This window comes from Phoenix dactylifera, chromosome 13 (assembly GCF_051530095.1).
Source record: "Phoenix dactylifera cultivar Ajwa chromosome 13, Ajwa_hap1_PhDact_Kaust_v1.1, whole genome shotgun sequence".
Taxonomy (NCBI): Eukaryota; Viridiplantae; Streptophyta; class Magnoliopsida; order Arecales; family Arecaceae; genus Phoenix; species Phoenix dactylifera.
This window is the reverse complement of record NC_143202.1, coordinates 13,416,472-13,488,560: the sequence shown is the minus strand read 5'-3', so window position 1 is coordinate 13,488,560 and position 72,089 is coordinate 13,416,472.

The following is a 72,089-nucleotide window of genomic DNA, read 5'->3' as shown; positions in this document are numbered from 1 at the left end:
AGGCCACCTAGGGATCAGCGGATGCCCCCTCCAAACATTCCTCGTATGGGGAATAATTTCAGGAACCCCTATGTTCATCAAAATCAGCGGGAGCGCAATGATCTCGACGATGTCATGAAGCGGGTTCGTGTAGAAGTTGCTGATTACAGCGGAAGCATGGACCCAACCTACTTTCAGGATTGGTTGATGTCTCTCGAAGACTTCTTCGAATGGTTCAGCATGCCCAATGAAACCAAGGTGCGATTCCTGAAGATGAAGCTCAAGGGCCAAGCACGCATATGGTGGCATAGTATTGAAGAGAAGCTTCATTGACTCCGACAGCCCCCTATCAATGATTGGGAGGAGATGAAACTTCGTTTGAAGGAAAAATTTCTTCCCCTTGATTATGAGGAGACACTCTTCGAAGAACTTCAGAAACTTCGTCAAGGAAGCCTTCCGTAGAGGAGTATACGGCCCGATTCCATGAGTTGATGATCCGCAGCAACCTTATAGAGACGGATCGACAGTCCCTAACTTGGAACCGATCTGGGCTGAGGGATGACGTCAAGAGGGAGCTAATGACTATGCGCATCTTCAGCCTAGAGGAGGTATACCAACTCGCCATTCGAGTTGAATCGCAGCTACGACAAAGACGCCCTGCGCAAGCATCGGTTGTACGATGATTTCTCGAGCGCAGCACCAACCGAGGAGTTCCATTTCCTCAAAGTAACGCCTCTGCTTTCAGATCTGAAACCTCTGTAAATAGAAGCATATATCAGGAAAGGGGTGCTCCAAGGGCTAATGAAAAGGGTAAAGGTTCTATGCCACAATCCACACAGCAAGAAAAGAATCCTGTTGAATGCTACAAGTACGGCGGGCGAGGCCATTTCGCCGTTGTTTGTCCTACCCGAGACCAACGATTTGCATTGGTATGCGAAGAGGATGAGATCATAGGACCCTCTGAAGTCACTCCTCCCTCTAAGCCTGCTGATGAAGAGGGAAATAAAGGAAACAAAGAACATGATGAAGAAGCCCCTGCGGTGGAGCTAGAAGCTTCAGATCTACCTGTGTACGTCGTGCGGCGGGTTCTTACGGGTTGCAAGCAGGAGGAAAACGTGGAGAAAGATTGGAGGCGCACCAATATCTTCCACACTCGCATCGAGCATGCCAACAAGTCTCTAAACCTCATCATTGACAATGGAAGCTGCATGAACATCATTTCCGAAGAAGTGCTGAAAAAGCTGAATCTAAAATCGGTACCGCATCCAAAGCCGTATCAGGTAAGTTGGATCGAAAACTCCTCCATCCCTGTTAAACAAAGATGCTTGATCAGTTTTTCACTTGGTAAGTGCTTCCGAGATGAAGTATGGTGCGATGTTCTGCCCATGAAAGCGTGCCATCTTCTTCTAGGAAGACCTTGGTTGTATGATCGTAGTGTCGAGTATGATGGTCGATCCAATTATTATTCTCTATATTGTGCCAACAAAAGAGTTGTGTTAAAGCCCCTACAGATCACTGATTTTACCTCTAAAAATCTGATAATCCAACGGATTTTAACCATGAGAAAGTTTGAAGCTTGTAGCCGAGATATTGGAGTCATGTATGCACTAGTGTCTAAGAAAGTTGGTGCTGAAATTTCAGAAGTTGTTCCTCCTGATTTCAAGTCCATATTGGATGATTCCTCTAATGTAACCCCTGAGAGTCTCCCCAAGGACCTTCCACTGATGAGAGACAACCAGCACACCATAGGTTTGGTGCCTAGATCAAGCTTGCCGAACATTTCTGCATGCTGGTTGAATCCAAAAGAACACGAGGAGCCTCGTCGCCAAATCCTGAAGTATGGGCCACATGCAGAAGATTTTATTGCTGATGCTTTCCATAAAAATTTACATGTTCTAACTCTTTTGAATGTTGAGTCAATGGGGTTTGCCAATCTAAAAATTTTGTACCCTTCTGAAGTATATTTTCAGCCCATATATGCAGAAGTTTCAGCAGTGGATCAGTGGCAGCATTCAAAATTTTCTGCCCGTGATTGCTTTCTTTTATGTGTCTCGGAGACCTTACTTTGTGATCATATTGTTCGAGAAGTCCATGGCGGAGGCCTTGGTAGTCACTTTGGCTATGTCAAGATAGTCACCATGGTGGAGGATAGGTTCTATCTGCTAACCCTGCGCAAGGAAGGAGACTTTATGTTAATGCAGTTGAATACTGAACGCCGAAGCTTCAACCTTGCCAAGTCGAATTCTTCAAGGTGCTGAAGTGGATGGGACCCAAGACCTTTGTGCTCGAGTCATTAGATGATTTGCAGGTTAGTCCCATCTTCTATGTTGAAGAGTTGCAGCCCTACGATGGTCACTATGTTGAAGAGTTGCAGCCCTATGATGGTCGCCATGTTAAAGATGAAGATATCCCACCTATATCATCATCACTTCTTCGACGATCAGCCCCGACAGACACCATTGAGGAAATCCTAGTTGATCAGATCATGCCCACATGCCGACGAGGATACCAGAAGTTTTTTATTGGAGGACTGACTAATTTCAGATTGCACATGATTAAAGATGGAGGGAGTCCAACAGCTGAATCCGAACTTCTACGAGCTCTATCAAATGCAAAATTCAACGGAGTCGAGTCTTTTTCCAGAAGGGGGGAATTGATGCAAGAGCAACCCCCTTGGGCATGGAGTATTGGGTCTAGTCCCTTGGGCATGGAGATTGAGTTCCCTTCTTGGGTGTGCACCAAGTTTCATGGGGTTCAAGGAGTTCCAATATCAATCATGTTGAGCCCAATTGAATCATGGGGAGAGCGTGGAGATGAAGCCCAACCATGAAGCACCACCCTCATTCTAATGGCGTGGCACATTGGGTGAAGGAGTGGAAAGAATTTTAGTCCAAGCAAAGTTGAGTCCAAGCTGAAATTAGATTGAGTCCATGCAATAAGTGATTTGATTCACAATGGGTTAGCCTCTTCAATATCAATTAGATTGAGTCCAAGGCATGAATGGGTCCATGGCTAATTAGAAGTGGTCACATGTCAAAATAAAGAGAAGTTCAACCATGAAGACCTCTCACATGTGGAAGAAATTCAGAGTTCAAATCCAGTTGAAATCCGTGATAGATTGAACACCATATGGTATTTTGAAGATTTTGGAAGCTACAGGAGTCTGATTAAGTTGATTCAAATTTTTTTGGAAAGTAGACATCAGTAGCTTTCCAATGACTATAAGAACATGAAATTTGGAGATCAGATGACATTTGAGAAGTCTCCCGAACTTCATGCTGATGTTGGTACCCGAGAAGGAGTCCACCTAGATTCCAACTCATGGCATGCGGCTGAATTCCTTTTGATGGGTTTCAATCCACACGCCATAAGGAACGGATTCCTAGGTATCTAGGCTTCGGTGTCAAGGCCTTTGATTGGTCAATTAGAAAATTTAAATTTTGAATTGAGTCCTCATGTAATTAGGAGTCTAATTTAAAATTCTGTGTAGTCCTTATCCTTATCCTTTGCCAACCTTTTTTTTATATAAAGGAGGGTATGATGAATGAAGTTAGTTTTGGATTTCGAAATTGTTTTTTGTTTGCGTGAAGAGAGGCTACTCCTCTTGCTGGTGTGATGCCAAAGGGGCTGAGGGAAGGTGGGACGCCTCCCCTTCACGCCATTTGAAATTGGGTTGGTTTTGGATGAGATTTCCCTAACTAACTCAACCTTATCCTTATCCATTCTCTTTCTCCTCACACCTCCACCCTTTGTGTGCGCCATCCTTGCTTTCCACCTCATCCACCAGCAATTTCCTTATGCCCATTACCCTCTCACGTCCTCCCCTTGGGTCCAAGGCAATTCAAAGTCAAATTAAACCCATTTCAGCCTACATGCAAATGAACCAACCAATTTCAGCTGCCCACTAAACTTGGTGCCTAATTTTGGTCCATTGGCTCACCCTCCTTGAACCCAATCTCGCCATCCAGCAACCCATCTTCTTCCTCCTTCTTTCCACCACAAAGAACCCTAGCCTCCATTGCCATTGCTTAGAGAAAAAAAAAAATTCAGCCATCATCAAAGAAGAAAAATTCTGCAGCCCACCCTGATTGCGTCACACCTCAGGCTTGGCCATATTGGAGAGGACAAAATAAACAAAATGGATAAAGATTGACTTCTTGGCTCATTGACTTCCAAGTCATATCCTGTTTGCGAGTCCTATCTTCAAGAAAAAATGGTTAGATTGCCCTTTGTAGGACATGGGAAGAGGACCACTGAAATACTTACCCTGGTACATACAGATGTGTGTGGCCCATTCGATGTGCTAGCCAGGGGACGTTATTCGTACTTCATTACCTTTACCGATAATTATTCACGGTATAGATATGTGTATCTAATGAGACATAAATCTAAATCTTTTGAAAAGTTCAAGGAGTTCAGAAATGAAATAGAAAAATAAACTGGAAAATCCTTTAAGGCTCTTCGATCAGATCGAGGAGGAGAATACCTTAGTGAAAAATTTCGGGACTATCTCAAAGAGAATGGCATAGTCTCACAATGGACTTCTTCGGGTACACCTCAACTCAACCGGATGTCAGAGAGGAGAAATCGGACTCTATTAGATATGGTCCAATCCATGATGAGCTTCACTGATTTACCTATGTTTCTTTGGGGAGATGCCTTACCGCAATTTATCTACTGAATAGAGTTCTCCCTAAATCCATTCCTACCACATCGTATGAGATATGGCATGGTAAGAAACCAAGTCTTAGTCATCTCATGATTTGGGGATGTCCGGCCCATGTCAAGCGACTACAGGCGGACAAGCTAAAGGCTAGGACCATAAGTGCTCGTTTTATAGGATATCCTAAAGAATCATTAGGATATAATTTTTACGTTCAGAGGATCACAATGTATTTATGAGCCGACATGCTATCTTCTTGAAAAAACAGTTTATTCTTGATAGAGGCAGTGGGAGGAAAATTGAGCTTGAAAAGAAAGTCTCTGAAAAGCAACGAGTCATGGATCCTGTAGAACCCGTTCATAGAGAGCCAGTACACTTTGTTCCTCCACCTCGCAGATCTAGTAGGGTCTTCCATCCTTCTGATAGATACTTAGGTATGCTTGAAGAGGATACTAAAAAAATTTTCCTTGTGGGAAATAGGGAACACATACAGGATCCCAAAACCTACGACGAGGCGATATTGGATATCGATTCCGAGAAATGGTTGGAAGCTATGAAGTCAGAGTTAGACTCCATGCATTCCAACCAAGTCTGGACCTTAGTGGATCCACCAGAAGGTATTGTACCTATTGGATGCAAATGGATCTATAAAAGGAAGATAGGTTCGGATGGAAAGGTAGAGACCTATAAGGCAAGGCTGGTGGCGAAGGGGTATAGTCAGCGCGAAGGCATTGACTATCAGGAGACCTTTTCACCTGTAGCTATGCTAAAATTCATCCAAACATTGCTTGCCATTGCAGCATTTCATGATCATGAAATTTGAAAGATGGATGTGAAAACTGCTTTTCTAAATGGATATCTTGATGAAGATATCTATATGGAGCAGCCTTTGGATTTCACTTCCAGTGATGAAGATCACAAGGTCTACAAGATGCAATGGTCCATTTATGGACTAAAGCAAGCATCTCGGAGTTGGAACACTCGTTTCAATGATGAAATCAAAATATTTGATTTCATCAAGAACGAAGAGGAACCATGTGTTTATAAGAATGTTAGTGGGAATGCTGTCGTATTTCTCATATTATACATAGACGACATTCTCCTGATAAGGAATGATATGCCCATGCTAACCACGGTCAAGGTCTGGTTGTCAAAAGAGTTCTCCATGAAAGACCTTAGGGAAGCATCCTATATTTTGGGAATAAAGGTTTATAGAGATAGATCTAAAAGGATACTTGGGCTATCACATAAGATGTACAGAGAGGAAGTGCTGAAAAGGTTCAGCATGAAAAACTCCAAAAGGGGTCTCTTACCCCTTAAGCATGGAATTCATCTCTCTAAGAAGATGTGCCCCAACACATCTGAAGAGATTCAATGCATGAGCAAGATCCCTTATGCTTCGGCAATAGGGAGCCTCATGTATGCCATGCTATGTACATGACCTGATATAGCACTTGCTGTGAGTGTCACTAGCAGATTTCAGTCGAATCCAGGTGAAGAGCACTAGACAGCTGTGAAGAATATTCTTAAATACTTAAGAAGAACTAGAGATTTATTCTTGGTCTTTGGAGGAGCATCAGAGTTAAAGGTAGAAGGGTACACAGATTCAGACTTCATGACTGATGTCGATGATAGAAAGTCTACATCTGAATATGTATTCTTGTGCAATGGTGGTACGGTGAATTGGAAAAGTTCTAAACAACCGATCATTGCTGATTCTACCATGGAAGCTGAATACATCGTCGCCTCTGAAGCTGCTAAGGAAGGCTTCTGGTTCAAGAAATTCATTGCGGAATTGGATGTAATGTCATCGATGCCATAACATTCTACTACGATAAAAATGGCACCATAGCTCTTGCTAAGGAGCCAAGGTCTCATCAGAAGTCAAAGCATATAGAGCGGCGCTTTGACCTCATATGCGACTATGTTGAGAAGAAATATGTCGAGGTGCAGAGAGTAGACTCCGCGGACAACGTGGCGGATCCGTTCACTAAGCAGCTGAGTCAGCAAAAGACTGAAACCCACCTTGAGAAGATGGGACTTAGATATATGACTGATTGGCTTTAGTGCAAGTGCGAGATTGTTAGATGGATGCCCTAGAAGCCAATCTGGCTGACACATTATTAATTCTAGGACATAATTTTGTACTTGACTTTATTATTATTGAATAAATAAAAGGCATCTTTTTTATTCATATTGTTAATGTGTCTATGAATCGTTCAAGGAATTAATAAGATGATGATGCATATTCTCAAGAGTTGAGAATTTGAGCCATGCATTATTGGTGATTAATTTCTAAATGCTCCTGATCGATGGATCATCACGAGGACGGTGATCGATCCGATGAGATCAGTGCACAAATTGCTTTCCTTGTGGATAGACGAGACTCGAGTCCATGGTGTGGGGACACTGAAGTAATAGTGCAAGTGCTTGTTAGAGAACAAGGGTACTGAGCGTGACCAAGATAAGAAGTCACTTGGATATCTATCTACTCGTCAGTGACTTGCTTGATGTTGCAGTAGTGTGACTGGTCCTTTGACCTGCGATGCCTCGGCTGTTTACAGTGAGGTTGCTGTAGTTTGACGAGCACATAAACATGAGCCCTAGCCAATTAGGTTCTTGTGGTGCAGATTGGCAACAGTAGGTTCATTGTAGGAGTAGGGGTGCATCTAGATGGAATCTATCGATCTTGATAGGTTAAGAGAGATCCTATGTGATTTATGAGACTGAGTTCGTAAATCCTCGGCCGGGGTAGTATATACAGTGGAAAAGGAGTTTTCCATTCTCGAACTTAAGTCGAATAAATCCTGACATATGACAGACGATGGGGTCTGACGAGTTTTCCATGACCTCCATCCCGTAGGGATCCACGATAGAAGGACTGTATCATACGATAACTGCACCTAGAGGTTCATCATTCCATTCTGCTGGGTAGCCACTACATGCTACTAGGTGTCACTGGTGGATGGTGGGACTCACAGGGATTATCTCGATGATCGATAAACCCTAAAGAGTAGAGTTGGAATCATTCCAATCCATTGAAAGGAGTTTTCAATGATATGGTGATAGAGATCATAATATATCTCACTACCAGTCAGAGGAGAACCTATGGGGTCATACACACTAGAAGTATTGACCGATCCGATGGTTGAATCGTGATTAGAAATCACAAGTAATCAATTCGATTGATATTCAGTTGAAGAAGGAACAATGGAATTAATTAATTGGACTTAAACACAAATCCTACTTCGAGTAGGATTCCTAGAGTCCTAATTGGATTAGGACTGGGAATCCTAGTTGGAGTAGGACTGGGATTCTTACTTGGAGTAGAATTCCTACAATCCTAATTAGATTAGGAGTTTTGAATTAAAATTGGATTTCTACTTGGAGTAGGATTCCTAGAGTCCTAATCGGATTAGAACTTCGGATTCAAATTAGAGTCCTAATTGGATTAGGACTAAAATTAAATAAGTCCTAATTGGATTAGGGTTTCTTAAGTCCTAATTAATTATTAATCTCATGAATCAACATGACTCCTAATTGGGTTAGGATTGAAGAGTTCAATTGAGTCATGGTTCATTCAAGTTCTAATTGGATTAGAACTAGCATAGATTGAACCCGATTGATTCATGATTTGGTTAAACCCTAATTAGATTAGGACTAAACCAAATAGGGGCCACCTAATCCTCCTTAGAGGAGGACTAGGGCAACATGAGAGGGAGGGGGCTCACGCCCCTCCTCCTTTGATTCTTTGGTGCGGCAACACAAGAGGGGCCGGTGCCCCTCTTGGTAATGGATCAAGGGCTCCTAATTTGTAGGAGCCCTAGATGCTATTTAAGAGGAGTTTTTTGGAGGCTGACCTAATAGAAGAAGCCCTCTTCCTTTTGTGCCGTGGCCACCCTCTCCCCTTCCCTTGTTTCAGCCGCAAGCAAGAAGAAAGGAAAAAGGAAGCTTGGCGGCCTCCTCCCTCCTCCTTTGCTTCATCCAACGCAAGGAAAGACTAGGGCAGCAAGATGCTTTGATTCTTCTTCATCATCCCTTCTTCTTCTTCCTCCTCTCAAGCACAATCAAGGGTTGATTGAAAGAGAGGAGATCAGCCATCAAAACATATCTCTGCAAGGAAGCTAGCACCCCGGGGAGATTAGAGCGTTTGGATTGGTCCTCTGCTTCGTGTGGATACCCGTAGAGGCCGGGCACTTGAACGGCTTCAAGCGAACCTTCATCCTAAACCATGAACTTCAGTTTGCGGTGATCATCTACCCGCACAAGGTGAAGATCTGATCTTTCTAAAGGTTTTAGAAGTTTTTAATCCTTATCTATCTACGAACGGTTTTTGAACAACGTTCATGCGATGAACGGTTGATCTCGCGCACGCCTCTTCCGCTGCATCTGAATTTTTTTAAATTTCAGCGGCATGATCGGAGTTTTCTAACAGCCAAGGTCTCATCAGAAGTCCAAGCATATAGAGCGGCGCTTCCACCTCATACGCGACTATGTTGAGAAGAAGTATGTCGAGGTACAGAGTGTAGACTCCGCAGATAACGTGGCAGATCCATTCACTAAGCAGCTGAGTCAGCAAAAGACTGAAGCCCACCTTGAGAAGATGGGCCTAAGATATATGACCAATTGGCTTTAGTGCAAGTGGGAGATTGTTAGATGTATGCCTTAGAAGCCAATCTGGCTAACACATTGATTAATTCTAGGGACATAATTTTGTACTTGACTATTTATTATTGAATAAATAAAAGGCATCTTTTTCATTCATATTGTTATTGTGTCTATGAATCGTCCAAGAAATTAATAAGATGATGATGCATATTCTCAAGAGTTAGAGAATTTGAGCCATGTATCATTAGTAATTAATTTCTAAACGCTCCTGATCGATGGATCATCACGAGGACGGTGATCGATCCGATGAGATCAGTGCACACATTACTTTTCCTATGGATGGACGAGACTCGAGTCCACGGTGTGGAGACACTGAAGTAATAGTGCAGGTGCTTGTTAGAGAACAAGGGTACTAAGCGTGACCAAGACAAGAAGTCACTTGGATGTCTATCCACTCGTCAGTGACTTGCTTGATGTTGCAGTAGTATGACTGGTCCTTTGACCTGCGATGCTTCGGCTACTCACAGTAAGGTTATTGTAGTTTGACTGCACATATACATGGTCTCTAGCCATATGGGTCCATGCAGTATAGATTGGCTGTAGTAGGTTCACTGTAGGAGTAGGGTATGCACCTATAAGGAATCTATCGACCTTGATAGATAAGGAGAGATCCTATGTGATTTATAAGACTAAGTTCGTAAGACCTCGGTTGGGGCATATTGCACAGTGGAGAAAGAGTTCTCCGCTCTCGAACTTAAGTCGAATAAATCTTGAGATATGACAGACAAAGGGGTTTGACGAGTTATCCATGACCTCCGTCTTGTAGGGATCCACGATAGTAGGACTGTATCACATGATAACTGCACCTAGAGGTTCATCATTCTATTCTACTAGATAGCCACTACATGCTGCTAGGTGTCACTGGTGGATGGTGAGACTCACAGGGATTATCTCGATGATCGATAAATCCTAATGAGTTGAGTTGGAATCGTTCCAACCCATTGAAAGGAGTTTTCAATGATATTGAGATAGAGATCACAATATATCTCACTACCAGTCAGAATAGAACCTATGGGGTCACACACACTAGAAGTATTAACCGATTCGATGGTTGAAAAGTGATTATGAATCACGAGTAATCAATTCGATTGATAAAAAGTTGAAGAAGGAATGGGAATTGATTAATTGGACTTAAAACACAAATCCTACTTAGAATAGGATTCCTAGAGTCCTAATTGGATTAGGACTGGGAGTCCTAGTTGGAGTAGGACTGGGATTCCTACTTAGAGTAGGATTCCTACAATCCTAATTAGATTAGGATTTTGAATTCATTTTAGATTTCTACTTAGAATAGGATTCCTAGAAATCCTAATTGGATTAGGACTTCGGATTCAAATAAGAGTCCTAATTGGATTAGGACTAAAATTAAAAAAATTCTAATTTGGATTAGGGTTTCTTAAGTCGCAATTAATTATTAATCTAATGAATCAGGATAACTCCTAATTAGATTAGGATTGAAGGGTTCAATTGAGTAATGGTTCATTAAAGTTCTAATTGGATTAGGACTAGTATAGATTGAACCCAATTGATTCATGATTTGGTTAAATCCTAATTGGATTAGGGCTAAACCACATTAGGGCCTCCCAATCCTCATTAGATGAGGATTAGGGCAACACAAGAAGGAGGGGCTCACGCCCCTCCTCCTTTGTTTCTTTGGTGCGGCATCACAAGAGGGGACGACGCCCCTCTTGGTAATGGATCAAGGGAGCCCTAGATGCTATTTAAAGAGGAGGCTTGGGGGCTGACCTAATTGAAGTGAGAATCTTCTTCTCTTCTTGCCGTGGCCTCCTCCTCCTTCTCCTTGGTTTTCAGCCGCAAGCAAGGGAAGCAAAAGACAAGGTGTTGGCGGTTCCCTTCTTCCTCCTCCTTGGTTCCAATGCAAGAAAAAGGAAGTGGGCTGCAGGGGCTTCGTTCCTCTTCTTTTCTTCATCCTTCTTCTTCCTCCTCTCAAGCACATTCAAGAGTTGAAAGAAAGAGAGGAGATCAGCCATCAAAGTTATCTCTGCAAGGGAGCTAGCACCCCGGGGAGATAGAAAGCTTGGATCGGTTCCTGCTTCGTGTGGATACCCGTAGAGGTCGGGCACTTGAACGGCTTCAAGCGAACCTTCATCCAAAAACCACGATCATCAGTTTGCGGTGATCATCTACCCGCACAAGGTGAAGATCTGATCTTCCAAAAGATTTTAAAAGTTTTAATCCTTATCTATCTACGAACGGTTTTTTGAACAACATTCATGCGATGAACGGTTGATCCCGCGCATGCCTCTTCTGCTGCATCTGAATTTTTTTTTAATTTTCTGCAGCATGGGCGGGTGCTCAAACAAGTACCTATTGGGTGTAAATAGATCTATAAGAAAAAAAATTAAGTTCGGATGGCTAGGTAGAGACCTATAAGGCAAGGCTAGTGGCGAAAGGTTATAGTCAGTGCGAAGGTACTGATTATAAGGATACTTTTCACCTGTAGCATTGCTGAAGTCCATTCAAATATTGCTTGCTATTGCAGCATATCATGATACTGTGATGGTGATCACAAGGTCTGTAAGCTGCAAAGGTCCATCTATGGACAAAAGCAAGTATCTCGGAGTTGGAACACTCGTTTCAACGATGTAATCAAATCGTTTGATTTCATCAAGAACGAGGAGGAACCATGTGTTTATAAGAAGGTTAGTGGGAGGGCTATTGCATTCCTCGTATTGTACGTGGATGATATCCTAGGTCAAGGTTTGGTTGTCTAAGGAATTCTCCATAATAGACCTTGGGAAAGCATCATATATTTTGAAAATTAAGGTCTATAGAGATAGATCTAGGAGGATACTTGTCCTGTCATAGAATATGTACATAGAGGGAGTGTTGAAGAGGTTCGGCATGGAAACCTCTAAAAGAGGATTATTACCCCTTAGGCATGGGGTAAATCTCTCCAAGAAGATGTGCCCCAACACATCTGAAGAGATTCAGTGGATGAGCAAGATCCCTTATACTTCGGCTATAGGGAGCCTCATGTATACCATGCTATGTACATGACTTGATATAGTACATGCTGTGAGTGTCACGAGAATATATCAGTCAAATCCAGGCAAGAAGCACTGGATAGCTGTGAAGAACAGTCTTAAGTACTTGAGAAGAACTACGAACATGTTCTTGGTCTTTGGAAGAAGATCAGAGTTGAAGGTAGAAGGATGCACACATATTGATGATAGAAAGTCTACATCAGATTATATGCAATGATGGTTCAGTAAATTGGAAGAGTTCCAAACAACCGATTATTGTAGATTCTACCTTAGAAGCTGAATGTTAAGCCGTATCTAAGGGTGCAATAGAAATCTTCTGGTTTAAGAAGTTCATTGCTAAGTTAGGTGTAATGTCATCAGATGCCATAACACTCTACTATGATAACAAAGGCACCATAGCACTAGCTAAAGAGCCAAGGTCTCACCAGAAGCCGAAGCACATAGAGCGGCGGTTTAACCAAATAAGCGACTACCCAGAAAAGAAATAAGTAGAGGATCAGAGAGTAGACTCCACAGGAAATGTGGTGGACCCATTCACTAAGCAGATAAGTCAGCAGAAAACTAAAGCACATCTTGAGAAGATGGAGCTTAGGTTTATGGTTGATTGGCTTTAGTGCAAGTGGGAGATTGTTAGAAGTATGCCCTAGAAGGGCTGACGCATTATTTTATTCTGGGACATAAATTTGTACTTGAACTAATTATGAATTTATTAAGTTGGGCATTCTTTTCATTCATGTTCTTATATGTCCATGAATCGTCCAAGAAATTAATAAGATAATGACGCATATTCTCAAGAGTTGAGAATTTGAGGCATGTGTCATTGGTGATTAATTTCTGAATTGCTCTTGATCGATGGATCATCACGAGGATGGTGATCGATCCGCTGAGATTAGTGCACAGATCGCTTTCTTTGATGGACGAATCTTGAGTCCACAGTGTGGCGACACTAGAGCAATTGTGCAAGTGCTTGTTAGAGAACAAGGGTACTGAGCGTGACCATAGCAAGTAGTCACTTGGATGTCTATCCACTCATCAGTGACTTACTTGATGCTGCAGTTGTATGACTGGTCCTTTGACCTGCGATGCCTCGGCTGTTCACAGTGAGGTTGCTGTAGTTTGACGAGCACATAAACATGAGCCCTAGCCAATTAGGTTCTTGTGGTGCAGATTGGCTGCAGTAGGTTCATTGTAGGAGTAGGGGTGCATCTAGATAGAATCTATCGATCTTGATAGGTTAAGAGAGATCCTATGTGATTTATGAGACTGAGTTCGTAAATCCTCGGCCGGGGTAGTATGTACAGTGGAAAAGGAGTTTTCCATTCTCGAACTTAAGTCGAATAAATCTTGACATATGACAGACGATGAGGTCTGACGAGTTTTCCATGACCTTCATCCCGTAGGGATCCACGATAGAAGGACTGTATCATACGATAACTGCACCTAGAGGTTCATCATTCCATTCTGCTGGGTAGCCACTACATGCTACTAGGTGTCACTGGTGGATGGTGAGACTCACAGGGACTATTTTGATGATTGATGATCCCTGGTGAGTTGAGTTGGAATTGTTCCAACCCATTGAAAGGAGTTTTCAATGATATTGTGATAGAGATCGCAGTATATCTCACTACCAGACAGAATAGAACCTATGGGGTCACACACATTAGAGGTATTGACCGATCCGATGGTTGAATTGTGATTTGCAATCACAAATAATTTATAATTATCAATTTGATTGATAATTATTTTAACTCACTAAAAGTTAGTGAGTAGAAGAAGGAATAATTGTAATTGGATTGCAATTTAATTAAATCAATTGGACTTAATTAATTGGGTTTGATCTTATTTAATAAGAGTCCTACTTGCAGTAGGACTCATAGAGTCCTAATTAGATTAGGACTTCAAATTAAATTAGAGTTCTACTTGGAGTAGTATTCCTAAAGTCCTAATTGGATTAGGACTAAAATTATATGAGTCCTAATTAGTTTAGGATTCCTAAAGTCCTAATTAATTTTGATTTTATAAATTAAGATGACTCCTAATTGGATTAGGATTGAAGAGTTCAATTGAGTCATGATTCAATTGGGTCCTAATTAGATTAGAACTCTAAGAGTCATAATTGATTTAATCTTATGGATAAACATGAGGAAATTAAGGGGGCTGAAAGTGGAGCCCACGCACGTCATGAGATGAGGCTTGGGCGTGGGGCACGAGAGGATAAGAGGGAGGGGCATACCCTCTCTCTTCCCACGTAATAGCCAAGGAGATAGACATGAGCTCCTAATTTGTAGGAGCTCACGGCTAGGGTTCAAAAAGGGGAGCTTGTGGCCCCCTCAAATAAAATATACGACATCCCCCTCTCCCAGGAAGAATCAAGCGGCAAACAAACATAAAAAAAAAGGGAATAAGGGGCGGACCCCGCAATGGAATTAAGAGGCTGTTTTTGATGCCGTGAGATCCCTCTTCTCTTCTTTTTTTTTTGTGCCGTGAGAGTGCCTTCTCCCCTTTGTTAGGAACCCGCCCATGTCGCAGAAAAATTTCAAAAATTTCAGATGCAGCGGAAGAGGCATGCACGGGATCAACCATTCATCGCATGAACGTTGTTTAAAACCGTTTGTAGATAGATAAGGATTAAAAACTTTTTAAAAATATTAGAAGATCAGATCTTCACCTTGTGCGGGTAGATGATCACCGCAAACTGATGATCGTGGTTTTTGGATGAAGGTTCGCTTGAAGCCGTTCAAGTGCCCGGCCTCTACGGGTATCCACACGAAGCAGGAACCGATCAAGCTTCTTTATCTCCCCGGGGTGCTAGCTCCCTTGCAGAGACAACTTTTAATGGCTGATCTCCTCTCTTTCTTTCAACTCTTGAATGTGCTTGAAGGAGGAAGAAGAAGGATAAAGAATAGTAAAGGAACAAAACCCCTGCAGCCTTCTTTCTTTTCCTTGCGTTGGAAGGAGGAAGGGAGGATGAAGAGGCCACCTTTCTTTTTCTTTCTTTGCTTGCGGCTGAACCAAGGAAAGTGGAGGAGAGGGGGCCACGAATTAGAGAGGGAGAGGGCTTCAATGATACCCTAGGTCAGCCCCCACGCCTCCTCTTAAATAGCATGTGGAGCTCCTACTTTGTAGGAGCTCCTTGATAAACTTCCAAGAGGGGCGCCGGCCCCTCTTCTTTGCCGCACCAAGCAAGGAAAAGGAGGAGGGGCGTGTGCCCCTCCTTCATGGTTAACCTAATCCTCCTTTAAGGAGGATTAGGAAGGTCACTCATGGTTAGATCCTAATCTAATTAGGCTTGGACCAAGGGTGAACCAATTTGGGTTTAATCTAGGTAAGCCTAATCCAATTAGAACTTAATGAACCATGACTCAATTGAACCCTTCAATCCTAATCCAATTAGGAGTCTTGTTGATTTATTAGATTAATAATTAATTAGAACTTAAGAAATCCTAATCCAATTAGGACTTATTTAATTTTGGTCCTAATCCAATTAGGACTCTGATAGGATTTCCAGTTCTAATCCAATTAGGACTCTAGGAATCCTACTCTAAGTAGGAATCCTAGTCCTACTCCAAATAGGATTTCCAGTCCTAATCTAATTAGGACTCTAGGAATCCTATTCCAAGTAAGAAACCCAGTCCTACTCCAAATAGGATTCCCAGTCCTAATCCAATTAGGACTCTAGAAATCCTATTCCAAGTAGGAATCGTATTTAAGTCCAATTAATTAATTTCCTTTGTTCCTTCTTCAACTGTTTATCAATCGAATTGATTACTTGTGATTCCTAATCACGATTCAACCATCGGATCGGTCAGTGCTTCTAATGTGTGTGACCCCATAGGTTCTATTCTGACTGGTAGTGAGATATAATATGATCTCTATCACAATACCATTGAAAACTTCTTTTCAATGGGTTGGAACGATTCCAACTCTACTCATCAGGGTTTATCGATCATCGAGATAATCCCTATGAGTCCCACCATCCACCAGTGACACCTAGCAGTAAGTAGTGGCTACCCAGCAGAACAGAATGATGAACCTCTAGGTGCAGTTATCATGTGATACAGTCCTTCTATTGTGGATCCCTACAAGATGGAGGTCATGGATAACTCGTCAAACCCCTTCGTCTGTCATATGTCAAGATTTATTCTACTTAAGTTCGAGAGCGGAGAACTCTTTCTCCACTGTGCAATCTGCCCTAGCCGAGGTCTTACGAACTCAGTCTTATAAATCACATAGGATCTCTCCTTATCTATAAAGATCGATAGATTCCTTATAGGTGCATACCCTACTCCTACAGTGAACCTACTGCAGCCAATCTACACTGCATGGATCCATATGGCTAGAGACCATGTATATGTGCAGTCAAACTACAATAACCTCACTGTGAGTAGCTGAAGCATCGCAGGTTAAAGGACCGTCACACTACTGCAACATCAAGCTAGTCACTGACGAGTGGATAGACATCCAAGTGACTTCTTGTCTTGGTCACGCTCAGTACCCTTGTTCTTAACAAGCACCTGCACTATTACTTCAGTGTCGCCACACTATGGACTCGAGTCTCATCCATCCATGAGGAATGTGGGCACTGATCGGATCGATCACCGTCCTTGTGATGATCTATTGATCAGGAGCATTCAGAAATTAATCACCAATGATGCATGGCTCAAATTCTTAACTCTTAAGAATACGCATCATCATCGTATTAATTCTTGGATGATTCATAGACACATAAACAATATGAATAAAAAGATGCCTTCTATTTATTCAATAATCAATAGTCAAGTACAAAATTATGTCCCTAGAATTAACAATGTGTCAGCCAAATTGGCTTCTAGGGCATACATCTAACACCCTCTTGGTTTTTGTGCCATGGGAAAGCCTCCTTCCTCTTGGGTTTTCAGCCGTGAGCATCAAAGAAAAATAGGGTGGCGTGTGGCTTTCTCTCTTCACCCTTCTTCCATCCACAAGAATAAAAGAAAAGGAGGTAGCAAGATGGGATCTTCTTCCTCCCTTTCAAGTCCTTCTTCTTTCTCTTGAGATCTATCAAAAAGTTGATAAATTAAGAGAGGATTTCAGCCATCAAAACATATCTCTGCAAGGGAGCTAGCACCCCAGGGAGATTAGAGAGTTTGGACTAGTTCTCTGCCTCGTGTGGATACCCATAGAGGCCGGACGCGTGTGCGGCTTCAAGCGAACCTTCCAACAAATACCACGATCATCAGATTACGGTGAATATCTACCCGCATAAGGTGAAGATATGATCTTCCTAATCTTATATAAAAGTTTTAATTCTAATCTATCTACGAACATCGGTTTTAAAATACGTTCATGCGATGAGCGATGCGGATGTCGCGCATGCCTCTTCCGCTGCGTTCATTCTGATTTTTTTTGGGCGTGCGAGGGATCCCAACAGTTGCATCGGGGGGCTGGACCACTCTATAGACATGAGATGTTGTAGGGATAAAGGTGGGGTTGGGGACCAATAACTGTTAGGTGAGGACCCAATGACGACTTTATTTCTACGGTTATACGGTGGGTCTAACTTAACTAAGCAATGGGACCAATAACTGTTAGATGAGGTCTTCATGACTTAAAGACCAAGTAGCACTACAACATGCTTGAGAAGCATTGTACAAGAGTTGTACACTCATCTATTTATGTGTCACCAATAACTGTTAGGTGAGGTGGCATGTAAATCGGTGGGACCGCAGTACCCACTAGAAATCCTAGTCGTGTAAAATTTTCATTTTCCTACCAGAGGAGTGTGAGGAATTCAAGAAAATAGTGGGAGGTACATTAGTTTAAAATATCCTAGAATAAATTAGGATCAAGTACAAAAATCTAACTAGAATCTTTACTCTCTGCAGATCACAATGTCAGTCTCAAATCCTTTGATCCGTATTCTTGAGACCAACCGACTGACCGATACCAATTACAGAGACTGGCTTAGAAATCTCAAAATTGTTCTGAGTTGCAAGAAAATAAGCTATGTGCTCAACAATAATATCCCCACATTACCAGCACGTCCGACCGCTGATCAGCGTGCAATGCATGAAAAGTGGACAGACGATGACATTATGGTCAAGTGCTACATCATGGCATCCATGTCCAATGAACTCCAATGCCAGCATGAGAATATAAAGACTGCTAGGGACATACTGGCATACCTGTACGAGTTGTATGGTGAGCAGAGTCGCATAGCTCGTTTTCAAGTGTCCAAGAGGCTCTTCAAAGCAAAGATGCACGAGGGGCAGTCTGTCCATGATCATGGTCTGATTATGATCAAGGACTTAGAGGAGCTTGAGAAGCTCGGTATGAACATGCAGAAGGAATTGCAAGTAGATCTGATCCTGCAATCTGATAGTCAATTTTAAAGACCACGCAATAGCACGTATCTGGTAGGATAGTGATTACGGATATCGATCCACAGGAATTGGGGTATAGTTGTTTTCTTAAAAATAAAAATATTTAAAAGGAAGAATTTGTGAAGAAAATTAAACTAAGGAATTTAATAAAAAAATATAATTAAAATGATATCAGTTTGAGGAAACCTAGGGCAAGGAATTCACCACTAACATCGGAACAAGGGTTATTTGTATTTTAATTCATTCTTGGATTAACATGCAAATTGGTTACAAGCCTTATAAGCATTCAAATAAAAATTTCACAAAAGTAATTTAGGAACATCCATCTTCGGTTGGCATGAAATGTCTACCCTAAACTAATGTGGCAGGACACTGCATCTTTCCTAAGCATGGATGATCTTCTATTAACTTCGTGATCATGAAGAACAGTTGTATAAATGTCATACTTAAAATCACAGAAATTAAATATGAGATGAAATAAAATATTCATTAGGAGCAAAATAAAGTTTATACAACTCCAAGAATAGAAATCAAAAATATAAAACCCTTGGCCCTTTGTTAGGGCTGCATCCGGCCCTAGAGAGGAGATCAGCCTTCCATGGAGTCGTGGGCGACAGCAGCAGAACAGAGGTCCTTCATTGTGACTGGCTCTTCTCTCTTTTCCCTTCCTGCTCCCTTCTCAGACTAATCCCAACACAAATCAAACTCCCTTCATCATATATATACATATATTTTCTTTCCGTGGGGAGTTATTCCCATAATACCCAAAAAATATTATCTCTCCCTTTTTGGTTCGGTGGGAACTCAGCCTGAGAACCCCCCGCCTCCTCCATGGGATCCGTCTCCTTCCCCTCTTATAGCCTTCCCAAGTGAAGAGATAAGGGTAGAGGAATGGCTGATGCGTGCGTAGAAGATTTGGACGACGCGGGATAAAGATTGGAGCCGATCCGGAAGTTGATATGCTGTTGGGATGCGGAGGGAGAAACCGACGCTGCTTCCATGCGGAGGAGATGCATCTTGCTGGGATTTTGTGCTGATCTTCGGATGCGTTGGAGGTGATGGACAGTTGAGAGGCGATCTTGAAGTTGGGATGGCTGGGAGCGCACAGAAGAAAGTGATCCGTGGGAAGCTTCATCACGGGCGTTGAAAGGATTTTGGTTCTGTTCAGAAGCAGGGAAAAATATTGTACGTGGATGATGGAATGAGTCTCACGGCTATGTGGAGATGCCGAAAGAATCGGGATTCTAATCCAAGTGATCACGAGATGAGGATGGATCACGGAGAAGATGGGATCCGAAGCAGGGATGAGAGCGGGTTGCTTTGAACGTGGAAGGAATGAAAAGATAAACTCTGTTCTCAGCGGATCCAGCAGTTGGTTTGAGTCCGTGAGGGGGTGGCTGCATTCGGCTGGGAAGGACTGAGAACAGGGGATAAGCTTGTAATCCGAGATGCAGGGGATTTGATGCGGTCGTGGGATGAATTCATGTTCGTGGAATAATGCTGCAAGCTGGAACAGGGGAGTTGATTGAAAGATAAAGCTTGGGACTCGGCTGTGATGTGGAGCATAATCCGGGAGTTTATATGGGTTGGCCACGAGATACTCAAACACGCGGAGGATCATACGCGAACGGATGTAGCTGGTATCAAACGTGGATGTTGGGTTGAACTTGGATGAAGATGGATCACAACGAAATGTAAGCCAAATTCATGGGATGCTGGGAAGAAATCTAGGAGTTCGGAAGGCTCATCCTTGCTGGATCTTTTCCATGGATGAAGGAGTCAATCTGCGAACGGGATGAAGGCTGGATAATCTGGGAAGTAGATGACATGGTTTTGGGATAAGTGGGATTACAAACGGGATGTGAAACGGGGGATATTAGTTGCTTGATCCGAACGGGAGAAGAGAAGATCACAACGGGATGAAGCTTGGAGTTGGTTGGGAGATAGGATAAGGATGGAACGATGTGGAAGAAACTCGGACGTGGATCTATGATGAAGAAATGATGGGAAGACGACACGGATGGGAGGGGAAATTTAGATACTAATCTAGACTTGGTTCTAGATGGCTTGGGAATGGATGAATCTTGATTCAGTGGGAAGAAGGGATTCGGAAGATGCTGCCGTTGGCTGAGATGAAGCTGGGAAATAGGGGATCTTTGGATTTAGTTGTTCGGGATGCTTACGGAATGGGGAGAGGATGGAACGAATTTGATTTACGGTTGTGGATAAGCGCGAAGAGCATGGGATGCTGATCCTTGGATGAATGTCGTGGTATGGGTTCAAATAGTGCACCATGGAGAGGATGAAACTAATCTTGAGAGGTTGAACTCAATTGGATGTGGGAGAAACTAAACCACAGTGGATGACTTGGAAATTATTGGATTGGACCTGCACACATTAAGCTTAATTAGTAAATAAATAAATAAAACTCGAATTATCTTTAATAATTTATTAAAATGCAATGACGAAGGTAACACAATTTTTTTAGTTGGATTTACAAAATATGTGAATTAAAATAATGATAAGTGCTATGAATAAATATTAATTTATGCATTATTTAGCACTTATCACAATTCCTTCCTGATTCATTTGGACAGTTTATACTAAACTACCACATGAATAAGATTGAATGCACTAAAACTGAACTGTTAAACATGTTGGTAACTGCTGAGGGAGCCTTGAAAGGTTCAAGGGGCAATGTCCTTGCTGCTAAGTTGACTTCTGGTTTCAAGAGAAAGTCTACTTGAAAGAAAAAGAAGCCTGCTAAGAAGCAGAAGAAAGACAAGAAGCCAAAGAAGGAAGTTCAAAAGAAAAAGGCCAATGACAAAGAAAAATATCTTCACTGTAATGTCAATGGCCACTGGAAGAGGAACCGTCCTTCATACCTCGAGAGCCTGAAGAATAAAAAGGCAGACACACCTTTAGAAGGTATGTTAGACTTGCTCGTAATTGAAACTAACCTTACGGTTTTCTCTATTTCGAGTTGGGTTATAGATTCTGATTCTAGTGCTCACTTGTGCACTACTATGCAAGGTCTAAAGGAAAGTAGAAGGCTGGCGGAAGGTGCAGTAACCCTTCGGGTTGGTAACGGGGCAAAAGTTGCTGCTGTGGCTGTGGGCACCTACCCTCTGCGACTCCGTCTGGATTTAGTTTATTACTTAGAGACTGTTATTATGTACCAGTTGCTAGCAGAAATTTGATTTCTGTTTCATGTCTAGCACAGGAAGGTCATGTTTTTACATTTGACAAAGACTGCTATTCTATTTATTTCAGAAATAAAATAGTCGCACATGATTTTATGATTGACAGTCTCTATCATTTGCATATGGATGTATCTGTAAATATGTATGAGCAAGAAGTGAGTGCCAAAGGATCCAAGAGATCCAGGGATGAGATAAACCAAAAATATTTGTAGCACCTTGATGCAGGAGCATCCCCCTTGGGCATGGAGTATTGGGTCTAGTCCCTTGGGCATGGAGATTGAGTTTTCTTCTTGGGTGTGCACCAAGTTTCATGGGGTTCAAGGGGTTCCAATATCAATCATATTGAGCCCAATTGAATCATGGGGAGAGCGTGGAGATGAAGCCCAACCATGAAGCACCACCCTCATTCTAATGGCGTGGCACATTGGGTGAAGGAATGGAAAGAATTTTAGTCCAAGCAAAGTTGAGTCCAAGCTGAAATTAGATTGAGTCCATGCAATAAGTGATTTGATTCACAATGGGTTAGCCTCTTCAATATCAATTAGATTGAGTCCAAGGCATGAATGGGTCCATGGCTAATTAGAAGTGGTCACATGTCAAAATAAAGAGAAGTTCAACCATGAAGACCTCTCACATGTGGAAGAAATTCAGAGTTCAAATCCAGTTGAAATCCGTGATAGATTGAACACCATATGGTATTTTAAAGATTTTGGAAGCTACAGGAGTCTGATTAAGTTGGTTCAAATTTTTTTGGAAAGTAGACATCCTAGCTTTCCAATGACTATAAGAACATGAAATTTGGAGATCAGATGACATTTGAGAAGTCTCCTGAACTTCATGCTGATGTTGGTACCCGAGAAGGAGTCCACCTAGATTCCAACTCATGGCATGCGGCTGAATTCCTTTTGATGGGTTTCAATCCACACGCCATAAGGAACGGATTCCTAGGTATCTTGGCTTAGGTGTCAAGGCCTTTGATTGGTCAATTAGAAAATTTAAATTTTGAATTGAGTCCTCATGTAATTAGGAGTCTAATTTAAAATTCTGTGTAGTCCTTATCCTTATCCTTTGCCAACCTTTTTTTCTATATAAAGGAGGGTATGATGAATGAAGTTAGTTTTGGATTTCGAAATTGTTTTTTGTTTGCGTGAAGAGAGGCTACTCCTCTTGCTGGTGTGACGCCAAAGGGGCTGAGGGAAGGTGGGACGCCTCCCCTTCACGCCATTTGAAATTGGGTTGGTTTTGGATGAGATTTCCCTAACTAACTCAACCTTATCCTTATCCATTCTCTTTCTCCTCACACCTCCACCCTTTGTGTGCGCCATCCTTGCTTTCCACCTCATCCACCAGCAATTTCCTCTTGCCCATTACCCTCTCACGTCCTCCCCTTGGGTCCAAGGCAATTCAAAGTCAAATTAAACCCATTTCAGCCTACATGCAAATCAACCAACCAATTTCAGCTGCCCACTAAACTTGGTGCCTAATTTTGGTCCATTGGCTGACCCTCCTTGAACCCAATCTCGCCATCCAGCAACCCATCTTCTTCCTCCTTCCTTCCACCACAAAGAACCCTAGCCTCCATTGCCATTGCTTAGAGAAAAAAAAAAATCAGCCATCATCAAAGAAGAAAAATTCTGCAGCCCACCCTGATTGCGTCAATTGGTATCAGAGCGAATCCTTGTCGCCATGAGTACTAGAAGTGGTCGCCCCTACAACAATGAACGACAATGTGCTGAGATGATGGCCGAGCTCATCCGGCAAGTGGCGGCCTTGAATCAGAAGGTGGAAGTTGTTTGGGATCGTCTCTTCCCCGAGCCAAACAATCTTGAAGATGAACATGCTGTCCCTGCACAACCTGAAAATTCAGAAGTGCCATTTGGAGGAGACCCCGATGTTGAAGCATTATCCCCCGGGGGTCTATCACCCCAAAGGCCACCTAGGGATCAGCGGATGCCCCCTCCAAACATTCCTCGTATGGGGAATAATTTCAGGAACCCCTATGTTCATCAAAATCAGCGGGAGCGCAATGATCTCGACGATGTCATGAAGCGGGTTCGTGTAGAAGTTGCTGATTACAGCGGAAGCATGGACCCAACCTACTTTCAGGATTGGTTGATGTCTCTCGAAGACTTCTTCGAATGGTTCAGCATGCCCAATGAAACCAAGGTACGATTCCTGAAGATGAAGCTCAAGGGCCAACCACGCATATGGTGGCATAGTATTGAAGAGAAGCTTCATCGACTCCGACAGCCCCCTATCAATGATTGGGAGGAGATGAAACTTCGTTTGAAGGAAAAGTTTCTTCCCCTTGATTATGAGGAGACACTCTTCGAAGAACTTCAGAAACTTCGTCAAGGAAGCCTTCCGTAGAGGAGTATACGGCCCGATTCCATGAGTTGATGATCCGCAGCAACCTTACAGAGACGGATCGACAGTCCCTAACTTGGTACCGATCTGGGCTGAGGGATGACATCAAAAGGGAGCTAATGACGATGCGCATCTTCAGCCTAGAGGAGGCATACCAACTCGCCATTCGAGTTGAATCGCAGCTACGACAAAGACGTCCTGCGCAAGCATCGGTTGTACGACGATTTTCCGAGCGCAGCACCAACCGAGGAGTTCCATTTCCTCAAAGTAACGCCTCTGCTTTCAGATCTGAAACTTCTGTCAATAGAAGCATATATCAGGAAAGGGGTGCTCCAAGGGCTAATGAAAAGGGTAAAGGTTCTATGCCACAATCCACACAGCAAGGAAAGAATCCTGTTGAATGCTACAAGTGTGGCGGGCGAGGCCATTTCGCCGTTGTTTGTCCTACCCGAGACCAACGATTTGCATTGGTATGTGAAGAGGATGAGATCATAGGACCCTCTGAAGTCACTCCTCCCTCTAAGCCTGCTGATGAAGAGGGAAATGAAGGAAACAAAGAACATGATGAAGAAGCCCTTGCGGTGGAGCTAGAAGCTTCAGATCTACCTGTGTACGTCGTGTGGCGGGTTCTTACGGGTTGCAAGCAGGAGAAAAACGTGGAGGAAGATTGGAGGCGCACCAATATCTTCCACACTCGCATCGAGCATGCCAACAAGTCTCTAAACCTCATCATTGACAATGGAAGCTGCATGAACATCATTTCCGAAGAAGTGCTGAAAAAGCTGAATCTGAAATCGGTACCGCATCCAAAGCCGTATCGGGTAAGTTGGATCGAAGACTCCTTCATTCCTGTTAAACAAAGATGCTTGATCAGTTTTTCACTTGGTAAGTACTTCCGAGATGAAGTATGGTGCGATGTTCTGCCCATGAAAGCGTGCCATCTTCTTCTAGGAAGACCTTGGTTGTATGATCGTAGTGTCGAGTATGATGGTCGATCCAATTGTTATTCTCTATATTGTGCCAACAAAAGAGTTGTGTTAAAGCTCCTACGGATCACTGATTTTACCTCTAAAAATCTGATAATCCAACGGGTTTTAACCATGAGAAAGTTTGAAGCTTGTAGCCGAGATATTGGAGTCATGTATGCACTAGTGTCTAAGGAAGTTGGTGCTGAAATTTCAGAAGTTGTTCCTCCTGATTTCAAGTCCATATTGGATGATTCCTCTAATGTAACCCCTGAGAGTCTCCCCAAGGACCTTCCACTGATGAGAGACAACCAGCACACCATAGGTTTGGTGCCCAGATCAAGCTTGCCGAACCTTTCTGCATGCTGGTTGAATCCAAAAGAACACGAGGAGCCTCGTCGCCAAATCCTGAAGTATGGGCCACATGCAGAAGATTTTATTGCTGATGCTTTCCGTCAAAATTTACATGTTCTAACTCTTTTGAATGTTGAGTTAATGGGGTTTGCCAATCTAAAAATTTTGTACCCCTCTAAAGTATATTTTCAGCCCATATATGCAGAAGTTTCAGCAGTGGATCAGTGGCAGCATTCAAAATTTTCTGCCCATGATTGCTTTCTTTTATGTGTCTCGGAGACCTTACTTTGTGATCATATTGTTCGAGAAGTCCATGGCGGAGGCCTTGGTAGTCACTTTGGCTATGTCAAGATAGTCACCATGGTGGAGGATAGGTTCTATCGCTAACCCTGCGCAAGGAAGGAGACTTTGTGTTAATGTAGTTGAATACTGAACGCCGAAATTTTTGGAAGCTTCAACCTTGCCAAGTCGAATTCTTCAAGGTGCTGAAGTGGATGGAACCCAAGACCTTTGTGCTCGAGTCATTAGATTATTTGCAGATTGAAAGAGTAGATGCCCTACAAGCCAATCGCAATATGTATTGCGAAAGGTTTTTTTTTTTTGATTTGTCCAAATCATGTACATGACATTTAAATATGAATAAAGGCATTATGTTTTATCATATGCTGTTGATTATATTTATGATAAACTCCTTAGATTAGGGCAATGGTTTTAAGACTATGATGAGATCATACTAGTGAGACTTAAAATCCTAAAATCCTAATCTTAAATATTTCCAGTCATTGGTACATTAAGTCGGGGATCAATGATTACCGGAAAGACTGGCATGTCTTATGTATGCTCGATGCAGAGGATGATTGATCTCACAATCATTTGTGTGGAGACACTAATACAAAGATGTGGGTGCTCATTAGAGGAATGAGTTCACTGAATTGACCTACAAAGAGAAATCTTATGAAGTCTTACTTACATGTCAAAAGATGATTCTCTTAGTGGGAGTTGTGCAACTGATCCTATGACCTGAGATCACCATGGTATCTTGTGCACATGAACCCATATTTTGGTTTACACTCATTCATGACAATAAGTTATGTACGAGGTCTTCTGGATATGGTGAATTGTGTACGAAGATTATGAGTAGGTCAACAAAGAATTAATCACTTCTAGTAAGAGAAGATAGCATCCTATTTATTCTAATCATATGATAATTCAGGAAGCCTTTGATCAAAGCAGAATGAAAATTAGAAAGAGTTTCTAATGTTTCATTATTTGAATTATCATTAAAAGATTGAGAAAAATATGAATATGAAATTGAGTTTGACATATATTCATACTCATATACATATTTGGGATGCAGTTTGATTAAAGAATTGAATTGCATGGTAACTTGCCACTGAAGGGTATTTTTGGTATTCCACCAAATTCCATATTTTCCGGGTAGACATGACACGTTGCTAGACGTCAATCTTGTTTTATATGTTTGATCAAATTAAAGAGTTTAATTCGATCACCAATTAGAAAGGATTCTAATTGTTAAGTTCGGGTTCGCGTAGTTTGGACTTAAATCGATTAGAAGAGTTCTAATTAAGTTGGGTCAACTCGCACTCACACCTATTGCTGGCTAAGTATGAAACCCAATGGGTCACACACAAAAAAACTTATCAAGGGTCTAATTGGATTAGATCATGTTTGCAAGATAAACATCCTAGCAGGTGTTGCAAACCTTAGCTCCTGATTCGAATTGGATTCGAATCTGATTCGAATTGGATTCGAATCTGATTCGAATTGGATTCGAATCTAATCTTAATTGATCTAATTTGATTAGATCATATTCTAATATGGGTTAGCCAAGAGTTGGCACCTAATTGGCCTGGTTTGAGTCTAATTGGATTAGATTTAATAAATCATTCAATCTAGACCGTTAGATCTTGATCTACCGTTGGATGAAGACATAATGGAGAGTTGGTTTAACCCAATTGGATTGGGTTAGAGGATGGCTACCATAATTGACCATTGGATCTTAATCCCACCATTGGATGAAGACATAATGGGTCAAGTGAATGGCGCTTTGCATTGGAGCCCTTGGATCATCATCATGAAAGATCAAGAGGTGAGGCGTGATGGACATGTGATTAGCATGTGATGTTGACTTGGTCAAAATATGGCACCACATGAAAGGACATATCATTTGATACACCTCCTCACTTGATCTGCACCTCCTCTTATTTGATATGGCCCTTTAGATGATGCCCTTTCATGAGAGGATGTGTGGATGGGATGCATCGCTTGGAGATGCATCCCTACACCTATTATAAATAGGTTAGCACTCCATGGGTTTCATCATTCCAATTCCACCCCACTCCTCTCTTCTTTCTTTCTTACATTAGTTTCTTTCTTTCTAGCATTGCTTCTAGTGTGTCCTAAGCCAAGACAAGGTGGTCTTCTTTAGGACAAAAAGGATTAGAAGTGATTTTAGAAGGCTAAAGGAAAATAAAAAGGAAGGAAAGCAAGCCATTAGAGTTCTTTAGAAGAATTCTGCATTAAGGATCAAAAGTCTTTGGAGCTAAAGTCTTGATTAAGTTTTTCGTGTGGATCACCATTGGAGGGCGGACACTTGGACGCCTCGTGGAGATTGTACACATTGGATTAGCGTTTGAGGTATTCTACTAATTCTGCATTTATTTTATATCATTTGATTGTAATCATTAAGGTGATCTAGGCTTAAAAGGGTTTCATGCATAGGGACTTTATTAAGAAATTTTTAAAATCCCTAGCTTCCGCTGCGCAGTATAACATGCTAAAACCCTTCAGTGGTATCAGAGCCATCCTTAATTGGTTCAATCAAATAATTATGTATGATGTATGATTATTAATTTACTATGAGATAGTAATGTCATATGCTTAGAGAAATGCTGAAATGTATGATTAATATATGATATGTTATGTAATAAAATATCATGATATAAAATTTTCCATATGAAAATATGTTGAAGCATGTTAATTAATTGCTTATGATTTATACATGCTATGAGATAGCCATGATGCATAATAGTTTATTTTAGACATGTTAAATGTATGTTACAATTAAAGAATGTGCTAGAGACTAGTAAGCCCTCAATAAAAATTATATTAAGTCATAGTGTTGAAAAACTTTGAGCTAACCCATTCTAGAATAATTAATCTAATTGGTGTCTAAGGAAAGCACTAAAGGTGGTTACTTAATTAGGACCTTACTCTCTGAGTAAGGGGAGCCTCCCACCTGCCAATTGTTTGATTGCCTATTATGGATAAGCTTAATATTGATATAACACTATTGATAGCCTTCCTTCATGCCTCGATATTATTATGTCAAGATCCATGCTAGTTTGTTGTGCTAACACAAGACTTGCAATGGGAACTGATGTTATACTGTCTTGGTGCATTAAGATGCTTATGGCATATTTTAATATATTGCCTTGTTGTGCAACCACAAGGGCAATATTATTCGAATATGACTATATGGAAATGAAGGGTTTGACTTAACTAAAATATTATTGTTTGTTGTGCTAACACAAGGCAATAAGTATTTTAAGAGGACAAGATAAAGTTGAGAATTGCATGAGATGCAATTGGAAAGAGTTTCCTACCTTTGAACTCATAAGAGTTTGTTGTGTAAACACAAGGCTTTTTATGATGAATTAGGATCTCAACCCTACTAAGAAAAATTATATTTTCACGTTTATCATAGGAGAGGGCTATGATATTCGATAAAAATAGTAGGAGACAAATTAGATTAAAGTCCTTATCTAGTTGTAAACATGTCATCATGATTGGTCTGCTTATATTAGTTTTGTTCTTGCATGTGTAGAATTATTAAATGGCTTCTTCACTTTCACTAAGAGGCATCTTAGATGCCAACAAGTTGACCGGACCAAACTATGTGGACTGGTTGAGGAATTTAAAGATAGTACTCACTCAAAAGAAAATTTTCTATATACTTGAAACCCCTGATCTTGGAGATCTAGGGGATGATGCTACAGAAGAGGAGGTTGCCACATATAAGATGTGGAAAAATGACAGTGTGACTGTCAAATGTATCATACTTGCCTCTATGAATAATGAATTACAGAGGCAACATGAAGGCATGGACACTCAATCCATACTTCTCAATTTAAAAGAGTTGTATGGAGAACAAAGCAGGACTGCTAGGTATGAGATATCTAAGCAGTTGTTCCGTGCTAGAATGAATGAAGGAACTCCAGTACAAAACCATGTTCTTATGGTTATAGACTTGATCACCAGATTAAGTCAATTAGGTTTTGCTATGGATAGTGAGCTCAGTCAGGATTTGATCCTGCAATCACTGCCTGATTCATTCTCTCAGTTTGTTGTGAACTTTCACATGAACAAGCTGAACACCTCCCTGCCCGAGCTGTTAAATATGCTCAAAACAGCTGAAGGGCATATTAAGAAGGATAAAGGTCCACTCCTTCTTATAAATAGCACCTCTATGAGGAAATCGGAAAATAAGGGTTCTAAGAAACGATTGAACCCCAAGAGTAGCATCAAAAAGAAAAAAGGAAAGAAAAACTCCGGATCAAGCACCTGTTTTCATTGCGGCAAAGCTGGCCACTGGAAAAGGAATTGCAAGAGTTTTCTTGCAAGTATGAAGACCGATGCAAGAGTTGCATCAAAAGGTATGTTTATGTTACATGCCAACTTGTCATTAAGTTCTTCAAATTCAAATTCATGGGTATTGAATACTAGCTGTGGTTTTCACATTTGCAAATCTTTGCATGGACTACAGAAAATTAAAATTTTGAAGAAAGGTGACTTCGAGCTGTATGGCGCTGGAGGAGAGTCCATCTAGGCTGAAGCTGTTGGAACCTACAACTTGGAATTGCCTTCGGAAAAGCTCCTACAATTAGAAGATTGTTATTATACACCCAAAATTATTAGAAATGTAATTTCTATTCCTTTGTTGTTAAAGAAAGGTTTTGAAATTAATGGAAAGGGCAATGGTTGCTCTATTTATTTTTCTAATAAGCATCTTTGCAATGGCATTATGGAAAATGGTCTTTTAGTTTTATTACTTAATGACAATGTCTTTCATATTAATAAAAGCAATAAAAGAAAGAGAGAGGAAGTGAATAATACCCTCCTTTGGCATTGCCGACTTGGTCACATAAGTGAATCAAGAATCAACAAGTTATACAAAGAAGAGTTCTTTGATCCTTATGATTATGAATCATTAGGAACTTGTGAATCTTGTCTTATGGGAAAAATGACCAAGTCTCCATTCACTGGACATGGAGAAAGGGCAAGTGAGTTATTAGGACTTATACAAACAGATGTATGTAGTCCTATGACAACTCCAGCTAGAGGTGGATACTCTTACTTCATCACATTTACTGATGATTTATCAAGGTTCGGATTTGTGTATCTTATGAAACATAAATACGAAGCCTTTGATAAGTTTAAAGAGTATCAAAGTATGGTTGAAAAACAAACCGGAAAGTGTATTAAAATCCTTCTATCTGATCGAGGAGGTGAATACCTTTCTAGTAAATTTTTAAATCATCTTAAAGAAAAGGGCATTCTCTCTGAATGGACACCTCCGTATACGCCACAACTAAATGGTGTAGCTGAACGGAGGAATCGTACTCTATTAGATATGGTAAGGTCCATGATGTGCTTTACAGATCTTTCTATTTCCTTCTGGAGTTATGCCTTAGAAACTGCTACATATGTGCTAAACAAGATACCTTCAAAATCTGTATCTAGTACTCCATATGAGATATGGAGAGGTAGAAAGCCCAATCTTAAATATTTTAAAATATGGGGCTGCCAAGCATATGTCAAAAGAAATTTTGGACATAAGCTAAGTGCTAGATCAGATAAATATACGTTTATAGGTTATTCCAAAGAAAGTATTGGATATCTCTTCTATCACCCTACTGAACAAAAGGTATTTGTTAGTAGGCATGCCACTTTCTTAGAAAAAGAGTTTATCTTAGAAAAGGGCAATGAAAGAAGAATTGAACTTAATGAAGTTCAAGACCTACAAATAGAAACACAAGAAATTCTTCAACCAGATGTACCCATTGATGAAGTACAACCACAACACACATCTCCTCTCCAAAGGTCAGATAGAGTGCGAAATGCACCTAAGAGGTATGGGTTTATCATTGAGAATGATGAAGCCCACATCGTCGAAAATGATGATCCTCTGACCTATTCGGAAGCTATCATGAGTAATGACTCTAACAAATGGTTAGAAGCTATGAAATCCGAAATAGACTCTATGTATACCAACCAAGTATGGACTTTGGTTGATGCACCAGAAGGTGTAAATCCTATAGGTTGCAAATGGGTCTATAAGAAGAAGATTGGAGCAGATGGCCAAGTAGAAACCTACAAGGCTAGATTGGTGGCAAAAGGTTTCAGGCAAAAGCAAGGAATTGACTATGATGAAACTTTTTCACCAGTTGCCATGCTTAAATCTATTCGGATTTTGTTTGCAATAGCTGCATACTATGATTATAAAATTTGGCAGATGGATGTCAAAACCGCCTTCCTTAATGGTTATCTTGAGGAAGAGGTTTACATGACACAGCCAGAAGGATTTGTCTCAAGTGGGAGAGCAAATCAAGTATGCAAGCTTAAGAGATCCATTTATGGATTAAAGCAAGCATCGAGGAGTTGGAACATCCGTTTTGATACAACAGTCAAAGAGTTTGGTTTTATCAAAAATGTGGATGAACCATGTGTGTACAAGAAGACTAGTGGGAGTGCCGTTGTCTTCTTAATATTGTATGTAGATGACATACTAATCATTGGAAATGATATTCCAATGTTACAATCGGTCAAGACTTGGCTATCAAAAAGCTTTTCCATGAAAGACTTGGGAGAAGCATCCTATATACTTGGTATAAAGATCTATAGGGATAGATCTAAAAGGATGCTAGGCTTGTCCCAGTCTAAGTACATAGATCGTGTGCTGAAAAGATTCAGCATGGAAGGAAGTAAAAGAGGTTACTTACCTATGAGTCATGGCATATGTCTCTCTAAGAAGATGTCTCCTAAGACATCTGAAGAGAGGAATAGAATGAATTCTATTCCCTATGCTTCGGCAGTAGGATCAATTATGTATGCTATGCTATGTACTAGGCCTGATGTTGCTTATGCCTTAGGCATAACAAGCAGATTCCAGGTTGATTCAGGAAAAAATCATTGGATAGCTGTGAAAAATATTCTTAAGTACTTAAGAAGGACTAAAGATATTTTTCTAGTTTATGGAGGATCTGAGTTGAAACTAGAAGAATTTTCTGATTCTAGTTTTCAATCAGATCCAGATGATAGCAAGTCCACTTCAGGGTATGTCTTTACCCTAAATGGTGGTGCAGTGAGCTGGAAGAGTTCCAAGCAGCAAACTGTAGCTGACTCAACTACTGAAGCAGAATACATCGCTGTAAGTGAAGCCGCTAAGGAAGCTGTCTGGATGAAGAAGTTCATCGCTGAGTTGGAAGTAGTTCCTGAGATTGCTGGACCAGTTTTAGTTTATTGTGACAACACTGGAGCTGTTGCTCAAGCAAAGGAACCAAGATCTCATCACAAATCCAAGCACATTCTAAGACGCTTCCACCTCGTTCGAGAGATCGTCGAGAGACAAGACATAGTCATTGAACGAGTAGACACAAAGAACAACTTAGCAGACCCGTTCACTAAAGCTCTACCACAACAGCAGTTCGATCGCCACCTCGATTGTATGGGGATAAAATATAAGAGCAATTGGCTTTAGTGCAAGTGGGAGATTGAAAGAGTAGATGCCCTACAAGCCAATCGCAATATGTATTGCGAAAGGTTTTTTCTTTTGATTTGTCCAAATCATGTACATGACATTTAAATATGAATAAAGGCGTTATGTTTTATCATATGCTGTTGATTATATTTATGATAAACTCCTTAGATTAGGGCAATGGTTTTAAGACTATGATGAGATCATACTAGTGAGACTTAAAATCCTAAAATCCTAATCTTAAATATTCCCAGTCATTGGTACATTAAGTCGGGGATCAATGATTACCGGAAAGACTGGCATGTCTTATGTATGCTCGATGCAGAGGATGATTGATCTCACAATCATTTGTGTGGAGACACTAATACAAAGATGTGGGTGCTCATTAGAGGAATGAGTTCACTGAATTGACCTACAAAGAGAAATCTTATGAAGTCTTACTTACATGTCAAAAGATGATTCTCTTAGTGGGAGTTGTGCAACTGATCCTATGACCTGAGATCACCATGGTATCTTGTGCACATGAACCCATACTTTGGTTTACACTCATTCATGACAATAAGTTATGTACGAGGTCTTCTGGATATGGTGAATTGTGTACGAAGATTATGAGTAGGTCAACAAGAAATTAATCACTTCTAGTAAGAGAAGATAGCATCCTATTTATTCTAATCATATGATAATTCCGGAAGCCTTTGATCAAAGCAGAATGAAAATTAGAAAGAGTTTCTAATGTTTCATTATTTGAATTATCATTAAAAGATTGAGAAAAATATGAATATGAAATTGAGTTTGACATATATTCATACTCATATACATATTTGGGATGCAGTTTGATTAAAGGATTGAATTGCATGGTAACTTGCCACTGAAGGGTATTTTTGGTATTCCACCAAATTCCATATTTTTTGGGTAGACATGACACGTTGCTAGACGTCAATCTTGTTTTATAGGTTTGATCAAATTAAAGAGTTTAATTCGATCACCAATTAGAAAGGATTCTAATTGTTAAGTTCGGGTTCGCGTAGTTTGGACTTAAATCGATTAGAAGAGTTCTAATTAAGTTGGGTCAACTCGCACTCACACCTATTGCTGGCTAAGTATGGAACCCAATGGGTCACACACAAAAAAACTTATCAAGGGTCTAATTGGATTAGATCATGTTTGCAAGATAAACATCCTAGCAGGTGTTGCAAACCTTAGCTCCTGATTCGAATTGGATTCGAATCTGATTCGAATTGGATTCGAATCTAATCTTAATTGATCTAATTTGATTAGATCATATTCTAATATGGGTTAGCCAAGAGTTGGCACCTAATTGGCTTGGTTTGAGTCTAATTGGATTAGATTTAATAAATCATTCAATCTAGACCGTTAGATCTTGATCTACCGTTGGATGAAGACATAATGGAGAGTTGGTTTAACCCAATTGGATTGGGTTAGAGGATGGCTACCATAATTGACCATTGGTTCTTAATCCCACCATTGGATGAAGACATAATGGGTCAAGTGAATGGCGCTTTGCATTGGAGCCCTTGGATCATCATCATGAAAGATCAAGAGGTGAGGCGTGATGGACATGTGATTAGCATGTGATGTTGACTTGGTCAAAATATGGCACCACATGAAAGGACATATCATTTGATACACCTCCTCACTTGATCTGCACCTCTTCTTATTTGATATGGCCCTTTAGATGATGCCCTTTCATGAGAGGATGTGTGGATGGGATGCATCCCTTGGAGATGCATCCCTACACCTATTATAAATAGGTTAGCACTCCATGGGTTTCATCATTCCAATTCCACCCCACTCCTCTCTTCTTTCTTTCTTACATTAGTTTCTTTCTTTCTAGCATTGCTTCTAGTGTGTCCTAAGCCAAGACAAGGTGGTCTTCTTTAGGACAAAAAGGATTAGAAGTGATTTTAGAAGGCTAAAGGAAAATAAAAAGAAAGGAAAGCAAGCCATTAGAGTTCTTTAGAAGAATTCTGCATTAAGGATCAAAAGTCTTTGGAGCTAAAGTCTTGATTAAGTTTTTCGTGTGGATCACCATTGGAGGGCGGACACTTGGACGCCTCGTGGAGATTGTACACTTTGGATTAGTGTTTGAGGTATTCTACTAATTCTGCATTTATTTTATATCATTTGATTGTAATCATTAAGGTGATCTAGGCTTAAAAGGGTTTCATGCATAGGGACTTTATTAAGAAATTTTTAAAATCCCTAGCTTCCGCTGCGCATTATAACATGCTAAAACCCTTCAGGTTAGTCCCATCTTCTATGTTGAAGAGTTGCAGCCCTACGATGGTCACTATGTTGAAGAGTTGTAGCCCTATGATGGTCGCCATGTTAAAGATGAAGATATCCCACCTATATCATCATCACTTCTTCGACGATCAGCCCCGACAGACACTATTGAGAAAATCCTAGTTGATCAGATCATGCCCACATGCCGACGAGGATACCAGAAGTTTTTTATTGGAGGACTGACTAATTTCAGATTGCACATGATTAAAGATGGAGGGAGTCCAATAGCTGAACCCGAACTTCTACGAGCTCTATCAAATGCAAAATTCGACGGAGTCGAGTCTTTTTCCAGAAGGGGGGAATTGATGCAGGAGCAACCCCCTTGGGCATGGAGTATTGGGTCTAGTCCCTTGGGCATGGAGATTGAGTTCCCTTCTTGGGTGTGCACCAAGTTTCATGGGGTTCAAGGAGTTCCAATATCAATTATGTTGAGCCCAATTGAATCATGGGGAGAGCGTGGAGATGAAGCCCAACCATGAAGCACCACCCTCATTCTAATGGCGTGGGACATTGGGTGAAGGAGTGGAAAGAATTTTAGTCTAAGCAAAGTTGAGTCCAAGCTGAAATTAGATTGAGTCCATGCAATAAGTAATTTGATTCACAATGGGTTAGCCTCTTCAATATCAATTAGATTGAGTCCAAGGCATGAATGGGTCCATGTCTAATTAGAAGTGCATGTCAAAATAAAGAGAAGTTCAACCATGAAGACCTCTCACATGTGGAAGAAATTCAGAGTTCAAATCCAGTTGAAATCCGTGATAGATTGAACACCATATGGTATTTTGAATATTTTGGAAGCTATAGAAGTCTGATTAAGTTGATTCAATTTTTTTTGGAAAGTAGACATCAGTAGCTTTCCAATGACTATAAGAACATGAAATTTGGACATCAGATGACATTTGAGGAGTCTCCCGAACTTCATATTGATGTTGGTACCCGAGAAGGAGTCCACCTAGATTCCAACTCATGGCATGCGGCTGAATTCCTTTTGATGGGTTTCAATCCACACGCCATAAGGAATGGATTCCTAGGTGTCTAGGCTTAGGTGTCAAGGCCTTTGATTGGTCAATTAGAAAATTTAAATTTTGAATTGAGTCCTCATGTAATTAGGAGTCTAATTTAAAATTCTGTGTAGTCCTTATCCTTATTCTTTGCCAACCTTTCTTTCGATATAAAGAAGGGCATGATGAATGAAGTTAGTTTTGGATTTCGAAATTGTTTTTTGTTTGCATGAAGAGAGGCTACTCCTCTTGCTGGTGCGATGCCAAAGGGGCTGAGGGAAGGTGGGACGCCTCCCCTTCACGCCATTTGAAATTGGGTTGGTTTTGGATGAGATTTTCCTAACTAACTCAACTTTATCCTTATCCATTCTCTTTCTCCTCACACCTCCACCCTTTGTGTGCACCATCCTTGCTTTCCACCTCATCCACCAGCAATTTCCTCATGCCCATTACCCTCTCACGTCCTCCCCTTGGGTCCAAGGCAATTCAAAGTCAAATTAAACCCATTTCAGCCTACATGCAAATGAACCAACCAATTTCAGCTGCCCACTAAACTTGGTGCCTAATTTTGGTCCATTGGCTCACCCTCCTTGAACCCAATCTCGCCATCCAGCAACCCATCTTCTTCCTCCTTCCTTCCACCACAAAGATGTAGGGTTTTAGCATGTTATAATGCGCAGCGAAAGCTAGGGATTTTAAAAATTTCTTAATAAAGTTCCTATGCAGGAAACCCTTTTAAGCCTAGATCACCTTAATGATTACAATCAAATGATATAAAATAAATGCAGAATTAGTAGAATACCTCAAACGCTAATCCAAAGTGTACAATCTCCACGAGGCGTCCAAGTGTCCGCCCTCCAATGGTGATCCACACGAAAACTTGATCAAGACTTTAGCTCCAAAGACTTTTGATCCTTAATGCAGAATTCTTCTAAAGAACTCTAATGGCTTGCTTTCCTTCCTTTCTATTTTCCTTTAGCCTTCTAAAATCACTTCTAATCCTTTTGTCCTAAAGAAGACCACCTTGTCTTGGCTTAGGACACACTAGAAGCAAGGCTAGAAAAAAAGAAACTAATGTAAGAAAGAAAGAAAACAGGAGTGGGGTGGAATTGGAATGATGAAACCCATGGAGTGCTAACCTATTTATAATAGGTGTAGGGATGCATCTCCAAGGGATGCATCCCATCCACACATCCTCTCATGAAAGGGCATCATCTAAAGGGCCATATCAAATAAGAGGAGGTGCAGATCAAGTGAGGAAGTGTATCAAATGATATGTCCTTTCATGTGGTGCCATATTTTGACCAAGTCAACATCACATGCTAATCACATGTCCATCACGCCTCACCTCTTGATCTTTCATGATGATGATCCAAGGGCTCCAATGCAAGGCGCCATTCACTTGACCCATTATGTCTTCATCCAATGGTGGGATTAAGATCCAATGGTCAATTATGGTAGCCATCCTCTAACCCAATCCAATTGGGTTAAACCAACTCTCCATTATGTCTTCATCCAACGGTAGATCAAGATCTAACGGTCTAGATTGAATGATTTATTAAATCTAATCCAATTAGACTCAAACCAAGCCAATTAGGTGCCAACTCTTGGCTAACCCATATTAGAATATGATCAATCAAATTAGATCAATTAACAATCAGATTCGAATCCAATTCGAATCAGATTCGAATCCAATTCGAATTAGGAGCTAAGGTTTGCAACACCTGCTAGGATGTTTATCTTGCAAACATGATCTAATCCAATTAGACCCTTGATAAGTTTTCTTGTGTGTGACCCATTGGGTTCCATACTTAGCCAGCAATAGGTGTGAGTGCGAGTTGACCCAATTTGATTAGAACTCTTCTAATCGATTTAAGTCCAAACTGCGCGAACCCGAACTTAACAATTAGAATCCTTTCTAATTGGTGATCGAATTAACTCTTTAATTTGATCAAACCTATAAAACAAGATTGACGTCTAGCAACGTGTCATGTCTATCCGAAAAATATGGAATTTGGTGGAAATACCAAAAATACCCTTCAGTGGCAAGTTACCATGCAATTCAATCCTTTAATCAAACTGCATCCCAAAAATGCATATGAGTATGAATATATGTCAAACTCAATTTCATATTCATATTTTTCTCAATCTTTTAATGATAATTCAAATAATGAAATATTAGAAACTCTTTCTAATTTTCATTCTACTTTGATCAAAGGTTTCCTGAATTATCATATGATTAGAATAAATAGGATGCTATCTTCTCTTACTAGAAGTGATTAATTTCTTGTTGACTTACTCATAATCTTCGTACACAATTCACCATATCCAGAAGACCTCATACATAACTTATTGTCATGAATGAGTGTAAACCAAATTATGGGTTCATGTGCACAAGATACCATGGTGATCTCAGGTCATAGGATCAGTTGCACAACTCCCACTAAGAGAATCATCTTTTGACATGTAAGTAAGACTTCATAAGATTTCTCTTTGTAGGTCAATTCAGTGAACTCATTCCTCTAATGAGCACCCACATCTTTATATTAGTGTCTCCACACAAATGATTGTGAGATCAATCATCCTCTGCATCGAGCATACATAAGACATGCCAGTCTTTCCGGTAATTATTGATCCCCGACTCAATGTACCAATGACTGGGAATATTTAAGATTAGGATTTTAGGATTTTAAGTCTCACTAGTATGATCTCATCATAGTCTTAAAACCATTCCCTAATCTAAGGAGTTTATCATAAATATAATCAACAGCATATGATAAAACATCACGCCTTTATTCATATTTAAATGTCATGTACATGATTTGGACAAATCAAAAGAAAAAACCTTTCGCAATACATATTGCGATTGGCTTGTAGGGCATCTACTCTTTCAATCTCCCACTTGCACTAAAGCCAATCGCTCTTATATTTTATCCCCATACAATCGAGGTGGCGATCGAACTGCTGTTGTGGTAGAGCTTTAGTGAACGGGTCTGCTAAGTTGTTCTTTGTGTCTACTCGTTCAATGACTATGTCTTGTCTCTCAACGATCTCTCGAACGAGGTGGAAGCGTCTTAGAATGTGCTTGGATTTGTGATGAGATCTTGGTTCCTTTGCTTGAGCAACAGCTCCAGTGTTGTCACAATAAACTGAAACTGGTCCAGCAATCTCAGGAACTACTCCCAACTCAGCGATGAACTTCTTCATCCAGACAGCTTGTTAGCGGCTTCACTTACAGCGATGTATTCTGCCTCAGTAGTTGAGTCAGCTACAGTTTGCTGCTTGGAACTCTTCCAGCTCACTGCACCACCATTTAGGGTAAAGACATACCCTGAAGTGGACTTGCTATCATCTGGATCTGATTGAAAACTAGAATCAGAAAATCCTTCTAGTTTCAACTCAGATCCTCCATAAACTAAAAAAATATCTTTAGTCCTTCTTAAGTACTTAAGAATATTTTTCACAGCTATCCAATGATTTTCTCCTGGATCAGCCTGGAATCTGCTTGTTATGCCTAAGGCATAAGCAACATCAGGCCTAGTACATAGCATAGCATACATAATTGATCCTACTGCCGAAGCATAGGGAATAGAATTCATTCTTTTCCTCTCTTCAGATGTCTTAGGAGACATCTTCTTAGAGAGACGTATGCCATGACTCATAGGTAAGTAACCTCTTTTACTTCCTTCCATCAACGATCAAGTCGAAGATGATGCATTAGATGAGCAGGGGTCTAAGCGGTTGATGGCGATTGGATCAAGAGTTGGTCAAGGATCGAATCAAGGAGGCTTGGAACCAATTCAAAAGTTGAAGACTAGTTGATCGATTGACGTGCATGTGCTTGTAATACGACCTAACTAGAATCCATGATCATCACCTATTTAAAGTTTAGCTTTAAGTATTGCTGCGATTATAACTGCCTGCAATGTGCCGTTTGCATGTGATGTGAATGAGAGTCGGGTAGATAGGTTTACATGTGATGTAACAAACCCAAATGAGACCTAAATTAAAACCTCCTCAATCAAGTCGAGAGTGAACCGACATGAGCAAGTCATATTAGATTAATTGATCTAATTGGTGTCTAGGAAAGCATGAAAGGTGGTTACTTAATTAGGACCTTACTCTCTGAGTAAGGGGAGCCTCCCACCTGCTTACCTGGCCAATTGTTTGATTACCTCTTATGAAGAGCTCAAGTTGCAAACACTAAGACCTGATTAACCGATATTAAGTCAATAGGTCTTTCACTGTAGTAGAGCTGCTAAGGCATTTCTGATGTTGATTTGTCTCGGCTGGATACAGTGGGCAAGTTGCATCGGGGGGCTGGACCTCTCTATAGACATGAGATGTTGTAGGGTAAAGGTGGGGTTGGGCACCAAAAACTGTTAGGTGAGGACCCAATGACAACTTTATTTCTACGGTTATACGGTGGGTCTGACTTAACTAAGAAATGGGACCAATAACTGTTAGGTGAGGTTTTCATGGCTTAGAGACCAAGTAGCACTGCAACATGCTTGAGAAGCATTGTACAAGAGTTGTACATTCATCAATCTATGTGTCACCAATAACTGTTAGGTGAGGTGGCATGTAAATCGGTGGGACCGCAGTACCCACTAGAAATCCTAGTCGTGTGGAATTTCCGTTTTTCTACCAGGAGAGTGTGAGGAATTCGAGAAAATAGTGGGAGTTACATTTGTTCTAAAAGACCTTAGAACAGATTAGGATCAAGTACAAAAGTCTAACTAGAATCTTTACTCTCTGAGGATTATAAAATCAGCTTCTAGACTCTTAACTCATATCCTATAGAACAACCGTTTGACCAAACCCAATTATAAAGATTGGCTTAGCAAATCTCAAAATAGTTTTGAATTGTGAGAAATTCGGGTATATGCTAGACCATGGAATCCCCGTGTTACCAATCCGTCCGATCACTGATCAGCGTAAGACGCTTGTTAAGTGGACGAACAATGACAATAAAGTTAGGTGTTGCACAATGGCATCCATGTCCAATGAATTACAATGTTAGCATGAGAACATGAGATTGCCAGGGACACATTAAATCACCTACAAGAGTTGTATGGTGATCAGAGTCGCGCAGCATGTTTGAAGTGTCCAAGAGGCCCTTTAAGACAAAGATGCGTGAGGGACAGTCTATCCACGATCATGGTTTGACCATGATAAAGGACTTGAAGAAGCTTGAGAAGCTCGGCATGACCATGCACAAGGAATTGCAAATGGATTTGATCCCACAATCCCTTCTAGCTTCATATGAACAGTTTATAGTAAATTACCATATGAACAAGATTGTATGCACCAAAATAGAATTGTTAAATAAATTGGTAACTAACTTAGGAACCTTGAAGAAGTTCAAGGGGCATCGTTTTTGCTGTCAAGTTGGTTTCTACTTCCAAGAGAAAGTCTATTTGGAAGAAGAAAAAGCCTGCAAAGAAACAGAAGACCGAAAAAATGCCAAATAAGGAAGTTCCAAGAAAAAGCCAATTACAAGAAAAAATGTTTTCATTGCATCATAGACGGCCATTGGAAGAGGAACTGTCCTACGTACATGGGAAAGCATAAAGAACATAAAGGATGACAGACCTTCAGAAGGTATGTCAGATATGCTCAGGATACTTAGGAACTGTTACCTGTTGCTAGCAGAAATTTGATTTCTGTATCTTAGCACAGAAAGATCTTTTTAAGACTACTATTCCATTTATTTGAGAAATAAATTAGGTTCAATGTGGTTTTATGATTGACAGTCTCTATCACATACATATGGATGTATCTGTGAATATATCTGAGCAAACAGTGAATACCATAGGATCTAAAAGATCCAAAAATGAGATAAATCTAAAGTATTTGTGGCACCTCAGGCTTGGCCATATAGGAGAAGACAGAATAAACAAATTGGAGAAACATGAACTTTTGGGCTCATTGACTTTCGAGTCATATTTGATTTGTGAATTCTACCTTCAAGGAAAGATGGCCAAATTATCCTTTGTAGGATACATGGAGGTCCACTAAAATACTTACCCTAGTACACACTGATGTGTGTGGCCCATTCGATGTGCAGGCTAGGGGTTGTAATTTTTACTTCATTTTACCGATGATTACTCACGGTATGGATATGTGTATGAGACACAAATATGAAACTTTTGAAAGGTTCAAAAACTTAGATATGAAGTAGAAAAATAAGCACAAAAACTCATTAAGGTTCTTCGATCAGATCGAGGAAGTGAATACCTTAATGGAGAGTTTCGTGATTATCTCAAGGAGAATGGTATAGTTTCATAATAGATTCCTCCTGGTACACCTCAGCTCAATGGAGATCAGAGAGGAGAAATCGGACTCTATTAATATGGTCCAGTCCATGATGAGCTTCACTGATTTACACTTGTTTCTTTAGATAGATGCCCTATTTTCAGTTATTTACTTGTTGAATAGGTTTTCCTCTAAATCCCTTCCTACCACACCGTATGAGATATAGCATGGTAAGAAACCAAGTCTTGGTCATCTCAAGATTTGGGGATGTCCGGCCCACGTCAAGAGACTACAGGCGGACAAGCTAGAGGCTAGGACCATAAGTGCTCGTTTTATAGGATATCCTAAAGAATCATTAGGATACAATTTTTACATCTTAGAGGATCACAATGTATTTGTGAGCCGTCATGCCATCTTCTTGGAAAATCAGTTTATCCTTGACAGAGGCAGTGGGAGGAAAATTGAGCTTGAAGAGAAAGTCTCTGAAAAGCAACGAGTCATGGATCCTATCGAACCCATTCATACAGAGCCAGTACACGATGTCCCTCGACCACCTCGTAGATCTAGTAGGGTCTCCCATCCTCCCGATAGATACTTAGGTATACTAGAAGAGGATACCGAGGAAATGTTCCTAATGGGAGATAGGGATTATACACAAGATCCCAAAACCTACGACGAGGCAATATCTGATATCGATTCCGAGAAATGGCTGGAAGCCATGAAATTAGAGTTAGACTCCATGCATTCCAACCAAGTCTGGACCTTAGTAGTCCCACCAGAAGGTATTGTACCTATTGGATGCAAATGGATCTACAAAAGGAAAATAGGTTCGGATGGAGAGGTAGAGACCTATAAGGCTAGGCTTGTGGCGAAAGGGTATAGTCAGCGCGAAGGCATTGACTATCAGGAGACCTTTTCACCTGTAGCCATGCTAAAATCCATCCGAACATTGCTTGCCATTGCAGCATTTCATGATTATGAAATCTGGCAGATGGATGTGAAAATTGCTTTCCTGAATGGATATCTTGATGAAGATATCTATATGGAACAGCCTTTGGGTTTCACTTCCAGTGATGGAGATCACAAGGTCTGCAAGCTGCAAAGGTCCATCTATGGACTAAAGCAAGCATCTCGGAGTTGGAACACTCATTTCAATGACGCAATCAAAACGTTTGATTTCATCAAAAACGAAAAGGAACCGTGTGTTTACAAAAGAGTTAGTGGGAGCGCTGTCGTATTTCTCGTACTGTACGTGGACGACATCTTCCTGATAGGGAATGATATTCTCATGCTAACCTCGGTCAAGGTCTGGTTGTCAAAAAGAATTCTCCATGAAAGACCTTGGGGAAGCATCCTATATTTTGGGAATAAAGGTCTATAGAGATAGATCTAAAAGGATGCTTGACCTTTCACAGAAGATGTACATAGAGGAGGTGCTAAAGAGGTTCAGCATAAAAAACTCCAAGAGGGGTCTCTTACCCCTAAGGCATGGAATTCATCTCTCCAAGAAGATGTGCCCCAACACATCTGAAGAGATTCAACGCATGAGCAAGATACCCTATGCATCAGCAATAGGGAGCCTCATGTATGCCATGCTATGTACATTACTTGATATAGTACATGCTGTGAATGTCACGAGCATATGTCAATCAGATCCAGGCAAAAAGCACTGGATAGCTGTGAAGAACAGTCTTAAGTACTTGAGAAGAACTAAGGACATGTTCTTGGTCTTTGGGAGAAGATCAGAGTTGAAGGTAGAAGGATGCACACATATTGATGATAGAAAGTCTACATTAGAATATGTGCAATGGTGGTTCAGTAAATTGGAAGAGTTTCAAACAACCGATCATTATAGATTCTACCTTAGAAGCTGAATGTTAAGCCGTCTCTAAGGGTGCAGTGGAAATCTTTTGGTTTAAAAAGTTCATTGCAGAGTTAGGTGTAATGTCATCAGATGTCATAAACACTCTACTGCGATAACAAAGGCACCATAGCACTAGCTAACGAGCCAAAGGTCTCACCAAAAATCGAAGCACATAGAGCGGCAGTTTAACCTAATAAGCGACTACCTCGAAAGAAAATAAGTAGAGGATCAGAGAGAAGACTCCACAGAAAATATGGCGGATCCATTCACTAAGCAGCTAAGTCGGCAGAAAAACTAAAGCGCATCTTGAGAAGATGGGGCTTAGGTTTATGGCTGATTGGCTTTAGTGCAAGTGGGAGATTGTTAGAAGTATGCCCTAGAAGCCAATCTGGCTGACACATTGTTAATTCTAGGGACATAATTTTGTACTTAACTATTTATTATTGAATAAATAAAAGGCATCTTTTCATTCATATTGTTTATGTGTCTATGAATCGTCCAAGAAATTAATAAGATGATGATGCATATTCTCAAGAGTTGAGAATTTGAGCCATGTATCATTAGTGATTAATTTTTAAATGCTCCTGATCAATGGATCATCACGAGGACGATGATTGATCCGATCAGTGCACAGATCACTTTCCTTCTAGATGGACGAGACTTAAGTCCACGGTGTAGGGACACTGAAGTGATAGTGCAGGTGCTTGTTAGAGAATAAGGGTACTGAGCGTGACCAAGACAAGAAGTCACTTGGATGTCTATCCACTCGTCAGTGACTTGCTTGATGTTGCAGTAGTATGACTGGTCCTTTGACCTGCGGTGCTTCAGCTACTCACAGTGAGGTTATTGTAGTTTGACTACACGTATACATGGTCTCTAGTCATATGGGTCCTTGTAGTGTAGATTGGCTGCAGTAAGTTCACTGTAGGAGTAGGGTATGCACTCACATGGAATCTATCGACCTTGATAGAAGAGGAGTGATCCTATGTGATTTGTTAGACTGAGTTCTAAGACCTTGGCCAGGGCAGTAATATAAAGTGGAGAAAGAGTTTTCCACTAACGAACTCGAGTCGAATAAATCTTGACATATGACAGACGAAGGGGTTTGACGAGTTATCCATGACCTCCGTCCTGTAGGGATCCACGATAGTAGGACTGTATCATACGATAACTGCACCACGATAGTTCTCCCCTTGGTCTTCAGCCGCAAGCAAAGAAGAAAAAAAAAGAAGGCTTGGCGGCACTCCTTTCCTCCCTTCCTTCTTCCAATGCAAGGGAAATTGAAAAGGCTGCAAGCAACCTTTGATTCTTCATCCTCTTGCATCCTTCTTCTTCCTCCTCTCAAGCACATTCAAGAGTTGAAAGAAAGAGAGGAGATCAGCCATCAAAAGTTATCTCTGCAAGGGAGCTAGCACCCCGGGGAGATAGAAAGCTTGGATTGGTCCTCTGCTTCGTGTGGATACCCGTAGAGGCCGGGCACTTGAACGGCTTCAAGCGAACCTTCATCCTAAACCACGAACTTCAGTTTGCGGTGATCATCTACCCGCACAAGGTGAAAATCCGATCTTCTAATGTTTTAAAAAGTTTTTAATCCTTATCTATCTACGAATGGTTTTTGAACAACGTTCATGCGATGAACGGTTGATCCCGCGCATGCCTCTTCCGCTGCATCTGAATTTTTTAAAATTTCAGCGTTATGATCGGGGTTTTCTAACACCTACGGCAGCCAATCTACACTGCATGGACCCATATAGCTAGAGACCATGTATGTGTGCAGTCAAACTACAATAACCTCACTGTGAGTAGCCGAAGCATCGCAGGTCAAAGGACTAGTCATACTACTGCAACATCAAGCAAGTCACTGATGAGTGGATAGACATCCAAGTGACTTCTTGTCTTGGTCATGCTTAGTACCCTTGTTCTCTAACAAGCACCTGCACCATCACTTCAGTGTTTCTACATTGTGGACTCGAGTCTCGTCCATCCTTAAGGAAGGTAATGTATGCACTGATCTCATCGGATCGATCACCATCCTCGTGATGATCCATTGATCAGGAGCATTCAAAAATTAATCACCAATGATGCATGGCTTAAATTCTTAACTCTTAAGAATATGCATCATCATCTTATTAATTTTTGGATGATTCATAGACACATAAACAATATGAATGAAAAAGATGCCTTTTATTTATTCAATAATAAATAGTCAAGTACAAAATTATGTCCTAGAATAAAATAATGCATCAGCTAAATTGGCTTTTAGGGCATACTTCTAACATTGCTCTCCCTTATTTTCGCACGGGATAGATGTGGTGGAGGCTGGGATCACGGACTCGGGAAGAGGGGCTGGCCGCGGGATCGACTGGAGGAAGGAGAAGGCAGACGCGATCAATGGGGCTTCACGAGCGGCTGGGACGTTGATCCCGAACTTGGGGATGCAGGATCACTTGGAGGGCGCTGTGGAATGGAGCTGGAACTTGGAAGGTGAGCGCTGTGGGACCGCTGGGAGATTGCTGGGTCGGAGGAATAGATGATGGCGTGATCCGTGGACAGCTGGGAAATCACTCGGGATCATTTCTTCTCCCCTATTTTCGCATGGGATGAAGCTGGAGATCGCGATCAACGGGCAGAAGAAGATGCGGAGGTGGGGGTCTCAAATCCGGAAGGGAGATGCTGCGGGAACATTTGGGAGGAGCCGTTCATGGAAGAAATCTGGTGCGGATGCGGCTGGATCACAGGATGCTTGCAGATGCGGAGGAGACGGACGGGTTGATGCTGGAAATTCGGAATGGGCGCACGGCTGGGAATGGAAGGAACTGGACGCGGTGCGGTTGAGGAGCTAGGATGCTTGAATCGTTTGGAACGGCAGCTTGAATGGAAGGTTGCAATGCTGGTTGGGACTTGGCTTCGCAGATGGGCTGGTGCTATGCATGGCATGGGATCTAGCACGCGGTGGGGACGCTGGGAAGAGTTGGCTTGGATTGACTTGGACGCTTGGGAGAAGCTTTTTGAATGCTGCTGTTGGGAGCTTCCTGAACCGTTAAGAAGGGGTTGGGAAGTCGATGCTTTGATGGGATGAGAAGATAGCCATAATCGCTTGGGCGCTGTGGACGGTTGATGGTTTAGTGATGTTTTATTGAATGCAGGTTCGGATGAGACTTGGAAGGCTGGGATTTCATGCATGCATGGCAGCTGGGGAATTGTTGAGCTCAGGCTACCGGGCATTGGGCTCAAACCCTATGTTATTGGGTCTCTTGGATTACTTGCACTCAAACACAAATACAACGTTAATTAGTTAATTTTATCATTAATGATTAGCTATAGTATTAAGATGGTATGACGATTGTACTTTTGTGCTCTCATCAATAGCAGCACATTTAGAATATGAAATCTGGCAAATAGATGTAAAGACCGCATTTCTAAATGGAGATTTAGAAGAGAAAGTGTATATGATATAACCTGAAGGTTTTACATCTGCAGATGAGTCTAAAGTGTGCAAGCTTCAAAAATTCATTTATGGATTAAAGCAAGCTTCATGAAGTTGGAATATACGTTTTGATAAGGTAATCAAAACATATGGCTTCATTAAGAATAAAAAGAAACCTTGCATTTATAAATGGGCAAATGGTTTGGTTATTATATTTCTTACTTTGTATGTGGATGACATTCTTTTAATCGGTAATGACATTCCTGCATTACAAGGAATAAAGATATGGCTATTATCTCAATTTGCTATGAAGGATTTGGGAGAAGCATTTTACATCCTAGGGATGAAGATCTATAGAGATAGATCTTGAAGATTGCTTGGATTATCCCAATCCATATACATTAATACTATACTGAAAATGTTCAGTATGGTTAATTCCAAGAAAGACTATCTTCCGATAGGCCATGGAATTAACCTCTCTAAAAGGGATTGTCCGACAACCCCTCAAGAAAGAGAGAGTATGGATAGAATTCCATATGCTTCGGTAGTGGAATCTATAATGTATACGATGACATGTACTAGACCAGACGTGGCATACTCACTAGGAGTAGTGAGCAGATACTAGTCTAATCCAGGTAGCAATCACTGGAAAGTTGTAAAAACCATCCTTAAGTATTTGAGAAATACTAAAGACCAGTGGCTTGTCTATGGTGATTCTGACTTAAAACTTGAGGGATATACAGATTCAAGTTTTCAGTCAGATCAAGATGATAGCAAGAGCATGTCAGGTTATATCTTTATTCTTAAGGGTGGTGTTATCTGCTGGAAGAGTTCCATGCTGCACACAGTGGCAGATTCTACAAAAAATTGATACAAAAGAAAATCTGGCTAACCCATTGACAAATTAATAGTGTTATTTGGCATTATTCATCATTTCACATCTTCAAATGAACTCTTATATGATAAAGTCCTTAGGACTTATTAATGATAAAGAAGGATTTATCTACGAGTCTTTAAACCAGTTCGCGACCAAATGCTATGTTGTAACTAGGACGACAACATTATCAAGATTAAGTCGTTGTATGATATATACGTTGGTTGTCCTCTTAACTAAGGAGTGTGGAGACACTGGTATCCCACATAGATGAAGTATAGGAGTACATTTCACTAAACGTGACCAATTCTGGAACGCTCTACTGTCAAGAGATGTTCTGAGTAGATATGGGTATAAGTTTGGCTCTCTGATCTGAGACCGGAACCTGTGACTAGCAAACAACTCACTGTACTTTGGTACCAGACTACTTGAATTTCTAATTCAGTGACGGAAGGTCACTGGGTGCAGTCAAGTACTTGCGTAGTCAGTTGTGAGTCGAGATGGAAATAACCCCTCCTGGAAATAGGAGATAATGTCTTGTGATTAATTTAGCAAAACCTTGGCCAGGGTAATCCCAGTGAGGAGTCACGGGATATCTAAAGTTAATCACATAATGGATGTACTAATTATAGGGTTGATAGTGAGCTCTAAGTCATCCTGACATTAGGAGTCAATGCGATTAAATTATACAGTAACCATAGTCCAGGGTTTCAGAATATTTGCTTCGCATATATTCGGCCGATTCAGACGTCGGGTACCATTGCTAGATGGTCACATCGATTAGTATAGGAAGACGTTCCTATACTACCGGCTTAGGTTCAAACCTATGAGGTCACATGTATAGAAGTTTCTAGGTTGATCAAATGGCTGCTTGATGATTAAGAATCATTCAGGGGTAATTTGGTCAATTTGATTGACAAATTATCCAAAGCAAAAGTAGTATTAAAATAATTATTGAATTATTGGAGGATTAATTAGCAATTAGATTGCTAATGAACTCAATTTGATTGAGTAATTGGGCTTAGGTTGAGCCAAATTGAATAGGATTCAATTTGGGCTGCATCAGGGTTTGACCTAATTTGATTGGGTTCAACCCAAGTAGATTGAGCTTGACCCATGTGGAGTGATTGAGTAAACCCCTATTTTATTTTGATGAGCTCAAAGCATTTGAAAATATTTTATGTTGTACTAATGAATTCAATCTAGTGTTTCAGGCAAATATGTGTGAATTTCTAGTTAAGTGCCTTAAGCCTTGGTTCAAAGTAATTTGGATAAGTATTGGACTTAATTTGAACCAAAGTCTGCATCCCGAGTCGACTCCGGAAGATTACGAGTCGACTCCGGGTGGTTTAAAGGTTCTGGCACAAGCTCGAGTTGACTCCGATACTCTACGAGTCGACTTCGACTGAGAACAGACAGAAAGACAGAAAGAAGAGTTTCAGACACTGTCAGCGAGTCGACTCCAAAATGTTTCGAGTCGACTCCGATGCTGGCCGAGTCGACTCTCGATGGATCCGAGTCGACTCCAAAGGGTAACAGACAGAAAGACAGAACGATGAATTTTAGATCCTGTTACCGAGTCGACTCCAGAAGGTTCTGAGTGACTCCGACGTTTGGTGAGTCGAGTCCTAATTATGTCCGAGTCGACTTCCAGAGGAAAGCAGTCTGAAAGACAGAGAACCAATCTAGGAAATCCTGTAAATGAGTCGACTCCAAGAGTTTCAGAGTCGACCCCCAAGTCTGCCGAGTCGACTCCAACAAAGCGCGAGTCGACTCCGAGGCAGATCAGTTCAATAGACGGAGAATCGATTTTTCGGACTCTGAGAGCGAGTCGTCTCCTGAAGATCTTGAGTCGCCTCTCAAGAGAGCCAAGTCGACTCCAAGAATACCCGAGTCGACTCGAGGAAGAAAAATAGAAAGATGGGTGATCGTTTATTTTAATTTCAAAAATAAACCACGCAATAGCACGTATCCTGTAGGATAGCGATTACGGGTGTCGGTCCACAAGGATTGGAGAATAAATTATTTTTTTTAAAAAATAAATCAAGAAAAAGAATCTGCAAACTTGATTTAACTAAATTAATCTATGAGTACAAATTAGAATTTATCAAAGTAAATGGATCTAGGGTTTGGAGTCCACCGCATAGCATTGCATCAGGGTCTGTGTTCTTAATTTTTTTTTATTTTTTGGAGAGGCATGCAAATTGGCTACAAGCCTTTTAAAATAAGAGCATAAAGAGTTTTAGGAAGATCCATCTTAGGTATAGTATAAAGTGTCTACCTAATTATACTAACCTAGAGTGCAGAACACCTCATCTTCCAAGGCATATATCATCTTAGACTACTTTAGCAAATATGGATCGTAAAAAGCATGCTCAAAGTTTAAACATCATAAAAGAATTTTTCATTGATAATAAGAATTTAAACGAGCTCCAAAAAAATTAAAAAAGTAAGAACCACAAATGCCCTGTTACATTGCTAGGGCTTCATCCAGCCCTAGACTAGATTCTCAGCCGCGCATGGCTTCCGGACGACCTCCTATCTTCATATGAAAATCTTCCGCTCCTGAGGATGATAGTGTTATTTTGATGATTAACAAGCAATTATCTAGAGTATGTTATAAGTTAAATCGATACTTCATTTATAAGTCTATTACTCTCAGTATATTTGTATAAATTGATATAGATACATTTCATTGTTTATATGAATCAATCTGACCTTGAGATGCAGCAAAGTGTGGATTGAGTCGACCCAAAGGATGATTGGGTCGACCCCGGCACATCAAGAAAGCATTTGGCACACTTCTGCAAAAATGGCACAGATGAACAGTGAGTTGGGTCGACCCAAGGAAAGCATGAGTCGACCCAAACATCAAGATCCTCAAACAACTCAGAAAATGGTTCTCTGAATTTACTAAGAGGGTCGACCCAAGATAAAGTTGAGTCGACCCAAGCTTGAGTCGACCCAAACCCTGAATGGGTCGACCCAAAGGCAAGACAGAACAGAAGACAGAAAAGGTTCTCTGGAAACCCTATTAGGGTCGACCCAAGAAGAAGTTGAGTCGACCCAACTGAACCTTGAGTCGACCCAAAGAAAGGTTGGGTCGACCCAAGTGAAGGAAGGCTGAATTCCAAGTTTCTGTGTTTCTGAGAGGGTCGACCCAAGGAAAGTTTGAGTCGACCCAAGCGAAAGTTGGGTCGACCCAAGGACAGGTTGAGCCGACCCAAACACGGGCAGAAGCATAACGGCTAGTTCTGCAGAAGTACTTTTTGTCCTTCCAACAGTGAGTAACGGCTAGTTTTTGAATTCTATCCATTGGGGCTTGTCCAATGGATGTAGGAAACAATTTAAAGTGGCACTATTCATCAGATAGATCATCCTTTCCAAAGAAGATCAAAGAGTACACAAGAAAGAGAAAGTGCCCTAATCTTCTTCATCCAAGTGCTTCATTCAAGAATCAAAGAAAAGTGGTTGAGCAGATTCAAAGAGTCATCAAGAGCTCCATCCATCCTTAAAGAGAGAAGCATCCTTGACAAAGAAGAGAGAAGTCACATCAAGCGATAAATACTTTCTAAACTCTTCTTTGTTGATTATATTGTTTTATTTACTCATCTAGGAGTTTAAATCTTCTTCCTTTATTTGTTAAACTACTTGTAAAGGTTGGTTGGTTAGCCCGCAAAACCAACGGAATAGGTTGATTGGTGAACCCGAAAAACCAATTGTAAAGGTTCGTTGGTGAGCCCGAAAAACCAACATAGGTTCGTTGGTGAGCCCGTAAAACCAACATAGGTTTTTGGTGAACCCGGAAAATCAAAGTGTTAAGGTTTTTGGATTGTGAGCCCGGAAAACAATCCAACTGTAATCCGCGGAATTATAGTGAATTCCCAAGGGGTCGCTTGGGGAGTGGACGTAGGTGCTAAGGAGAGCACCGAACCACTATACTTCTTGTTGTTTGTATTGTGATTTGTTTAAGTTTACTAACTCATCATTTAACACAAGTAAGATAGTTAAAATTAAAAGAAACCAATTCACCCCCCCTCTTGGCTTGTCACCTTGGGCAACAAGTGGTATCAGAGCAAGGTGCTCCAATAGTACTCATTGATCTCACAATCAAGAGTTAAAGATCATGACAACCCAAGTGGGATGTTCTATGAGTGAGGGTCAATCCACAAATAGACCACCTCTATTTAATGGCACAAACTACACATATTGGAAAGTTAGGATGAGGATATTCATTCAAGCTTCAGACTATGAATTATGGTACATCATAACTAGAGGACCTCACACACCCACACTTAATATAGAGGGCACTATCATACCCAAACCAGAAATGGATTGGAATGAAAGTGATAGAAGATTGGCACAGTTAAATGCAAAAGCTATAAATGTACTTTATTGCTCATTAGATGTAAGTGAATTTAATAGAATATCTACTTGCATTACTGCTAAAGAAATTTGGGACAAACTTGAGGTCACTCATGAAGGGACCAATCAAGTTAAGGAGTCAAAAATAAACATATTAGTACACAAGTATGAATTGTTTAAAATGGAATCTACTGAGTCCATAACTGATATGTTTACTCGTTTTACTGAAATTATAAATGGGCTTAAGAGTTTGGAAAAGTCTTACACTAACTCTGAATTGGTGCGAAAAATTCTCAGGTCTCTACCAAGAATTTGGGAGGCCAAGGTAACCGCAATTCAGAAAGCTAAGGACCTCAACACACTGCAATTAGAGGAGCTTCTAGGATCACTCATGACCCATGAGTTGACAATGAGGCAAAATTCAGAAGATGAGGTTAAGAGAAGAAAGCCCATTGCCCTAAAGACTACCACCCCTAAACAACAAACTGAATCGGAAGATTCAGATGATGATGAATTTGATGAAGAAGGGATGGCTATGCTTGGAAGAAAATTCAGAAAATTTATGAGAGGTAAGAATAGATTTTATAGAAAGAAACTCTTCCTCAAAGGTAGCTCAAGCAAAGAAAAGGATAAGGACAAAGAAAAGGAAAAAGAAACTCCTATTTGCTATGAGTGTAACAAACCCGGGCATTATAAGATAGATTGCCTAGATTTGAAATGGATTGCAAGAAAACTGAAAAAGAAGAACTTCATGGCTGAATGGAGTGAAAGTGAGGAGTGAAGTTCGGAAGAGGAAGATCATCAAGAGACGGCCCAAATGTGTTATATGGCCAATGACGATGAGGTAGATTCTGAACTTGACTGTGATTTTACTGTTGATGAATTACATGATGCATTCTTAGAACTCATGGAAGAACATAAGAAACTAATCAATAAAAGTAAAGTTCTAAAAGAAGAAAATCAATCTCTTGTCAAAGATAAGTTAAAACTATCTCATAACTATGAAACATTAAGTAGGAAACTTACAAATGAAACTAAGAATCTAATTGCTGAAAATATCAAGTTAAAAGAAGATGCTGAAAAATATAAATCCTTGGTAGATAAGTTTACACTTAGTTCTACCAAACTAAATATAATTCTTGATAGTCAAAAAGCTGTATATGATAAGGTTGGTTTAGGATATAAAACAAATAGGAAACAAAAATTCTTAAAGAACGTTTTTGTAAAAGCTAAAAATGAAAATATTACTTGTCATTGCTGCAATAAATTAGGACATAGAGCATATGAATGTAACTATAGAAAGTCCAGTCAAAACAAATTAAGTAATAATCAAAAGATTAAATTCAAGAAAGTTTGAGTTCCAAAAGGAACATCAAGTACTAACCCTAAAGGACCCAACATAGTTTGGGTACCTAAAGCTCTTTCTTGATCTTGATTGCAGGGGTGTCTTGCAGCTGATAAAGTGGAAAAACGATGGTGTCTAGATAGCGGCTGTTCAAGACACATGACCAGTGACGTAGATCAATTTGTCACTTTGGAATCAAAGAAGGGTGGAGTAGTAACCTATGGAGACAATGGTAAAGGGCATATCATTGGAAAGGGTAAAATTTTCATTACTCCATCTATTTTTATAGAAAATGTCTTATTAGTTAAGGGATTGAAACATAATCTACTTAGCATAAGTCAATTTTGTGATAAAGGGTTTAAAGTCACATTTGAAGCATCTGTATGCATAATCACAAATCCTAAAGATAATAGCATTGTACTTGTAGGACAAAGGCAAAGAAATATTTACTTGGTAGATCTTCATGATTTAGGCAAGAAAAATGGATTATGCTTAATTACTAATGAAGAAAAGAAAAATGAAACAAGTTGGCTTTGGCATCGTAGACTAGGACATGCTAGTATGGAATTAATCTCAAAACTAGTCAAGAAGGAATTAATAAAGGATGTGCCAAAATTGATTTTTGAAAAGGACAAAATCTGTGGACCATGTTCTTTGGGAAAACAAACTAAATCATCTTTCAAATCAAAGAATATAGTATCAACAACTAGGCCTTTTGAACTTATACACATGGATTTATTTGGACCCACTAGAACTGCGAGTCTAGGAGGAAAGAAGTATGGACTAGTTATTGTTGATGATTTTTCAAGATATACATGGGTTTCATTTTTGGCACATAAGAATGAAGCATTTTCAAAATTCTTGAAACTATATAATAATATCATAAATGAAAAGAAACTCACCTTAGTAGCAATTCGAAGTGATCATGGTACTGAATTTGAAAATCAACACTTTGAAGAATTTTGTACTAAAAATGGTATTTCACATCAATTTTCAGCACCTAGAACGCCTCAACAAAATGAGGTTGTTGAAAGAAAAAATAGGACATTGGCAGAAATGGCACGCACGATGTTGTGTGTCAAATCTTCCAAAGTACTTTTGGGCTGAAGCTATAAGCACTGCTTGCCATATTCTAAATCGAGTTTTAATACGACCAATAACCAAGAAAACTCCTTATGAACTTTGGAAGAATAAGAAACCAACTGCTAAATATCTTAAAGTATTTGGATGTAGATGTTTCATCTTAAACAATGGCAAGGAGGATCTAAGTAAATTTGATGCCATGTCAGATGAAGGTATCTTCTTAGGATACTCCACATCTAGCAGGGCATACAGAGTATTCAATAAAAGAACTCTAGTAGTGGAAGAGTCAGTCAATATTATATTTGATGAGTCTGAGAGTGAGTCTGCTAAGAAAAAAAATATTGTTGATGATGATACAGAAATTATCGACTTTGAAAAGTTGAATATTGATGACGTACCAATTCAAGATAAGGGAGATGATTGCGTGCCAACACAATCCCAAAGCTTGCCAAAGGAATGGAGGTATGCATATGGACACCCTAAAGACTTAATCTTTGGTGATCCATCTCAAGGGGTAAGAACTCAATCATCTCTTAGAAACTTAAATGATTATCTTGCTTTTGTTTCACAATTAGAACCTAAGACTTATGAAGAAGCTGAAAAAGATACTAATTGGATAAATGCCATGCAAGAAGAATTAAATCAATTCAAAAGAAGTAAAGTATGGACATTAACTGAAAGACCAAAGCATAACTCAGTAATTGGAACAAAATGGATATTTAGAAATAAATTAGATGAAAATGGGTTAGTTATAAGAAATAAGGCTAGACTTGTAGCTAAGGGATGCAATCAAGAAGAAGGAATAGATTTTGATGAAATATTTGCTCCTGTAGCTAGATTAGAGGCTATTAGATTACTTCTAGCATTTGCATGTTTCATGGATTTCAAATTGTATCAAATGGATGTGAAGAGTGCATTCTTAAATGGTTTTATTGAGGAGGAAGTATATGTAGAACAACCTCCTGGTTTTGAGAATCATGAATTGCCAAATCATGTGTTTAAATTACATAAGGCATTATATGGATTAAAGCAAGCACCTAGGACTTGGTATGATCGATTAAGCAAATTTCTGCTTAATAATGACTTTAGTAGAGGTAATGTAGATAAAACTCTATTTCTCAAAAGAAAGGACAAAAATCTATTAGTGGTACAAATATATGTAGATGACATAATCTTTGGTGCCACAAATGATACTCTTTGCAAAGAATTTGCTAATTTAATGCATGGAGAATTCGAAATGAGTTTGATGGGAGAACTAAGTTTCTTTCTAGGATTACAAATCAAACAAACTAAGGAAGGCATTTTCATTCATCAAACTAAGTATACAAAGGAAATACTAAAGAAGTTTGGGAATGAAAATCATAAGGGAGTAGGCACTCCAATGAATCCTACTAGTAAGCTAGACAAAGATGAAAAAGGGAAGAGTATTGATATTAAGCTCTATAGAGGACTAATTGGATCCTTGCTCTACCTTACTGCTAGTAGACCCGACATCGTATTTAGTGTAGGAATATGTGCTAGATACCAATCGGACCCTAAGGAGTCACATTTAAGTGCTGTTAAAAGAATCCTTAGATATTTAAGAGGAACTACCAATATAGGATTATGGTACTCAAGAGACTCCTGTCTAGATTTGCTTGCATATTCAGATGCTGATTTTGCCGGATGCAAATTAGATAGGAAGAGCACAAGTGGCACATGTCAATTCTTAGGAAATAACTTAGTATCATGGTTTAGCAAAAAGCAGAATTCAGTGGCACTGTCCACAGCTGAAGCTGAATATATAGCTGCTGGTAGTTGTTGTGCTCAAGTACTATGGCTTAAGCAACAACTAGAGGACTATGAAGTTAAGCTAGATAATATTCCTATTAAGTGTGATAATACTAGTGCCATAAATCTTACTAAAAATTCAGTTCAGCATTCTAAAGCCAAACACATAAAAAAAATAAGGTATCATTTTATTAGGGATCATGTGCAAAATGGAAACATATGTATTGAACATATATGCACTGAAAAACAATTAGCCGACATATTTACAAAATCCTTGAGTGAAGATAGATTCTGCACGCTAAGGAGGGAATTAGGCATATGTGATCCTTTTTATTGAAGAAATATAAAAGGGAGCAAGTAGTCTCATGATACATTCCTTCAATTTCAAAAAACCCATGAAACATGAGTCATACTTGTTATCTATAGATTCCTTACTCATGTATCATTGTCCTAGAAAGAATTTATAAGGATTGGAAACAAGAAAAATTTTTAGAAGCAAAAAGGAAGAGAAAAGAAAAATTCTGCACTTGGGTCGACCCAACCCAGATTAGGGTCGACCCAACGTTGAGTCGACCCAAGAAATTTCTTGAGTCGACCCAACGTCGGGACCCCACTGTTAAAAGGGGAACCCGAGAGCTCTATTAGGGCACTGTTTGCCCTTGTCCTCTTCTGAATACTCTATTCCCCACTCTCCAAACTCCTCCAAACTCCTCCAAACAGTAGATTACCTTAAGATCTTGGAGAAATGGGACCCAAAAAAGCCGTAGCCAAGAGATCCGGAAGAGTCTCACGGATCCAACGTGAGGAAAGGCAACCTACGGAGCCATCTACAGTGTCTCCACAACGTGAGGCACGTGCGGAGCCACCTCCTCCTCCTTCCCCCTCAGTTATACTTGCAAGATTTGCGGGGAGACCAGTTACAACGGGGAGAAGGATCCATTCCGAGTTCTTTGATCAAGAAGGGTTCCGGTTGAGGGAATGGATCCAAAGGCAAGGTTGGGAGTATCTTTGCTCCCTAGATGTGATGATCTACCCCGGATTAGTTCGGGAGTTCTATGCCTTCCTTAAAACTGGAATGGGAGGGCTTATTTCGGAAGTTCGAGGAGTTAGGGTTCGAGTTTCCGAGGAAAGTTTGAGTGAGCTACTTCATCTTCCCTGCGAAGGAGCCACTCCGGAAAAGCCAGAAAACAAGATGAGAGCTCTGCAGTTGATTATGGAAAATGAGGACTTTGACTTCTCAGAAAAGGTAATAGCAAGCTCTTTATCTGTTGAAATGAGATTATTGCTCAGTATCATAAATAGAATTTTATTTCCAAAGAGCGGGAGATTCGATCTCATCACAGAGCGAGATCTAGTAGTGATGGAGTATATTATTCAGGGTATTCCCCTGAATCTCTCGGCCATGATACTGAAGCAGATGAGGAAAGTAATCTGCAACTCTAGAGTATCACTACCTTATGGTATGATACTCACGTTGATTTTTCGACAGCACGGTATATCTGTCGAGGGGGAGGCATCCAGGAGTCTGCTTCATACTGACACATACACTGCATGGACACTTATACGCATGGGATATGAGAAAGTAAACGGGCAGTGGATTAATACTGGAGCAGGGATTCAGGGTGAGGCACCAGAGGGTGATGCACCAGATCATGGAGACCCTATCCCTGAGGATGAGGAGCATATGGATCATCCTACTGCACCTTCGGAGGCTGGACCATCGTCATCTGTTCCTCCGAGAGATACAGATGAGTTCTGGAGTAGGATGACTGAGATCATGTCAGCTCAGGCGAGGACTATTACTGATGGGCTGACGAGCCGACTGGACATCATGTCTGCTGAGATTAGTGATCTGAGGCAGTAGATAGGAGCACTCCGGAGAGAGAGAGACCCATGGACCATCTGTGCCACAAGCTGCTGAGTCAGAGATTTCGGCACAGAGTCATCCAGCTCGTCGTGCTCCACGCCAGACACAGTCTCACCAGGCTCGACCTCCCCTCGCTACATACACTAGGAGGATGAGGACTAGATCCCAGCCATTAGATACTCCCTAGGCTGATATTAGCATTTCTGTTTAGAGCCTAGGCTAGATATCTAGTTCTCATATGTATTTTGTGTTTATCATGTATCTTTAAACTTTGACTGAGGAACATTGTATTTGCTTTTGTTTTTGACATGAATGTACTAAAATGTTCCTATTTTGATCAATGAAGTTTGAATGTTTGTTATTTATTGTGTTTTTTCCCATGCACCTATTTGATGATAACAAAAAGGGGGAGAAGTAAAGAAAGAGTAATAGGGGGAGAAGTAAAGATAGAGCAATAAGAGGAGAAGTAAAGAAAGAAAGAGAAATAACTTGTAAAACAAATTGAAAATCATATACATCCAAGGGGGAGCAATTTGTAACAATGAAAATGATCAAATCAAATATTTCTATCAAATTTCAGAATTTGGCACATAGAATTTCAGAATTTGGGACGTACCTTTCACACCTCGATACATAACCTGAAACTCATGTTTTAACTCAAATTTTTGGAGTTTCATCTTTAAAGAATTATAAATGAAAGGGGGAGCAATTCAAAAAGTCAAATTGGCAACATTTGAATGATATAGGGGAAGACTTCACTCTTATATTTTGAAAAGCTGAATTTCAGCAAGTTAAGCCCTTTTAAAACTAATTTTAAGATAAGTATCAATAGGCTCATACTCTTTATTTTGTAATCATCAAAAAGGGGGAGATTGAGGATGATAGTGTTATTTTGATGATTAACAAGCAATTATCTAGAGTATGTTATAAGTTAAATCGATACTTCATTTATAAGTCTATTACTCTCAGTATATTTGTATAAATTGATATAGATACATTTCATTGTTTATATGAATGAATCTGACCTTGAGATGCAGCAAAGTGTGGATTGAGTCGACCCAAAGGATGATTGGGTCGACCCCGGCACATCAAGAAAGCATTTGGCACACTTCTGCAAAAATGGCACAGATGAACAGTGAGTTGGGTCGACCCAAGGAAAGCATGAGTCGACTTAAACATCAAGATCCTCAAACAACTCAGAAAATGGTTCTCTGGATTGACTGAGAGGGTCGACCCAAGATAAAGTTGAGTCGACCCAAGCTTGAGTCGACCCAAACCCTGAGTGGGTCGACCCAAAGGCAAGACAGAACAGAAGACAGAAAAGGTTCTCTGGAAACCCTGTTAGGGTCGACCCAAGAAGAAGTTGAGTCGACCCAACTGAACCTTGAGTCGACCCAAAGAAAGGTTGGGTCGACCCAAGTGAAGGAAGACTGAATTCTAAGTTTCTGTGTTTCTGAGAGGGTTGACTCAAGGAAAGTTTGAGTCGATCCAAGTGAAAGTTGGATCGACCCAAGGACAGGTTGAGTCGACCCAAACACGGGCAGAAGCATAACGGCTAGTTCTGCAGAAGTACTTTTTGTCCTTCCAACAGTGAGTAACGGCTAGTTTTTGAATTCTAACCATTGGGGCTTGTCCAATGGATGTAGGAAACTATTTAAAGTGGCACTATTCATCAGAGTACACAAGAAAGAGAAAGTGCCCTAATCTTCTTCATCCAAGTGCTTCATTCAAGAATCAAAGGAAAGTGGTTGAGCAGATTCAAAGAGTCATCAAGAGCTCCATCCACCCTTAAAGAGAGAAGCATCCTTGACAAAGAAGAGAGAAGTCACATCAAGCGATAAATACTTTCTAAACTCTTCTTTGTTGATTATATTGTTTTATTTGCTCATCTAGGAGTTTAAATCTTCTTCCTTTATTTGTTAAACTACTTGTAAAGGTTGGTTGGTTAGCCCGCAAAACCAACGGAATAGGTTGATTGGTGAACCCGGAAAACCAATTGTAAAGGTTCGTTGGTGAGCCCGAAAAACCAACATAGGTTCGTTGGTGAGCCCGTAAAACCAACATAGGTTTTGGGCGAACCCGGAAAACCAAAGTGTAAAGATTTTTGGATTGTGAGCCCGGAAAACAATCAAACTGTAATCCGCGGGATTATAGTGAATTTCCAAGGGGTCGCTTGGGGAGTGGACGTAGGTGCTAAGGAGAGAACTGAACCACTATACTTCTTGTTGTTTGTATTGTGATTTGTTTAAGTTTACTAACTCATCATTTAACACAAGTAAGATAGTTAAAATTAAAAGAAACTAATTCACCCCCCCTCTTGGCTTGTCACCTTGGGCAACAGCTCCCATTCAAATCCCTCTATTCCCAAAATACCCAAAATATTCTCTTTCCCCCCTCCTTTCTCTTTTTTTTTCTTTTTCTCTGGTTCGGCCCCAACTGAGAATCCCCCCTCCCTCCTTCTCCCTCCTTTGTTTCTCCGCTCCTCCTTTTATATCCTTCCTGACCGTGGAGGATCGGATCTTTTTTTTTTGAGTGAGGATATGCAGGCGATGGATCCGCAGATGAGTAGCTGGATTGGAAGAAGCCGATGCTGCTCCAACGCGAAGGACGACGTGGGCGTTGAGAGGATTCTGCGCTGGCTCTCATCTGGACACGCGGGACAGGGGAGCTTCCATTTGGCTCGGGAATTGGATGGATCACGGAAGACCGCTGGGATTTGGTTCCGAAGCAAGGAAATCTGGAAGAAATGATCATGGGCGTGGTTAAATGCTGGGCGGATTCCGTGGATGATGGGGTCAATCCAAATGGGAGGAAGGTTGCGGATGCTTGCAAGATTTGAGTGCGAACGGGAGGGATCCGGAAGAAAATCTGGGAGAAGATCAAATCTGGAACAAGAAATGAGGGTGATGGTGCTCACGGGATGCTCGGACGCAATTGAATGCGAACGGGAGGGGTCCGGAAGCGATCAAAAATTGGATGCGGCTGAGCTGGGAGATATGCTCTGTTTTGAAACAGGGGGAAATGTGCGGATTTGAGCCGTGAGCTGGGATGCTGGGATACGAACGAGATGTGGGTTATTCGTGGAAGGAAATTCGAGAGGATAAGCTTGGGAGCTATCAGGAGAAGGTGAAGATGCTGGGACGCAATCCACGGAGAGGATGGATTCTAGAATCAGCTGGGAGAAAATCCTTGAGCGCGGAAGGAAAAAATCTACGTGGAATGGATCCTTGAAGCGGTGAGAATGACGCTGAAATGTGAGAGGATCTCGGAGGTTGGTGGGTGGCTAGAGGTTGAGCTTTGAATCGCGGAAGTGGGGGAAGGAGATGTCGTGGGAGGGCTTTCTTCTGAATCTAAAATAAAGAAAGTTTGGATACGTGGAGAAAATGGGAGAGGCCTCTGTTTTGCTAAGTTGGGAAGCTTGGTGCACACGGAAAATATGACGTGGATAAAGGAATGGGTAGCTTCATGCACATGTGGAAGAAAGTAATCCACACATGGAACAGATTGGGACTAATTCGTGAATGAGGTGACTCGACCTGCACATATTAGACTAGATCAATATAGAAAATCAATCAAACTTGAATAATTTATCTAGAATGAAATGATGAAGGAAACACATTTTCCTATGTTTAAATCCAAAGTATGTGCCTAAAAATAATAATAAGTGCCATGTAAAGTAGATTAATTTATACATTATTTAGCACTTATCACACCCCCAAACCTCACTTTCGCAGGAATCGCGATTGCATTTACCGTATGCAATAAGGCTTTAAATTCCTAGATGGCCCTAGTGGACGAGTTTTGTCTTGTGAGGATTTTCGGCTCAGATACCCACAAACTGCTGTCTCTACCGAAAGATTTTTTTTTTAATTGTTTTATAAAATCTAATTTCAAATGTATAAGTGCCAAGAATTTCAAAAGCACACAAAGTTTTAATTACTAAATCAGCCCAAATCCTAGGTCAAAATGTAATTCAAGTTGAGGTCATTAAGTTTCCATCAGAGAGTTGTAAGACTTATTTATACTGGAGTGCTCGGTGAAATTTGGACCGTACACAAGCTAAGGGTTCAAATCTCCAAAATATTGCTAAGACCAGTAGTTTCCAAGGATTGGTCGAAAGGGACCTACTCACTGATTCAAAATCATTATCTGCAGGATTTCGAGAGTTGTGGATGTTTACTTTAGTACCTCACGGGCTTTATCTGTAATATTTCAGTTTACTCGAATTTTTATAACGACGGCTTTCACACTATTGCCTTTTTCAAGGTCAATACAGAAGTTTTTTTTTTTAAGAAAAGATGTATAAATTGTGCACTTTTACTCTTATGGTGATTTCTCCGTGTAACGAGCAATCAGTCGATAGCTCTCACACTAGTTGGCATAAGGTGTCGGGCATCAAGACTTCCCTACGGACTTATGCTCGGAGTCTTCATCACAAGCCCACTTGACCTTTGACAATAGGTAGCCCTTTTCGATGTTCCTGACTAAATCCATTTTTATTGATGATTTTTTTTTTGGATTAGATAAGTATGATTCATCAGGGTCCAAGGTTGCTACTATACTATCAACATAATGTCGAGCCTAGATCTTAGAAGTATCGGCCAGTGTGTAGTGAAATTTTAATTAATTAGCTTACAACTCACTAAGAGAGACTTAATAAAAAGAACTCAATTTTGCATTACTTTCGACTAGTCATTGGGATTTTTAGATTTTATATACCTTGTGTGTTTATCATTCTCGCATTAATGTATAGAAATTAGGTTTTAAAACCTACTTTTTTTTAACTTATAAAAATAAAAATGCACATTTTTTTTCTAAAAGATTTTTTTTTTCGATAAAAATCCACATGAAGACCCCCAAACCTAAATCTGACATTGTAAAGTGAAAACGAATGCAAGAGATGCAAATAAAACAAAAATGCTTAAAAATACTTAAGAATACCCCCAAACCTAATCATAACATTGTCCTCAATGTTAAAGAAATCAAAGAGAATTGGGTTGCCTCCCAACAAGCACTAAGTTTATTGTCTTCAGCCAGACACAGTGCATCCTTAATTATTTTGGTAAACAGGGTTCGTCAAATTAAGGAATTCGATCAATTGCCCATCGGCAACACAGTCCACATAAGGTTTTAACCTTTGGCCATTGACTTTGAAAACCTGTCCACAACTGAGGTGTGGGATCTCTACTGCACCATAAGGAGAAACCTTTTTCAGTACAACTGGTCCATCCCACCTAGAGCGAAGTTTACCTGAGAAGAGTCGCAACTTGAAATTGAATAGCCAAACTTTTGACCAGGTTCGAAGGACTTACGGTTAATGGTTTTATCATGAAAAGCCTTAGTCCTTGCTTTATAAATTTTAGCACTTTCATAGGCCTCATTGCGCAACTCTTCAAGTTCACTTAGTTGGAGTTTTCAGTTAGGACCAGCTGCTGCCATGTCTAAGTTAAATGTTTTGATAGCCCAGAAAGCTTTATGTTCAAGTTCTACCGGTAAGTAACAAGCTTTTCCAAAAACTAATCAGTAGGGAGACATGCCAATAGGAGTTTTATAGGCAGTACGGTAGGCCCAGAGAGCATCATTTATTCTTTGAGACCAATCTTTCCTATCGGGACGTACCATTTTCTCTAAGGTGTGTTTTAACTCCCTATTGGACACCTTGACTTGTCCACTTGTTTGGGGATGGTATGGAGTAGCAACTTTGTGGGTGATGTTATATTTGCGAGCCAAAGCCTCGAAAGACCGGTTGCAAAAATAAGATCCTCCATCACTGATGATGGCTCGGGGTGTGCCAAAATGATAAAAGATATTTTCATGTAAAAATTTAACCACAACCTTGTGGTTATTAGCTTTAGTGGTGACAGCTTCTACCCATTTTGAAGCATAATCAACCCCTACCAGAATGTATTCGAAACCAAAAGATGGTGGAAAAGGGCCCATAAAGTCAATACCCCAGACATCAAAGATTTCTACAATTAAAATAGAATTAAGAGGCATCATATCTCTACGGGAGATGGTACCCATCTGTTGGCACCGTTCACAAGTTTGGCAAAAGTTATGGGCATCTTTGAAAAGTGTGGGCCAATAAAATCCACTCTGTAAGACTTTTGCTGCAGTTTTTCTACCCCCAAAATGTCCCCCACAAGCTTGTGAATGGCAGAATGAAAGAATACTTTGAAATTCGCATTCGGGGACACATCGACGAATTACTTGATCGGGACAATACTTGAATAGATCGGGATCATCCCAATAATAGAACTTTACTTGTGAAAAGAATCGGTTCTTGTCTTGAGTTGACCAATCATCAAGAATTTGTCCTATGGCAAGGTAATTCACTATGTTTGCAAACCATGGTATTTTCATTCCTTGTACCTCAAATAATTGTTCATCTAGAAAAGAATCGTGTAAGGGTGAGGTATTTTTAGAGGGCTCAAGAAGAATCCTAGATAAGTGGTCTTCTACGATATTTGCAGTTCCTTTCTTATCACGAATTTCTAGGTCAAATTCTTGTAGTAAAAGAATCCATCGAATCAGACGGGGTTTGGTGTCCTTCTTTGCAAGAAGGTGTCGGAGGGCAGCATGATCAGTGAATATGGTAACCTTGGATCCTAAAAGGTAAGATCGAAACTTGTCTAGCGCGAATACTACAGCTAGTAACTCTTTTTTAGTGGTGGTGTAGTTCAATTGTGCATCTGAGAGTGCTTTACTAGCATAGTAGATGACATGAGGTACCTTTTCTACCCGTTGCCCTAAAACTGCCCTAATGGCTTAGTCGGATGCATCACACATCAGTTCAAATGGAAGGGTCCAATTAGGGGGCCGTATGATAGGTGCAGCTAATTTCAAGCGAAGATTTTCAAATGCCTCCTCGCATGCTTCATCAAAGGCAAAGGGAGTGTCCTTGGCAAGAAGATTGCATAAGAGTTTGGAAATCTTATTGAAGTCCTGAATGAAACGACGATAGAAACCAGCATGGCCAAGGAATGATCGGATTTGTTTCACAGTTTTGGATGGAGGGAGATTGGAAATAAGATCGACTTTGGCTTTATCTACTTCAATGCCCCTCTTGGACACGACGTGTCCCAAGACTATGCCTTCTTGAACCATGAAATGGCTCTTTTCCCAACTTAACACTAGGTTGGTCTCCTTACATCTTTTCAAAACTAAGGTTAAATTTTCCAGACAATCGTCAAAATATAGGCCAAAAACTGAGAAATCATCAATGAACACTTCTAGAAAGTTTTCCACCATATCTGAAAAAATGGCCATCATACATCGTTGAAAAGTTGCGGGTGCATTGCATAGTCCAAAAGGCATCCTCCTATATGCAAATATCCCAAATGGATTGGTAAAGGTGGTTCTCTCTTGATCGTCCGGGTAAACAGGTACTTGATTATATCCAGAATAACCATCTAGAAAACAGTAGAAACCTTGACCAGCCAACCGTTCCAAAATTTGATCTATAAAAGGTAGAGGGAAATGGTCTTTCCTAGTCATTGAGTTGAGTTTTCTGTAGTCAATGCACACCGCCAACCCGTAGTTGTGCGTGTTTGTATCAATTCTCCTTCCGTATTTTCAACTACAGTGATATCTGATTTTTTGGCACCACTTGTGTCGGACTTACCCACTTACTATCAGAAATTGGGTAAATGATTCCGGCATCTAATAACTTCACCACTTCTTTCTTGACTACCTCCTTCATGTTAGGATTGAGTCTTCTTTGCATTTCTCGGATGGGCTTTGCATCATCTTCGAGGTGAATTCGATGCAAGCAAACGGAGGGGTCAACCCGTTTCAAATCGACTACAGACCATCCTATGGCATGTTTATTTTTTTCTAGCACCCTTAAAAGTTTAATTTCCTGTTTCGTAGATAAGTTGGCTGCGATGATTACAGGGAGAGTATCTTCTGGTCCTAGAAAAGCATACTTAAGAGTTGTCGGAAGTGGCTTCAACTCAAGTTTACGTGGAGAATCAATGGAAGGACAAAGTGGTGTGCTAGCAATGGGGGGAAGAGGTTCAGGTTGGATCTTCCAAAGAAAGGAACTCATGGGAGATTGGTTGTCGAGTAAGATGTTGACTTCTTCTACGGCCTTGTCTATATCAAGGTTGTCAATGTCAAAATGGGCCAAGCATGCCTCTAGGGGGTCATCTGCTAAGATATAGGGAAGGGCTTCCTCTACAAGATCATCCATTTCATCAATCAGGCAACACTCGTCTTCCCTCACATGTTGGTCAGCGATATGAAATACATTCAACTTAATTTTCATATTCCCGAATGATATGTCCATTGCCCCAGTTCTACAGTTGATACATGCATTGGCTGTCGCTAAAAAGGGACGACCAAGAATTACAGGGATTTGTTTTTTTAGGTTGGGCACATGTTCCATATCAAGGACGATAAAATCTACTGAAAAATAGAATTTGTTTACCTTGACAAGAACATCTTCAATCATCCTCCGTGGCATCTTCACAGATCGATCAGCCAATTGTAAAGATACTGAGGTGGGTTTTAATTCACCTAACTCAAATTTTTTATAGACTGAATAGGGTAGAAGATTCACACTTGCCCTTAGATCTAAAAGTGCTCGATCAATGGAGTTATCTCCTATGACACAGGAAATAATAGGAGCACCAGGATCTTTGAATTTTGGAGGGGTGTTGTGTTGGAGAATGGAACTTACCTGCTCAGTAAGTAGGACCTTTTTAGGCACATGTGTCCTAGATTTTCGCTTTTGGGTGCAAAGGTCTTTGAGAAATTTTGCATAACGGGAGGTCTTTGAGAACTTAAGAGGGAACTTGTTTGATGGCATCAAGGAGCGGGAGGTTGATTTTAACTTATTTGAAAACCTCCATCATCGCTTCTAGTGAAGTTCCCTTCTTGCCAAAGGGAGTGGGTGCATTAAGTGCTTCAGGGAATGGGGCCTTTGGAATGTGAGTTGTGGCAGATGGTGGACTAGCTGAAGAAGGTTTTGGATTTTCGGGTGATACATTCCTCCCCTCTTCTTCACCTTTCTTGTTGTTACCCTCCCCAACCTTGTTGTTACCCTCCCCAACCTTATTATCTATTATATGTCCACTCCTAAGGGTAGTCAAAGCGTTGGCTTGCTCATGATTTAATCAAGTTTCTTGGGCTACATATTGTCCCCTGGGATTACTCATTGGTTGACTTAGAAGCTTGCCTTCCTCTCCCTTGTTTAATGCATTAGCTAGTTGACCCATTTGAGATTCGAGCTTAGCAATTGATTGCGTGTGAGAGTGCAATAATTGTGTGCTTGCCTCCAAACCTTGAAGGGCAGTCAACACTTTCTCCTCAAAGGTTGTATTTCTTTGGGTTGGAGGAGGAGGATGTTGAAATTGAGTTGAGAGACGGTAGAGATGAAAATTCTGAGGGTTTTGAAAATTTTGGAAGTAGGGTTGGGTAGTATTCGAAGCTTGCTGCCTTCAAGAAAAATTTGGATGATTCCGCCATCCCGGATTATATGTATTGGAAAATGGGTCATTACCCGGTCTGGGCTGTGTTTGAGCAGCAATGATGTGTTCTTGCACGAGTTTGGAAAACTGGGGTGCTGAGGGGCACTCATGAATCGGATGCGATGGGCTAGAACATATAGCACATACTTGTGCTTGGGAAGAGCTAACGTTATGTCCTCCTATCATCAATTGGTCGATCTTATGGGACAATGCATCTACCTTGCTAGACAGGTCCATGGAATGACTTATGTCATAAATGGTCCCTTTTCTTTGAGAACTCGGGGGTGCTTGACGAGAACAGGAAGCTGTTGGGAATTGTGTCCCAAAGCCAATTTTTTAATTGTAAGAAATTGAATTATGTATATGTTTTATTAAAATGAATAAAAGTTTATTCTGGCAATTTTCTATTTATCACAAGTGTTGCATCTTCAAATTGAACTCCTGTGTATTGTGATGAAGTCCTTAGGACTAATTTGGTGGATAAAAGAGGTTTTATCATTTAGTCCTTAAAGCAGTTCGCGACCAAATGACGAGCTGTCAATTGGACGATAGCTATGTCAAGTATAGGTCGTTGTGTGCCATTTAGTTGGTTGTCCTCTTAAACCAAGGAGTGTGGAGACACTGTATGGCATACAGGTGAGATGTAGGAGTACATCGTCACTGAATAGTGACTCACCTGCGTAGCACTCCACTGTCGGGAGTTAGCTCGTAAAACGTATGGGCATAAGTACCCCTTAGACCTGAGACTGTCACGGTGACTTGCAAGCAACTCACTGTACTTAGGCACTGGATGACCTGAATTTCTAATTCAGGGATCGGAAGGATGCTGGGTGCAGTCAAGTACTCGCGAAGTCTGTGTATGAGTCAAGATGGGATTGACCGCTCCAGATTTTAGGAGTTGATGTCTCACTGTATTTCAATTCAGTAAAACCTTGGCCAGGGTAAACCAAGTGATAGGTCACTTGATTTGATTATTTGAAATACACTATGGATGACCGGACCCAGAGGTCGACAGTCTTCTCTGAGGTCATCTTGAGCATCGAAGGTCATAGGGATGAATTATGCAACAACCATACGTCTAGGTTCTTGAATGTTGCTTTGCATATTCGACCTATCCGGACGTCGGGTATCATTGCTAGATGGTCACCTCGATTAGTGTATGGAGTAGTCCATGTACTACCGGCTTAGTGTTCGAACCTATCGGAGTCACGCACATAAGTCAAGTTAAGTAGGAAGGACTTGATCCAATTTAATTGAGAATTAAATTGTGGATCATTTGAGATTTGATTTTGTCTATGTTCAGCTAGCACTGAACATGAGGTACATACTGAATTTCATGGATGTGTATTTAATTATGTCTGTATTCTGGCTTAATCAAGTTTCAATTAATGTAATTGAAATTGATTTGGACTCATTTGTTGAGTTTGTTTTTGAATTGGATTCAAATGAATGTAATTGGGTTTCATGATGATTTTATTAGAATTTATTCCATATTTATTCTAGTCCAAGTGTGACTTGGATTGATCCGAAAATTGAACTAATTGGAGTTCACATGAATCAGATTCATGTGGAATTTTTCCGGATCCAAAATCTTTCAAATTGGTCTTCAATTTGGTTTAGAACCAATGATGGACCCAAACCCATTTGATTCAGCCCATTTGAATTAACCCATTTAAGTCAAGTCTGAAAATTTACGTTTTTGCCCCTCAAATTTAATGACACGGGTTGTTCTGGTTTCTTCCTCGGTCCATGGACCGATTTCTCTGCATATCATCTCCCGTGGACCGCTTTTTCCTTCTTCTTCCGAACACATCATAGGGCGCTTGATCTTCCCTCTTTTGGCTACCATTTGAAGATCCGAAGAGACGTGTCTCTTCGGTTTTGAAACCTCTTTAACATAGGACTGATTTAATTGAAATCAAACGGTTCAAAAAATTCAATAAAATCGTGAAACGTTTGGCGTTCACTCTTCCCTTTTGCCGTTTTCTCTTCCCTGGTTCAGCCTTTTCTTTGCCTATAAATAGGCTGGGGTTCTCTTCATTCTTGGCTAGAGATTTGATCTGGGGAGAGGGGAGATTCGTGATCTTTTGAGTAGCTTGAAAAGAGAGGAAAAGGAAACGGGAAGAAAGAGGAAAAGGAAACGGGAAGAAAGAGAAAAAAAAAAGGGAAGAAAGAATTTTTTGAAATTCTTTTCTTCCAGGGGCTTATTTGCAAAAGGGTTTTTGCACTATACAGACATCATCCTACCTTTCTGCATTTCTTGGCGTGCGTGTGAAGTAGAGGGTCCGTACATCCGGGCCTTGCATTGCACCAGATCCATCAGTACCAGATCCGGCACCAGATCCAGTTCCAGATCCAGTTTCCGATCCAGTACCAGATCTAGCATCTGATCCAGTATCTGATCTAGCACTTGGCCCTGTACCAGATTCTGTTCCTGAGTACCTTGACCATCTTCCGCTGCGGGATCGAGGTATGGTAAACATAATATAGTTATGTTATTTATTTATACCTGTTATAAATAAATAGATAAAATTTTAAAACTGATTTTCTGACCTGGCATCCGATTTTATCGGATTTTGCGGGATATTTTCCCTTCAACTGGTATCAGAGCCAGGTTGACCGATGGAATTGGCCTATAATATCTAGAATTGTGCATGATTTAATTTTTAAATTTAGATTAGATCTAGATTTATTGATAAAATATCAATCTTGTGCTGAATTATAAGGTTGTCCTGCTATAAGGTTAACCCCTTATAGTGAAAAGGTTGTCCTAGCACAAAATTGAGATTAATTTGTATCATAAAATAAATAGTTTATTTTTGTGAAATTATGCATAATTGATGTTTATGAAATTTCAGTTTTAAATTTATTATGACCATAAAGTTTAAATATAAATTGTTTATATTTGGAATAAATTGACACCTTGAATCCATGATCATAATACATTTAATAAAGAATTAAATGTTGAATTTAAAATTTAAAATTTGAATTTCAAATAAAGATTTAAAATTCAAAATTTGAAATTCGAATTAAAATTTAAATTTGAACATGGGTTTTGGGGCATGGGTTAGCACAATCAGATTAGTTGATTAGGTTAGACCTAATGTTA